At 39.6% G+C, this 72,089-nt stretch overlaps 1 protein-coding gene across 4 annotated transcripts; it reads right to left on the bottom strand.

Annotated features, from left to right (window-relative positions):
• Window positions 1-49,929: 49,929 nt before the first annotated feature.
• SLAMF6 (SLAM family member 6) lies at window positions 49,930-71,199 on the bottom strand. Of its 4 annotated transcripts, none has more exons than XM_027528517.1 (8): window positions 71,056-71,199; window positions 58,835-59,158; window positions 55,678-55,941; window positions 55,134-55,199; window positions 54,352-54,390; window positions 53,118-53,197; window positions 51,021-51,095; window positions 49,930-50,583 (listed from the first exon to the last, which is right to left on the bottom strand). In XM_027528517.1, the coding sequence occupies exons 1-8, from the start codon at window positions 71,162-71,164 to the stop codon at window positions 50,536-50,538; spliced, it is 1,005 nt and encodes a 334-aa protein (XP_027384318.1). In that variant the 5' UTR covers window positions 71,165-71,199; the 3' UTR covers window positions 49,930-50,535. The 4 variants fall into 4 exon arrangements, with proteins under 4 accessions (XP_027384318.1, XP_027384299.1, XP_027384308.1 ...); XM_027528498.1 differs by having other exon boundaries at window positions 50,069-50,583; window positions 55,080-55,199; XM_027528507.1 differs by having other exon boundaries at window positions 50,069-50,583; window positions 53,118-53,155; window positions 55,080-55,199.
• Window positions 71,200-72,089: the final 890 nt, after the last annotated feature.

Below are 72,089 nucleotides of genomic sequence, written 5' to 3'. Positions count from 1 at the left end.
ATTTTGACTATCTTATTTCATGCATCACTATGCTATGAGATTGAGCTAGAATGATGCCTGCAACTATAGTTTTTTTTTTTTTTAATGTAGTTATTTATTTAATTTTTTTGGTAAATTATTTATTTGGCTGCTTTGGTCTTGTGTCATGCAGAATCTTTTCTTGCAGTGCATGGACTCTCTAGTTGTGGGACAAAGGCTTAGTCATTGTGGCACACGGGCTTTGTTGCTCCATGGCATATGGGATCTTAATTCCTCGACCAAGGATCAAACTCAAGTCCTCTCCATTGCGAGGGGGATTCTTAACCACTGGACCACCAGGGAAGTCCCTATAGATGTTTTTTTTTTTTTTTTTTACTGTTGTATAATATTGTATTATGTGAATAAACCACAGTTTATTTATGCATTTTATTGTTGAAGAGCATTGGGGTTGTTTCTGGGTTTGAGTCAGTAAGCGCAATGCTTCTGTGAATATTCTCGAATGTGTCTTCTGGTGCACCTGTCAGGGATTCCTTCAAGTCTAGGGTGTACAATTATGGGTAAACTTTCTAAGTGGAAGAAAAGGTGAAACTATTTATACCAAATTTCTCTGCATCCAGCATGTATAACTTTTACCAAGTTTCCACTGCTCTGTATTCTCTTTTACACTTGATATTATCAGACTTATATATTTTTGTTATTTGAAGGTGTGTAATGGTACTTCACTGTGCTTTTAATTTGCATTTCTGTGATTATTAAAGAGGTCAGGCAATTTCTCATGTCTTCACCGAGCATTTGATTTTCTCCTTTGCCCTTTGGGAATTGCCTGCTTTTATCTTTTACCTCTTTGTCTTATTGTTTTTCTTTCTCTTTCTTCATAGGAGGTTATTATATATTTCCAGATATTAGTCCTTTGTCAGTTATATATGTTAAAAATATCTGGTCCCAGTTTGAGACTTGGTTTTTTACTTTCTTGGTGATTTCTTTAGGTGAACAGATTGAAAAAAATTTTAATGTGTGAGTATGATTAGTGCATTTTATGTTTTGCTTAAGGAATCCTTTCTTTTGCCAAGATCATTGATATGTTCTCCTGTATTATCTTTGGAAATCATTATATTTTTGCCTCTGATATTAAGGTCTTTAATATTCCTGGAGTTATGCTTGTGTATGGCATCAAATAGGTGGGAAGGGTCTAGTTGTTTTATTATGATTTATTTAAAAAGCTCATCATCATCCTAGTGATATGCACCACCACTTTTCACCATAGGTAATGAAAGCCATCCTGTTCCAGATTTGGGAACAATATAATTATTAACTTTGTAAACCTGCTGTTTCCTCCTCTCACTTGTTTCTGTGTGGTTATTTCACAGGTGTACTATTATGAAAATACTACAGTAATCAATTTTGACTACCTCTTAACTTCGTCTGCGTTGAGGACTAACACAATCATAATGACTTGTAAATTCCCCTGGATCCTGCCCCATCTGTCATCTTGCCCCACGCCACACAGATTGAGATGCTGTGTGGTGACTGTTGTCTATAGCTGACTCTCAGGTTTACAGAGTAACCAAGCAAAGAGTTTAGGAAGGGAACCAGGGCAGCCAAGTTGCATTCTGGGCCTGGAAGCAAGAAAGCCTGGGTCCCCTCTGTAACTGTTTTCTGTGTGACATTGGGCTGACCTCAGTTTTCTTATTTGTTGGGCTACATGAATAACAATGACTGTTTCACTTCTAAAATTCAAATAAGACTAAGTCATTACCTTTCTGTGTGACTATATGTATATATGAGGCTTCCCAGGTGGTGCTAGTGGTAAAGAACCCTCCTGCCAATGCAAGAGACATAAAAGATTTGGGTTTGATCCCTGTGTTGGGAAGATCCCTTGGAGAAGGAAATGGCAACCTGCCAGGAGCCAGCACGGGAATTCCCACCCATGACAAGCTCATGCGGGAGAGCCCTGACGGGCAAGGCGAGTCAGGGCTCGAGAGGCCCCCTGGACCTGCCCGAGCATCTACCCTAAAACCAAAATTTGTCTGTTTTACTATTTCATGACTTTCACCAACTCTTCTGACATTAACAGGGGGCTATCCCTGACCACCTTTCTCTGAAGAAAATCAACTTAGAGCTCTAGTTAATAATTCTCCTGGGTATAGTAGGAGTGTTTCAATTCAAACTCCTCTGATGACTTTCTAGCTTGCCTGACAGGTTTGTTCGGACTCCTGCAGCTACGCATGTGATTGCTCACAGCCTCCCAACCACGAGAGGCATGGGAAGCTTAAGATATTCTAACAATGCAGAGCTTCTCAGAGAGTTAAAATTTTTAGAATAGAACTAGTAGAGGATTTCTTTGTTGAGCTAATGCTTGCTGCCAAGTTTCCATATCCCTTACCTACTATGTCCCTGGGAGTGTATTGATTAATATAGTTGGTGTATAGAAATGTAAGTAGTAGCTTTAATGTTTGTAACCATGGACCCTTGAGTTAATTCTTTTCTTGTCATAGCCCATCACACTTTTGCCCTATAGGAATGCAACTTTATCTAATGCTTTTGGATGGTGGTGCCTGACTTTAGAATAATCACCTTTAGAGAAAAATAAGTTTTCTGAAGAAAGGGTCATAAAATGTTAACAGGCCTCCTGGCCAGAAGATGATGTAAATCACCTAAAGCTTTGCATATGATAAGATTGCAGAAAGAAAGCCTGGCTTCGATAAGGATCAAGGACTGCTGACCTTGCATGACTCTACCCCGCTCCTCCCACCCCATTATCCTCTTTGCACAACTTAAGGTATAAAAACTACTTTGGAAAATAAAGTGCGGGTCTTGCTCACAGAAGCTTGGTCTCCCCATGTCCTTCTTTCTCTTCTTTTCCTTTTCAGGCTGATTCCCTGGAGCGCAGGGGCCCTCTGCGTTCACTTTCCTGCCTGGGCTTCTAAGACCCACTCGAGAAGGTGCCTAAGGTGGGGCACCTTCAGCTATTCGAGAGGGCGCCTGCGGCCTATGTGAACAGAGCAAGTCCCCTGCTGGGGCTTTATTGGCTTTCTGCATAAACCAAGGAATATCAGCCTCTTTTCTCTCCTCTATTTCCTTAACTGCAAAATTCTTTCCCTGTCTCTTTCTCCTTTTATCTATCTTTTTAATAGCCAATGCCGTCCTCCTGAGGGAATCCCTGGATCCAACTGGGGCTAGACCCCAGCAGCAACCCACTGCAGTATTCTTGCCTGGAGAATCCCACGGACAGAGGAGCCTGGCGGGTTGTAGTCCATAGGATTGCAGAGTTGAACACTACTAAAAAGACTTAGCACACATGCATATCTGTATACACATACATAGATTTTAGCTTCTTTTTCTATAGCTGTAGTTTTTCTTGAGTGCTTATTCAGTGTGAGTGTTTAATCAACATCTGATTTCTTACCCATTTGGGGAGAATAGCACTGGTGTATCCATGGCAGAAATGGAAAGAAGGTATCCCACATGGTGAGAGATGATCAGAAGTTTACAAGAAAGGGAAAGGCCCACCATTCTGCCCCCTCAATCCATAAAGTTCTTTAACAAAACATTTACCTCTTTGAAACTGCTTTCTTCACTTGCAAATGAGGATAACAGTACCAGCTTCATTACTTTATATACTTATTGAGAAGATCAAAGGAGATACTCCAAATGTAAATAATGATGTATTTTAAAAATGGAAGTAGTTACATACACACTCTCTGGATACTCTCTCCAATCCTGCAAAGGCAACACATAATCCGTTTCAGGCCTCTGGAGCTCACAATCCACAGAGACAACACGGTATAGTGGAAAAAATACTGCTGTAGGGAAAAAAAGCCCTGCTCCTAGTATTATATATGTTATGTAACCTTGACAAGTCTTTTAACATCCCCAAACCTGATATCTTTTATTTACAAAATGGGCAGGGAAAGATTAAACCATACAGTTGATAACATCTCTTTTAAATCCTCTGATTCTGGGCCCTTGGAGAAACTAAAACTATTCCTCCTCTTTTTTTTTTTTTTTGTTTTTTCCTTCTTAAAAGAAACATTGTGGGTCAAGAAAGATGTGCAGAGGGACTTTGAAATCTTAGGGGGCTGTGTGAATGTGATGTGTGGTTATTTCTATCTTCCCCACTTTCTACCCCTGGTGTGTGTAAGTCTGGTGATTCTGTGTTAGCAAAGTCATTATCAGGTTGAAAAATCCCTTAACTAACACCCAAAAAAGTTTTCCTTTTCATTATAGGGGACAGGAATGCAAAAGTAGGAAGTCAAGAAACACCTGGAGTAACAGGCAAATTTGGCCTTGGAATACAAAAGGAAGCAGGGCAAAGGCTAATAGAGTTTTGGCAAGAGAACACACTGGTCATAGCAAACACCCTCTTCCAACAACACAAGAGAAGACTCTACACATGGATATCACCAGATGGTCAACACCGAAATCAGATTGATTATATTCTTTGCAGCCAAAGATGGAGAAGCTCTATACAGTCAGCAAAAACAAGACCAGGAGCTGACTGTGGCTCAGATCATCAACTCCTTATTGCCAAATTCAGACTTAAATTGAAGAAAGTAGGGAAAACCACTAGACCATTCAGGTATGACCTAAATCAAATCCCTTATGATTATACAGTGGAAGTGAGAAATAGATTTAAGGGACTAGGTCTGATAGATAGAGTGCCTGATGAACTATGGATGGAGGTTCATGACACTGTACAGGAGACAGGGATCAAGACCATTCCCATGGAAAACAAATGCAAAAAAGCAAAACGGCTATCTGGGGAGGCCTTACAAATAGCTGTGAAAAGAAGAGAAGTGAAAAACAAAGGAGAAAAGGAAAGCTATAAGTATCTGAATGCAGAGTTCCAAAGAATAGCAAGGAGAGATAAGAAAGCCTTCCTCAGCAACCAATGCAAAGAAACAGAGGAAAACAACAGAATAGGAAAGACTAGAGATCTCTTCAAGAAAATTAGATACCAAGGGAACATTTCATGCAAAGATGGGCTCGATAAAGGACAGAAATGGTATGGACCTAACAGAAGCAGAAGATACTAAGAGGTGGCACGAATACACAGAAAGGATATTCACGACCAAGATAAGCACGGTGGTATGATCACTCACCTAGAGCCAGACATCTTGGAATGTGAAGTCAAGTGGGCCTTAGAAAGCATCACTACGAACAAAGCTAGTGGAGGTGATGGAATTCCAGTTGAACTATTTCAAATCCTGAAAGATGATGCTGTGAAAGTGCTGCACTCACTATGTCAGCAAATTTGGAAAACTCAGCAGTGGCCACAGGACTGGAAAAGGTCAGTTTTCATTTCAATCCCAAAGAAAGGCAATGCCAAAGAATGCTCAAACTACCACACAATTGCACTCATCTTGCACACTAGTAAAGTAATGCTCAAAATTCTCCAAGCCAGGCTTCAGCAATACGTGAACTGTGAAATTCCAGATATTCAAGCTGGTTTTAGAAAAGGCAGAGGAACCAGAGATCAAATTGCCAACATCTGCTGGATCATGGAAAAAGCAAGAGAACCAGAAAAACATCTATTTCTGCTTTATCAACTACGCCAAAGACTTTGACTGTGTGGATCACAATAAACTGTGGACAATCTGAAAGAGAATTGGAAATACCAGACCACATGACTTGCCTCTTGAGAAACCTATATGCAGGTCAGGAAGCAACAGTTAGAACTGGACATGGAACAACAGACTGGTTCCAAACAGGAAAAGGAGTACATCAAGGCTGTATATTGTCACCCTGCTTATTTAACTTATATGCAGAGTACATCATGAGAAACGCTGGGCTGGATGAAGCACAAGCTGGAATCAAGATTGCCAGGAGAAATATCAATAATCTCAGATATACAGATGACACCACCCTTATGGCAGAAAGTGAAGAGGAACTACAAAGCCTCTTGATGAAAGTGAAAGAGGAGAGTAAAAAAGTTGGCTTAAAGCTCAACTTTCAGAAAATGAAGATCATGGCATCTGGTCCCATCACTTCATGGGAAATAGATGGGGAAACAGTGGAAATAGTGTCAGACTTTATTTTTTGGGGCTCCAAAATCACTGCAGATGGTGATTGCAACCATGAAATTAAAAGACGCTTACTCCTTGGAAGGAAAGTTATGACCAACCTAGATGGCATATTCAAAAGCAGAGACATTACTTTGCCAACAAAGATCTGTCTAGTCAAGGCTATGGTTTTTCCAGTGGTCATGTATGGATGTGAGAGTTGGACTGTGAAGAAAGCTGAGTGCCGAAGATTTCGTGCTTTTGAACTGTGGTGTTGGAGAAGACTTTTGAGAGTCCCTTGGACTGCAAGGAGATCCAACCAGTCCTTTCTAAAGGAGATCAGTCCTGGGTGTTCTTTGGAAGGACTGATGCTGAAGCTGAAACTCCAGTACTTTGGCCACCTCATGTGAAGAGTTGACTCATTGGAAAAGACTTTGATGCTGGGAGGGATTGGAGGCAGGAGGAGAAGGGGACGACAGAGGAGGAGATGGCTGGATGGCATCACAGACTCGATGGACATGAGTTTGAATGAACTCCGGGAGTTGGTGATGGACAGGAAGGCCTGGCATACTGCAATTTATGGGGTTGCACAGAGTCAGACACGACTAAGCGACTGAACTGAACGGAACTAAACTGCAAATGGGTATAAGGGATCTTTTTGGGATGGTGGAATGTGTTCAAATTAGATTATAGTGATGATTGCACAAGTTTGTAAATTAACTAATAATTATTGAAGTGTACACACTTGAAACAGATGGATCTATGATGTGTAACTTACTTCAATAAATCTGTTTTTTTTTAAGTTCTTGAGAAATACACTGTATTGAGAAATACATTTTAAAAACAATGTATTTATTTTATTTTTTATTTTTTTAAAGTTCTTGAGAAATACAATGTATTGAGAAATACATTTTAAAAACAATGTATTTTATTTTTTATTTTTTTTATCAAGCTTGTAACAATTTTATTCATAATAGGAAAAAGTTACTTACATATATACACAAAAGACATTTATTTTCTTACTCTGACATAAAAAACACAGAAATATTTACATATGTACAAAATATTAAAACATACAAACTTAACAAATAAGGAAAACAAGCAAAACTTCACAAAGGATACTTTTTTTGGGAAATACACTCTAAAAAAGAGGTAAAACAAAGGAGACAAAACATTTACATGGAGACACCAGAAGCTGATATTTCAACAGATATTATTAATTTGGTAAAGCAAATAAAATAATCTGTTAATAGATGGCAAAGAAGATTTACTTTTAAGACTGTCTAGGTAAAATGACATGGTCTTCCTTTACCACAAAATGGAATGAATTTTATTTTACCTCTGAATCACAATCATCATAGTTCCCCTTTTTTCCTTAAAATATTTATATTTTCTGATTTACGTTGAGAATTTTAAATTTTTAAAATATTTTACAATTTAATAGTGAAAAAATTTAAAATTATCATGTAAATCAGAAAATATAAATATTTTAATTATTTATTTTAAATTACACATTATATATGTTTGAAGTATATGCTAAGATATTTTTAAGAGACTAGATTTTCAAATGAGAAGTTAAATCTAATACCTGGAAAGTTACCTGGAATATGTTAAAATGATGTAAACTTTAAAGGAAAGAATGTGAATCACCACTGAAATTATTCACTCATTCTTTAAAGACTTATTTAATTAGTTTTAAATTTACGTATGGTAAAATTCAATCTTTGTGATATATACTTCTGTGGGTCTTCTCAAATGCATATAGTCATATAACCACTACCACACTTAAGATATGAAACAGTTCCATCACACTGAAAAATCCCCTTATGCTGCCCATATATAGTCAGCCTGTCTCCCACTCACAAACCCTGGCAACCACTGAGCTGTTCTCTGTCCCTATAGTTTTGCCTTTTCAAGGATGTTAAATGATATATAAATTTTGAAAAGATTTTCAAACCTAACAATTACTAATTTTAATTTTTAACTGAGACATAATTGACATATAACATTATATTAGTTCCAGGTGTACCAAATAATGATTCAATATTTTTTGAATCATTTGTTTATATTTCAATATTTGTTTGTATTGTGAAATGATCACTACAATATGTCTAGTTAACATTTGTCACCATACAAAAAAAGTAGTTACAATTTTTTTTTCTCGTGATGAGAACTTTTAAGAACTACAGTTTTAGCAACTTTCAAACATACAGTAAAGTATTATGAATTATAGTCACCATGTTGTACATTGCCTCCTGATGACCTATTTATTTTATAACTGGAAGTGTTTATTTTTTGACCCCCTTCACCTATTTTGCAGCACTCCCATCAAATGACACCACCAAATCTCTCTTCTGTATCTGTAAGCTTGTTTTTTGTTTTTGTTCTTTGGCGGTGGGTGAGGGGAAGGTTTAGATCCCACATGTAAGTGAGATCATATGATATTTGTCTGATTTATTTCACTCAGCATAGAGCCCTTAAGGTCCATCTCGGTTGTTGAATTTTAACTTTTGAATTAAAAAAATAATGGCTATTTTGGGGTTGTGGGAATTTCCCTACTGATAACGAGTCAGACTGAGAAGGCCGAGATAGTCACAGACAGGATGAGGTTAGCCTGAATTCAGCTGTATGTACAGATTCACATGAAGTTAGAACTGGAAGGAGTTTTAAAGACATTTAACCAAAATCCTAATTTTAAATATGAAGAAACTGAGATCCAGAGAAGAAAGATTTCAAGTTTATCTAACTAGCTGTAACATCAACCTGGCAGTCAGGTTCTTTCTTTTCTTTTTTTAAATTTAATTAAAAAAATTGAAGTATAGTTGACTTACAGTGTTTCAAGTGTACAGCAAAGTTATACATATATGATTCAGATTCTCTTCCATCATAGATTATTACAAGAAATTGATTACAGTTCCCTGTGATGAAAGTGAAAGTGGAGAGTGAAAAAGTTGGCTTAAAGCTCAACTTTCAGAAAATGAAGATCATGGCATCTGGTCCCATCACTTCATGGGAAATAGATGGAGAAACAGTGGAAACAGTGTCAAACTTTATTTATTTTTGGGCTCCAAAATCACTGCAGATGGTGACTGCAGCCATGAAATTAAAAGATGCTTACTCCTTGGAAGGAAAGTTATGACCAACCTAGATGGCATATTCAAAAGCAGAGACATTACTTTGCCAACAAAGGTCCGTCTAGTCAAGGCTATGGTTTTTCCTGTGGTCATGTATGGATGTGAGAGTTGGACTGTGGAGAAAGCTGAGCACCGAAGAATTGATGCTTTTGAACTGTGGTGTTGGAGAAGACTCTTGAGAGTCCCTTGGACTGCAAGGAGATCCAACCAGTCCATTCTGAAGGAGATCAGCCCTGGGAGTTCTTTGGAAGGACTGATGCTAAAGCTGAAACTCCAGTACTTTGGCCACCTCATGTGAAGAGTTGACTCATTGGAAAAGACTCTGATGCTGGGAGGGATTGGGGGCAGGAGGAGAAGGGGACGACAGAGGATGAGATGGCTGGATGGCATCACTGACTCGATGGACGTGGGTCTGAATGAACTCTGGGAGTTGGTGATGGACAGGGAGGCCTGGGTGCTGCGATTCATGGGGTCACAAAGAGTCAGACATGACTGAGTGACTGAACTGAACTGAACTGAACTGTGCTATCCAGTAGTCTTTTCTGGTTATTTATTTTATATGTAGTAGAATGTATCTGTTGATACCAAATTCCTAATTTATCCCTCCCCATTTGGTAGTCATAAGTTTGTTTTTATGTCTGTGAGTATATTTCTGCTTTGTAAATAGGTTCATTTATAGAATTTTTTTTAGATTCTGCATATAAATCATAGCATATGATATCTGTCTTTCTCTGACTTAGTATGATAATCTCTAGGTTCATTCATGTTGCTGCAAATGACATTATTTCATTCCTTTTAATGGTTGAGTAGTATTCCACTGTATACCACATCTTCTTTATCCATTCATTTGTTAATGGATATTTATGTTGCTTCCGTGTCTTGGCTATTGTAAATAGTTCTGTTATGAATGTATATATCTTTTTGAATTACTGTTTTCATCTTTTCTAGATATATGCCCAGGAATGGGATTGCTGGGTCATATGATTACTCTATTTTTAGTTTTTTAAGGAAGCTCCACGCTGTTTTCCCTAGTGTTTGCACCAGTTTGCATTCCCACCAACAGTGTAGGATAGTTCCTTCTTCTTCATACTCTCTTCAGCATTTACTGTGTGTTGACTTTTTGATGATGTCCATTCTGACTGTTGTTAGGTGATATCTCATTGTAGTTTTGATTTGCATTTCTGTACCAATTAGCAATGCTGAACATCATTTCATGTGTCTGTTAGCTATCTGTATGTTCTTCTTTGGAGAAATGTGTAAGTCTTGTGCTTTTTTTTTTCTCTTGATACTGAACAGTATGAGTTGCATTATTTGCAAATATTTTCTCCCATTCTGTAGGTTGTCTTTGTTTTGTTTATGGTTTCCTTTGCTGTGAAAAAGCTTTTAAGTTTAATTAGGTCTGATTTGTTTATTTTTGCTTTTGTTTCCATTTCTTTAGGGCAAGTGTGTGTGCTAAGTTGTTTCAGTTGGGTCTGACTCTTTGAGACCCTATGGACTGTAGCCTGCCAGGCTCCTCTCTCAAGGGGGGATACTGCAGGAAAGAATACTGAAGTGGGTTGTCATGCCTTCCTCCAGGGAATCTTCCCAAGAAGGGGATTGAACCAGTGTTTCTTATGTCTCCTGCATTGGCAGATGGGTCCTTTACATTAGCACCACCTGGGAAGCTCATTACTATAAGAAAGTGAAGGTGTTAGCCACTCAGTCCTATTGACTCTTTGCAACCCCATGGTCTGTAGCACACAGGCTCCTCTGTTCTTGGGATTCTAAAGGCAAGATACTGGGGTGGGTTGTCATTCCCTTCTCCAGGGGATCTTTCCTACCCAGGGATTGAACGTGGATCTCCTGCATTGCAGACAGATTCTTTACCACCTGAGCCACCAGGGAACCCATGACTATAGGAGATGGATTCAAAAAAATGTCAGAGAGGGTTCTGCCTATGTTTTCTTCTAGGAGTTTTATAGTATCCTATCTTATATTTAGGTCTTTTATCCACTTTGAGTTTATTTTTTCATATGGTGTTAAAGAATGCCCTGATTTTATTTTTAATTATTTTTTCCATTTTTAAAAACTATTTTGTTATTGGAGTATAGCCAATTAACAATGTTGTGATAGTTTCAGGTGCACAGCAAAGTGACTCAGCCATTCATATACATGTATCCATTCTCCCCCAAAGCTCCCTCCCATCCAGGCTGCCACATAACATTGAGCAGAGCTCCCTGTGCTGTACAGCAGGTCCTTGTTGATTATACATTTAAATATAGCATTGTGTACATGTCCATCCCAAACTCCCTAACTGTTGGTTCCCCCATCCCTTCCCCAGTTCAGTTAGTTCAGTCACTCAGTCATGTCTCACTCTTTGCGACCCCATGAATTGCAGCACGCCAGGCCTCCCTGTCCATCACCAACTCCCAGAGTTCACCCAAACTCATATCCATCGAGATGGTGATGCCATCCAGCCATCTCATCCCCCTTCTCCTCCTGCCCCCAATCCCTCCCAGCATCAGAGTCTTTTCCAATGAGTCAACTCTTCACATGAGATGGCCAAAGTACTGGAGTTTCAGCTTCAGCATCAGTCCTTCCAAAGAACACCCAGGACTGATCTCCTTTAGAATGGAGTGGTTGGATCTCCTTGCAGTCCAAGGGACTCTCAAGAGGCTTCTCCAACACCACAGTTCAAAAGCATCAGTTCTTTGGCACTCAGCTTTCTTCACAGTCCAACTCTCACATCCATACATGACCACTGGAAAAACCATAGCCTTGACTAGACGGACCTTTGTTGGCAAAGTAACGTCTCTGCTTTTGAATATGCTGTCCAGTTTGGTCATAACTTTCCTTCCAAAGAGTAAGCGTCTTTTAATTTCATGGCTGCAATCACCATCTGCAGTGATTTTGGAGCCCCCAAAAATAAAGTCTGACACTATTTCCACTGTTTCCCCATCTATTTCCCATGAAGAGATGGGACCAGATGCCATGATCTTCGTTTTCTGAATGTTGAGCTTTAAGCCAACTTTTTCACTCTCCTCTTTCACTTTCATCAAGAGGCTTTGTAGTTCCTCTTCACTTTCTGCCATAAGGGTGGTGTCATCTGCATATCTGAGGTTCAAGAATGTTCTAATTTTATTCTTTTAAATGTAGCTGTCCAGTTTTATCATCGCCACTTATTGAAGAGACTTGCCTCCTTTGTTGCAAGTTAATTGACTATAAGTGTGTAAGTTTATTTCTAAGCTTTCTATCTTACTCCATTGATCTATGTGTCTATTTTTATGCCAGTACCATACTGTTTTGATTATTGTATGCTGAAGTCAAACAGCATGAATCCTCCAGCATCATTCTTCTTTCTCAAGATTGTTTTGACTATTTTGGATCTTTTGTATTTCCACACAAATTTTAAAAATTTTGATCTAGCTCTGTGAAAAATGCCATTGGTAATTTGATAGAAATTGCGTTGACTCTGCATATTAGCACTTAGCTTCTTAAGAGTCAGATTTCAGTATGCTTTTATCTATTACATAACATGGTTTTTAGTATTGGTGTTGTCTGACTTTCAGTTTCAGCACAAATTCTGCCTCATTGTAGTTCCTCTGCCATATTCCCCATTGCTGATGATCAAAACAATACTTGGAATATATCACTAATGCTGGAAAAGGATGATTTTAGACTACCATCTCATTGTTAATTCCTGACTCTTTGCATTATAAAACTGCATTTCAGTAACTCACTCACTAATAAACATAAATATTTATTTATATTATCTGATGGTTGTTCATTCTGCTTGTAGGATAAGTGCCCAAGAGAAAACACAATCCAGAATCAAGTCACTTTAAATGGTAAGGACTAGAAAGACATTTCTAGATCACTTGAGATGGTACTGAGGCAATGTTAGGCATCTGTTGAGTCCCCACCTGGAGCACCTTAATAAAGGGGTAAAGAAAGGGACTGAGTGGTAGCTGTGCTACCTCCTCTGATTAAACCATTTGGTATCATTATCATTATTCCTGAAAGGCTTTCTTTAACATTTCTTGTGGTGCCAGTCTGCTGGTAGTGATTCGGCTTTTGTATGTCTGAAGAAGTCTTTATTTCAGCTTTGTTTCCGAAGGCTATTTTCACTGGGTATAGAGTTTTAGGTTGATAGTTTTTTTCCTTTAAATTACTTATTTATTTTTGGCTGTGCTGGTCTTTATTGCTGCCCTTGGGCTTTCTTTAGTTGTGGTGAGCAGGGGCTATGTCTCACTGTGGTGCCTTCTCTTGTTGTGGGCTCTAGAGCACATGGGTTTCAATAATTGTAGTGCGTGGGTTCAGTAATTGTGGCACATAGGTTCAGTTGCCCTGAGGCATGCGGAGTCCTCCCAGTCCAAGGATCAAAGCGGTGTCCCCTACCTTGGCAGGTGAATTCTTTACCACCTAGCCACCAGGGAAGTCCACTAGGTTGACAGTTTTTGTCTCATTCTCAAGGTGTTGCTCCACTGCCTTCTGTCTTGCATTGTTTTCAGTGAGAAGTCTGCTTTTGTTCTTATCTTTATTCCTCTGTACATGATATGCCCCCTTTACTTGGGCTGCTTCTAAGCGTCTTTCTTTATATCAGTGGTTTTAAACAAATTTGATTGATACATCTTGGTAGAGTTTTCTTAAGTCTTTTTGTATTTGGATTTTATTGACTATCTTGAATCTATGAGTTTATAATTTCATCAAATTTGAAAAATTTTACTGCTATTTCTTCAAACTTTTTGCCCCTTCTGTTTTCCTGGACTCAAGTTACATGTATACTAGTCGATTTGAAATTGCCCTAAATGTCAATAATTCTTGATTATTTTGTTTTCATCTTTTTTCTATGTTTCATTTTGGTAGTTTCTGTTGCTACGTCTTTAAGTACTCTAATCTTTTTTTAATGCAGAGTTTAATAAGTTCTTAATTTCAATAAGTAAATGTTTTCATATCAGATGTTGCACTTTTTCATATTTAGAAGTTCAGTTTGGGCCTGTTTTATATCTTCCATGTCTCTCCTTTTTTTTTTTTTTGGCTATGCCACATGACTTGCAGGATCTTAGTTCTCTGACCAGGGATTGAACACAGATCATGGCAGTGAAGGGCTTCTCTGGTGGTGCTAGTGGTAAAGAAACTGCCTGCCAATGAAAGAGATGTGAGAGACTTGGGTTCAATCCCTGGGTAGGGAAGATCCCTTGGAGGAGGGCATGGCAACCCACTTCAGTATTTTTGCCTGGGAAATCCTATGGATGGAGGAGCATGGGGCTACAGTCCATAGGGTCCCAGGTTTGGACATGACTGAAGTGACTTAGCACACACGCACATGGAAGCTGAAGTGCTGTGTCCTAACAGGGAATTCCTCTCCATGTGTCTCCTTAACATACTCATGCTTCTTTCTACCTTCTTGGACATACAGAATACGTTTATAACAGCTGTTTGAATTTCTTTTTCTATTCTTTTAATGATCTGTGTCATTTTTTGGTTCTGTTATTTTTTGTCCTCATAATGGGTCATATTATTGCATGCCTGATAATTTTTTTTTTTTTTGATGTCACATACTGTGAATTTTAGGGTATTGGAAGTTTTTGTATTTTTTAAAAAATAATTCTAAGTTGTGTGTGCTATTAATTTACTTGGAAACAGTTTAATATTTTGACTTTTCCTTTTGAGCTTTGTTAGGTGAGATTAGGGCCAGTTCACTTTATTCCTTAGTATATACCTGAATTTCCATCTAAAATCTTTAAGTTTTAGCCTTAAGAACTTCTTTTGAAATTTCTTGTAGTGTAGGTCTTCAGGCTGTGAATTTCATCCTTTTATTTTTCTTAAAAGTCTATTTTCTAGGCCTTCTTTTCTGAAAGACATTTTCTCTGGATAGAATTCTAGATTTAGTGTTTTTTCTTTCAATACTTTTAAAGATGTTGTTTGCTTGCAATTTCTTTTTAATAGACATCTGCAATAATTCTTATCTTTCTTCCTCTGTATGTAAAACTCCTTTCCCCATGGCTGCTTTTAAGATCTTTTTTTTCTTATCACTGGTTTTCAACAATTTGGTTATGATATCACTTTTTTGTGGTTTTTATGTGTATCTTGCTTGGAGATGACAGAAATTCTTGGATCTGTAAGTTTATAGTGATAGTTTTATCAGATTTGGAATATTTTGGTCCATTATTCCTTGAAATAGCTCTTTGCTCCTCCCTTCTTGGGTCTCTGACTACATTTATGTTATTCTGCTTAATGGTGCCATACTTCACTGAAGTACTGTCTTTGTCTCTTTCTTAAAGTATTTCTTCTCTCTATTATTAAATTTGGATGGTTTTTATTACTATGTCATCAAGTTCACTGATCATTTATTTTGTAATTGTTAAGCCCAACAAGGGAATTGTCATATCAGATCTTGTATTTTTCAACACTACAACTTCTATTTGATTGTTTCCTGTGTCTTTCATTTTTTCTCACATGAACACAATAAGAATATAAGTGGAAGATAGAGAAAAGAACCAAATGCAGCATCAGTTTAAAACAACAACAAAAAAAATGAGGTAGTCATGAAAGTGTGCCACTGAGATCTTTTGTTGCATGAAGGTTAATTGATTGATAGTTCTAGCAGCATGCTCTGAATCCAACATTGTGCTTATAGTGGAGTCATGGTTTTCATGGGCTGCTCTTTTTCAATGATTGAATGTGATATGAATACTAATGCAGGCCTTTCCTTGCAAGATTCAGACTCCTCTGATGGGTGACTTTAACTTGAGGATTGAACAGCCTAGCTGAGACTGTCTTAGAAGCTGAGACTGTCTTAGAACTGCATGGCAGTCAGAAACTCTACCCATACAATTATTTTTCCTTTCCTCTCTCTTTTCCTAAGGGTCAGGTCTACAACATGGTCTCAAGAGTTTCCCTCTTTCTCCAGTTCTTTCTCTTTTTCTCATAAAAATCTCCCCCAATAAATCTTTGGCATCTTGTTCCTTGGAGGATCTGAACTAGTATATTTATTATTATTTTATTTTTGTTTTCAACAGTATAGAATTTCATTTAAATAAAAGATTCCAGAAATAAATTTTTTTGAGATCTAGTGATCTGTTTTATGTCACTTATAGTTTAGATACTGGAGCTTAGAGGTTCCTTCTGAAAACTGAGTTTGCAAACCTAAACCAACCTATGTTATGGCAATAGGTCATAAAGAGTTTTGCTCTTATCTGGTGGTCTGAGGTCCTGGACAAAGACTCAAGAGCCCTGACACACTACTAAATCTTTTTTGAACCTAACAAGCTACTCAACTTCTCTAAGCTTATTAAAGGGTTTGGGCTAGCTCACCTATATAGATCTTTTAACTCTAAAATGTAATTTTATAGCTGAGAAACCTTAAATAATTTACCTGTCCAATTATCCAAAATGTTGTTAAGGAATATCTGGAAAGAAAAGATATACCCATCTGAGTGCAGAGTTCCAAAGAATAGCAAGGAGAGATAAGAAGGCCTTCCTCATGATCAGTGCAAAGAAATAGAGGAAAACAGTAGAATGGGAAAGACTAGAGATCTTTTCAAGAAAATTAGAGACATGAAATGGGAACATTTCATGCAAAGATGGGCACAGTAAAGGACAGAAATGGTATGGACCTAACAGAAGCAGAAGATATTAAGAAGAGTTGGCAAGAATACACAGAAGAACTATACAAAAAAGATCTTCATGCCTCAGATAACCATGATGGTGTGATCACTCACCTAGAGTCAGACATCCTGAAATGCAAAGTCAAGTGGGCCTTAGGAAGCATCCCTACGAACAAAGCTAGAGGAGGTGCTGGAATTCCAGTTGAGCTATTTTAAATCCTGAAAGATGATGCTGTCAAAGTGCTGCACTCAGTATACAGCAAATTTGGAAAACTCAGCAGTGGCCACAGGACTGGAAAAGGTCACTTTTCATTCCAATCCCAAAGAAAGGCAATGCAAAAGAATGTTCAAACTACCGCACAATTGCACTCATCTCACACCCTAGCAAAGTAATGCTCAAAATTCTCCAAGCTAGACTTCAACAATACGTGAACCATGAGCTTCCAGATGTTCAAGCTGAATTTAGAAAAGGCAGAGGAACCGGAGATCAAATTGCCGACATCTGCTGGATCATTGAAAAAGCAAGAGAATACCAGGAAAACATCTCCTTCTGCTTTATTGACTATGCCAAAGACTTTGTGTGGATCACAACAAATTGTGGAAAATTCTTCAAGAGATGGGAATACCGGACCACCTTATCTGCCTCCTGAAAAATCTGTATGCAGGTCAAGAAGCAACAGTTAGAACTGGACATGGAAATAGACTGGTTCCAAATCAGGAAAGTAGTCTGTCAAGGCTGTATATTGTCACCCTGCTTATTTAACTTATATTGAGAGTACATCATGTGAAATGCCGGGCTAGAATCAAGATTGATGGGAGAAATATTAATAACCTCAGATACGCAGATGACACCACCCTTATGGCAGAAAGTAAAGAAGAACTAAAAAGTCTCTTGATGAAAGTGAAAGAGGAGAGTGAAAAAGTTGTCTTAAAACTCAGCATTCAAAAAACTAAGATCATGGCCTCTGGTCCCATCACTTCATGGCAAATAGATGGGGAAACAGTGAGAGACTTTATTTTCTTGGACTCCAAAATCACTGCAGATGGTGACTGAAGCCATGAAATTAAAAGACGCTTGCTCCTTGGAAGAAAAGCTATGATCAACCTAGACAGCATATTAAAAAGCAGAGACATTACTTTGCCAACAAGGTCCATCTATCAAAGCTATGGTTTTTCCAGTAGTCGTGTATGGATGTGATAGTTGGACTATAAAGAATGCTGAGCACTGAAGAATTGATGCTTTGCATTGTGGTGTTGGAGAAGACACTTGAGAGTCCCTTGAACTGCAAGGAGATCAAACTAGTCAATCCTGAAGGAAGTCAGTCCTGAACATTCATTGGAAGGACTGATGCTGTAACTGAAACTCTAACACTTTGGCCACCTGATTTGAAGAAGTGACTCATTGGAAAAGACCCTGATGCTGGGAAAGATTGAACACAGAAAGGGAAGGGGATGACAGAGGATGAGATGGTTGGATGGCATCACCAACTCAATGGACATGATTTTGAGCAAACTCCGGGAGTTGGTGATGGACAAGGAGGCCTGGCGTGCTACAGTCCATGGGGTTGCAAAGAGTCAGTCATGACTGAGTGACTAAACTGAACTGATCTGGATTGAACTTTTTCCCAACAGTCAACAAATGGCACAAGACTTTTCTTGTATTGAACTGTCTTTAGAAAAATACCTTGATAAAGCACTCATGGTGAAGGATGTAACCTGAGGAAATGGATTTGGGACTAATATAATGAAACAAAGTGGCTGAACTATTCTGAATAAAAAAGGGAAGGCATTTAATTTTGATTCTAGGAGGGAACAGAAAAGAGAAGGAAGAAGCAAGAAAAAAGCGTGAAGCTAGCAAAAGAGTAAGAAGCTATAGATGTACTTGAGGTGAACTTTCCTGGGGGTAGAATGGGGAAAGGGTTTTTTTTATTCTTTTCTTTCTTTTTTATATATTGTTTAAACTATGAAAGTATGATACCACATTTACAGGAGACTTGGAAAATACAGAACAAAGTTATACATAGTTCCACTATATATTACAATCATTTTTAAGTAGATAAGATTTTTAGTTGGAGTTTCTATCACAAACTCTCAAAAATTAATAAAATTAGTATGCAGAAAAGTAGAAGTATATAGTAGACCTGAAAAGCACTATAAACCAATTCAACATAATTAAGAATCACATAATTTTCACACAACAGTAGGATACAAATTCTATTCAAGTTCCCATGGACTATAAATGAGGAGACACTGGATCATATACAGGGACATAAAACAAGGTGCAAAAATTTCAAGGTCTAAAGGCACTGAAATCTTAGAGTCTGTTCTCTTATCAATGTGGAATTATGTTAGAAATCAACATCAAAAGATATTTGAAAATAACCCACATATTTTCAAATGGAATGTGATATTTATTAAGAGAGATCTTTGACTTAGCCATTGAAAGCCTCAGTAAGTTAGAAGACTGAAAAAACAGAGGGTGATTGCAGAGAAGAAAGCATTTAAATGAGAAGTTAATATCAAAATGAGAAATTAATATCAAAGATACTTTAAAAACTCCATGTATTTAGAAATTAAATGTCCATTTTTAAATGATGGGTCTCTAAGAAGCCATAACAAGGAAAATTAGAAAATATTTATGACAGAATAAAAATGAAAAGAGGATTTACCAAAATTTGTTTCATGCAGCTGAAACTGCCGGGAAAGGGCTTTTAAGGCTAGAGAGGTGGGTTTTTTTTTTTTTTTAGAGGTTTTTAAAAAATTTTGTATGAATTAGGCTTCCTGTTTGAAAGTAACACAAACCCAAATCAAAGAAGTTTCAATAAAAGAATCTTAGTGGCTCATAAAGTTTGGAAAGATTCTAGGAGAGTCTGTAGCATCTAAGGAAGAGTTATGGAAACCAGAGCTGTGGGAACTGGAGCCAGAAACTTAAATTAACATTGCCAGATCTCTCTCTCTCTCTTTGCCTTCTTCTCTCCTTCCTTCTCCTATCTTACTAATCTCTGCTTAACTCTTTCTTTCTCTATGTGGGTCTTACTCTTCTCTACTGCAGACAGGACTTTGCCATGTGGTAAGAGATATGACTACTATCAGACCCATCTCAGTGACCACAGAGAGTTTTCTTTGGGTACTAGTATGCATATCGGAGAAGGCAATGGCAACCCACTCTAGTACTCTTGCTTGGAAAATGCCATGGATGGAGGAGCCTGGTCAGGGGCAGTCCATGGGGTCGCTAAGGGTCGGACACGACTGAGTGCCTTCACTTTCACTTTTCACTTTCATGCATTGGAGAAGGAAATGGCAACCCACTCAAGTGTTCTTGCCCGGAGAATCCCAGGGACGAGGGAGCCTGGTGGGCTGCCGTCTATGGGGTCGCACAGAGTCGGACATGACTGAAGCGACTTAGCAGCAGCAGCAGTATGCATATAATGGGGCTTCCCATGTGGCGCTAGTGGTAAGGAAATAGCCTGCCAATGTAGGAGACTGTAAGAGACCAGGGTTTGATGGAAGAGGGCATGGCAGCCCACTCTAGTATTCTTGCTTAGAGAATCTCATGGACAGAGGAGCCTCGCTGGCTACAGTCCATAGGGTTATAAAGAGTTGGACATAAATGAAAAGACTTAGCACACACACATATATATAACAATCCTAGGGATCTTCTCTAATTAGCTTTACTTGGATTACATGTCCATCCCTGTATCAATCATCAGTGCCAGTGACATAGGGCACGATGATTGTCCTACACAAATCATGTGACTATATTTTGGCCTAGAGAGGAAGGGTCTATTATCAGAAGAATGGAGATGGAAATGTTTACTGGGAAGATAAAAATGATAGTGAAATCTTTGTGTTGCTTAAACCACCCCGCCCCCATTTCAAAAACCTTCAGTACAATCTTCTTTCCAGTAACAGGTTTGTGTAAATGGAATTTTTTAGCTAGAAATATTGGAAGGGATCTTAAGCCTTCCAAAGGTCTGGTTTAAGGTAGTAAAGAATAGGGAAATACACATAGATATCAAATGATCCATAAACTGAACTAATTTAGCAGAAGCAGGATTTTTAAACTGAACTAATTTAGCAGAAGCAGGAATTTGGAACCATAAGTGACTATGAGAATAATGCTATGAAAGAGGGCATTGGATTGCAAAAGATGTAGTGCAGAGATTTGAGCCCTTCTTATGTACCTCTATTACCTGGAAAGGGGCAGATTAATATTGTTGGCTTATTACAATGGGGTGTTGTAGGTTCTTCCAAGATCCCCCTGATGGGACTCTTTAACTGTAATTCCTGTCATGTGGGTGATGCTTCTTATCCGACTGGCTGGTTTTTAACTTCACCTCCCAGGAATGAGCCTCCTATAGTCAACATAGGGAACGTCTACGGCGTCATGAACTTTCAAACTGGCTCTGTGTGAACTCCATTTTAGAAAGCCTGTGTCTGGTATGAGGAAATATTCTTATTTCTGTTCTGCCATCTGTGGATGGTCAGCCTTCTTTTTTCTCTGCTCTGTGGCCCCAGGCCTGTCTATCTCCAAACTCCAGAGGACACAGATCATGCTGAATAATCTGCTGCTTATGATTCTATTGAAGCCCTTCCAGTCAGCTTAAGGTGATGGAAAATTCCCCTTCCCTGCACTGTGAACACAGCATTTACACAACTCTTCTAAAGAGATTCTGTGCTTCCTCTTCTCTTCAACTTTAACTCTTGATTACAGGGAATATGCTGAGGGTCACAAAGCCTGCTTTTGATTATCTTCTTTGTAAACTCCTCAAAAAAGGGCAAGCTTTGTAATGCGAGGAGAGCATGGCATCTACTGTTTTATTTTTGGTTTTGTAGACTTAGCCCAAACTCACAAAGAAAGAATACTGTTTTAAGTTCCTTTTAACAAGCATTGGGCTTTCCTGGTGGCTCAGACAGTAAAGAATCTGCCTACCTTGTGGGAGACCTGGGTTTGATCCCTAGGTGGGTAAGATCCCCTGGAGAAGGGAATGGCAACCTGCTCCAGTATTCTTGCCTGGAGAATTCCATGGACAGAGGAGCCTGGTGGGCTACAGTCCAAGGGATTGCAAACAGTCAGACAGAACTGAAGGACTAACAGACACACACGTACAAGCATTACCTCACTTAAACATTTCAGCATATTGGTCCCATTTTACACATGAGAAAATTGGCTTAGAAAGGTTAAGTGAATATTTGAGATCATACAGAGACTAAGTGGCAGGGATGGACTCTGAACCCAGATCTTCCTGACTCCCAGATCTTGATGTGTCTTTAACTTTAAAAGTGTTAATTGATTACCAGGGAGGCCTAGAGTTTTGTGGTTAATGCTCTGAATCAGATGTGAGGAGCCTTGATCAAATGCTGGTGCCTCTGATTCATTATGGTGTTGGTCCATTCACCTTGGTGTCTCACTTTTCCTTTCTGTGAGCTGTGGAACATAAAAGTAAAACTTCTATTTTATTTTTTTCTATTCCTTCCTGGTTGGTGTTGGTGAGGAGATTTAGGGGTTGGTGAGTAGGAAAAAGAATTGGTAGGATTAAAGTTTATTGAACATCCACTACTATGTCCCAGGCTGGCTCTGTGAGAGGCTCTTATTATTTAATGTAACTGGTATTGACTACAATCATTTAGCAACAAGTATAGCACAGTCAATGACCAATTAGGATGATATTGGCCATTAACAGTCAGTAGGCTGCACCCTTGAGACCTGCCTGAGTGTGGGCCTCAAAGAAACAGGCTTACAGAGCAGCTCACACAGGTCAAACAACCAGTGAAGAGGGGCTTGGACAACTTTCTGGGCTGATTCATGACAAAGTCCATAATCTTTCCAGCTATTTGATGAATACTCAGGAGACAGTATCCACACAGAGTTGAGCTATTATTATCCTCAGATGTAGGTACTTTGATGTTACTTAGGAAAGGTAAACAAGGCTAAGAGCTTTTATTTTTATGGTTCTCCTTTCAAAAGAACACTGTTTTTCTTCTTTCTCTTATCTATGTTTTTCTCATGTCTCTGGTGAAATACGGAGAAAGCAATGGCACCCCACTCCAGTACTCTTGCCTGGAAAATCCCATGGACGGAGGAGCCTGGAAGGCTGCCGTCCATGGGGTTGCTGAGGGTCAGACACGACTGAGCAACTTCACTTTCACTTTTCACTTTCATGCACTGGAGAAGGAAATGGCAACCCACTCCAGTGTTCTTGCCTGGAGAATCCCAGGGACGGGGGAGCCTGGTGAGCTGCCGTCTATGGGGTCGCACAGAGTCGGATATGACTGAAGTGACTTAGCAGCAGCAGCCAGTGAAATAACTAGTTCAGTTACAAGCCTCAAAACCTTATATTCAGAATCTTACTTCCTCCTGTTGTGGCAGGTCTCCCTAATCAAGATACATGTACACGACTAAGAACAACACAAGAGAAAAAAGAAAGAGGGACAGAGGGGGAACAGATCAAAAAGAAAGAAAAGGTGACAAAGACAGAGAGGGAACAAAGGAAAGAGGGAAGAAAAAGCAAACAAACAAAGATGCGGTTCAGACCAGGGCTAGTTCCGGAGCTTGTTTCTACAGATTAATGAATGGAAAGTTTGCAAATTTGTAAGTCATTTCTGACTCCCTAACAGCTTTCAACATCAAAGTGCTTCAGTGTCCCCAGTGTATTCACTTAACCCCAGGGCTCTGGTAATGCCCACCTGGGAGGGGAGGTAAGAAAGGTACAGACTCAACTGTTACTTGTGGAAAAACCAAGGCCAAACAGGAAGAATTAAAACAGAAAATGACTCATAAACCATAGAAAGGGGCACTTCCTTTACTTTGATCATTCATCTCACAGAAAGCAGCATTTCCATTGCTTTGTTTTTAGGAGCTTTCCCTCAACAACTCAGCCTCTCCTAACTCCCTCCTATGAGGCAAGTTCAGTTTTTCCAAAGAAGTCATGACAAACTTCCCTGGCCTCTTCTTTCACTCTGACTTCTCTTGAGCTGAATACTTGTGTTGAATATTTGCTATTGAAGATATAGGAATAGTCGACGATTTATAAATGCATTGCTTATAAAAAACCACAGCAGCAGCTGCAAATTTTATGGGCCTGGTAAAATCCTTTAGAGAAGTGATAGGTTTAGAAAAGCTCCTTAACAGGCCTCTTCTTGGTTTAGATGCTGTTCAGATCCCATTCTGAAACGGGAACTACTGTGATAGTTGAAATTGGTCTGCATAATAGAGTAACAGATGTCTTTCAGTTTTCCCCTTGGGGTGTGCTATCATATGTTTAAAAACCACTTCTCTAATAAAAACAACAGCAAGCAAACAAAAACCCACAAAACACTGATTGGTAGCGCCTGTCTATTCTGTGGTATCATTTGCATAAAAAATGTGTACTATTATGTAGTATTTCTACTTTACCTGTACAATACATGTAAATAGCCTCAAGAGCATAGAATAGTAAAGTGTAGCAAAATAATTAGGAAGTGAGTGCTAATTATCTTTTAAAAATGTATTTTATTTAAATGTAACCTTATATAACTTCGCTTTTAATAATGGCTGTGTTTAACAACAGGCTTGTGAAATTTCTGAAAATTTAACAATGGACTTAAGTGAACCTGTATGCAATAATGAGCATACCACTAGCTTTGGGGGCCCTGAAAGTTTGAGAGGAGGGGAAAGAGAGTGAGAATGGGCTCTCAGGAAGTGTACATGCCAAAATGACAGCAAAGTGATGCCCAATGAAAAACTCTCTGTGCATAGACACCAATGGACTTTGAGGACAGTGATTTAAATAAAGTAATTTAAATTTGTTCTCTATTCCAGCCTTTTCCCTCAAATCTTAGGCCTGTTAAATAATGATTAAAGAAGACAACTTAGGTGATAAAAGCAATCTTTACTTAACATTTTATGAAGTAGACTATCTCCATTGGACAACTGCAAAATGAGGCGGAGGGCAGGAGCTTTTCTATTTTTTTTCTGTTTCTCTTTTTCTTGAAGTGTAGTTGACTTACAATGTGTTAGTTTCAGGTGTACAGCAATGTCATTCGTATACATACACATACATATACATATGTGTTAGGGGAAGCACACTGATTGAAACCGCCCACCCTGGCCAGGCACCGTAGTAACCTTATGCACCAGTTGTTTTATGACAGGAAATCCTGATAAGGAATACGGAGCTAATAAGCCACCACCAACCAGAAGAGTTCGGGAAAGGTCGAAAGGAGACACTGCGTGTCCGTCCATTTCCCAGAATCCCTCTTGCTAGCATCCATCTTGGCTGAGCGATGCGTGCGCCACCAGGAAAGACTCTGAATTAGAATGATTGGCCAAAGACCACCCGGAAACTAATCCCATCACCATAAAACCCGAGACTGCGAGCGACGCGGCACAGCAGTTCTCCTGGGTTCCCTTACCCTACTGCTCTCCACCCGGGTGCCCTTTCCCAGAACCAGTACAATATTGTAAAGTAATTAGCCTCCAATTAAAATAAATAAATTTAAATAAAAAAAAAAAGAAAAAAAAATCTCTTGCTTTGTCAGCACATGTGTCTTCTCGGACAATTCATTTCTGAGTGTTAGATCAGAGCCCAGTTTTGGGCCCTGGAAGGGGTCTGCCTTCCTGCAACATATACATTGCTGTAGGTAAATGTGTGTGTGTGTGTGTGTGTGTGTGTGTGTGTGGATACACACACACACACACACTTTTTCAGATTCTTTTTGGCAGGAGCTCTTATATGATAAAGAATAAGGCAAAAGCAAGGAAGTATAGAGCCCAGAGTTGGCTTGCATATTTTACACTCAAGCAAGCAGAGTGTAGGTGAGCAAAATGTGCCACCCCAAAATATCTCTTTGGCATGAGAATTATTTTGAACTGAAAACAAGCAGGTCCCAAAAGACTCAGGAAGAAACTTTGACCTTCTCCCTAATTGCCTAAAAGAATTCAGATAGAGGGCTTTTCCTGGAATAGAGCTATCACCAGAGATATCTGCAAAGACTATGGGCTAGGAGTGGTGGGGAAACTCAACAGGGCCCAGCGATCAGGATCCACTCTGTGTCTCATAGTTTCTGCCTGGCCCGGCAAACATTTGTTTACCAAACATTTGCTTTCCCATCTCCGTGTGAATTGCCCTCTTCCCTCTTGAAATCCCAAACCACTACCCCAACACCCTCTTTGTTTTTAGCTAAATATGGTATATAAGGTTAGAGTTTGGACTATTTTGCAAGTTACTCAGTTTTCCTGTGTCTTTCCCAGGTATGCATGCTATTAAACTTTTCTTTTCTTCTGATCATCTCTCTCATGCTGACTTAATTCTTGGGTTAGCCAGAAGAACCTAGAAGGAAAATTTCTATTGGCTGTCTTGGGTCTTCCTCCCTGCATGGGCTTTTTTCTAGTGAGTGGGGGCTACTCTCTAGTCATGGTATGTGGGCTTCTCATTGAGGTGGCTTCTCGTGTTTCACAGCATGGGCTCTAGGTTGTGTGGGCTTCAGCAGTTGTGGTTCCTGGGATTTAGAGCACGGGGTCAATAGTTGTGATGCATGGGCTTAAGTTACTCCAAGGCATGTGGGATCTTCCAAGACCAGCAATTGAACCAATGTCTCCTGCATTGGCAGGAAGATTCTTTACCACTGAGAAACCAGGGAAGCCATTCCAGAAACTTCAGACATTCAGATTACCTGACCAGGAGTAATAGTATATAAAGAAAAGCTAGGCTCCTAAAATGGCTGCCACCATGCCTTTGTTTATGGCTTTGTAGGAGAGGCCCTTGGATCATCTTTCAGAGTCTACCAAATCTTAATTCACATGAAATCAATGGCAATTTTATTTCTCAGACCACAGCAAAAGTGAAATATCAGGCTAGAAGGTACTAGGTTATAAGAGAGAGTTTCTACGATAAAGGAAATAACTATTGTTCTCCTGATATAGTAGGAGACTTTAGGAAAACATGACTGCTGTTGTTCAGTTGCTCAGTTGTGTCCGACTCTTTGTGATCCCATGGACTGTAGCACACCAGACTTCCCTGTCCATCACCATCTCCTGGAGCTTGCTCAAACTCATGTCCATTGAATCGATGATGCCATCCAACCATCTCATCCTCTGTCATCCCCTTCTCCTTCTCCTCCTGCCTTCAATCTTTCCCAGCTTTAGAGCCTTTTCTAATGAGTCAACTCTTTGCATCAGGTGGCCAAAGTACTGGAGCTTCAGCTTCAATATCAGTCCTTCCAGTGAATATTCAGGATTGATTTCCTTTATGATTGACTGGTTTGATCTCCTTGAAATCCAAGGGACTCTCAAGAGTCTTCTCCAGCACCACAGTTCAAAAGCATCAGTTCTTCAGTGCTCACCTTTGTTACGGTCCAACTCTCACATTCTACTGGAAAACCATAGCTTTGACCATATGGACCTTTGTTGGCAATGTGATGTCTTGCAAAATTCAAGAAAACCTGGTAGAGTACAGAAGTTAATAGTTATATTGACATACATGATTAATCAAGAAATGGAAAAATAATAGTTGTTATCTTCTGTTTAAGAAAGAGGGTGCTAATTAACTATTCTAGACAGATTTCCATAAATGTTTATAATACAAGAAAATTGCTTAAACATGTAAACTTCAGTTCCTGAACAAGTTGCATTAATACAAATCACATTGTTCCTTAAAGATCCTGGTGCATGCAGATTTATTATCTAACTTTTACATTTGAGTTTTTTTTTTTTTTTAAGATTTTATTATTTATTTATTTATTCTTTTGCCATACTGCCTGGCATGTGGGATCTTAGCTTCCCAACCAGGGATCAAATCTGTGCGCTCTGCAGTAGAAACAAGTCTTAAGCACTGGACTGCCAGAGAAGTCCCTCTGTCTGAGGTTTTTTTTTTTTTTTTTTTTTACTTTGCAATATTGTATTGGTTTTGCCATATGTATAACCAGTTTCCTAATTTTTCAGTCATTTGTTTGAATATTAACAAGAAGTCTAAATTATGCCTCTGGCCACACTTTTCCATCTGATGTTCGGCTTTCAATCTCATTCTCAATTTATTTACAACCAGACTCATAAATTTTCCTATGAAATAATAGAAAAAATATATATTTCTCTTTCCCCGGTTCATGGCACACAGCTCTCAAAACCCTGGTAGTTCCTTAATTCTTAAGGGCACTAGGAATATCTTCTGTTCTAATATTTGGTTTTTGATTTTAGCTTCTGACACAGAGCAACTAAATATCTTGGAATTCAGGAAATTCGCGTGGCAGAAATGGTTTTTTTTGTGCTAATGACTCTTGGTGGGATCCTGGATAGTTCAGGTTGGGGACTGGTCACCAGAAAGACCAAAGTATGATTAGAAGTGTGGAACTTTCATCTCCATCTCCCATCCTCCAGAAAGAAGAGAGGGCTGGAGACTGAATTAATGATCTATCATCTCTGTGTGATGACAACACCATAAAAATCCCCCAAATGTTGGGGTTTAGAGAGCTTCTGGGTTGCTGAACACATGGAAGTGCTGGAAAGAGAGCGTGCCTAGTGAGGGTGTGAACACTTTGAGCCCTTTCCCCCATTCTTTGCCTTACACAACTCCTTCTGGATGTTTTTCTGTATCCCTTAACATGTCCTTTTATAATGAATGAATAAATATAAGTAAGTGTTTCCTGAGTTCTTTGAAATATTTTAGTAAATTATGGAACCCAAGGAAGGAGTTGTGGGAACGCTGATTTACAGCCCATTTGGACAGAAGTTCAGGTAACAATTGAGGACTTGTGATTGGCATCTGAAGTGAGAGCTGGGGTACAGTTTCATCCAACTGAGCCCTTAATCTGTTGACTGCTGTTTTTCAGTTGCTCAATTGTGTCTGACTATTTGCCACCCCATGGACTGCAGCATGCCAGGCTTCCTGTCCTTCACCATCTCCTGGAGCTTGCTCAAACTTATGTCCATTGAGTTGGTGATGCCATCCAACCATCTCATCCTCTGTCGTCCCCTTCTCCTCCTGCTTTCAATCTTTCCCAGCATCAGGTTTTTTCTAATGAGTCAGCTCTTCACATCAGGTGGCCAAAGTATTGGAAGTTCAGCTTCAGCATCAGTCCTTCCAATGAGTATTCAGGACTGATTTCCTTTAATATTGACTGGTTTGATCTCCTTGCAGTCCAAGGGACTCTCAAGAGTCTTCTCCAACACTACAGATCAAAAACATCAATTCTTTGGTGCTCAGCTTTCTTTATAGTTCAACTATCACATCGATACATGAGTACTGGAAAAACCATAGCTTTGACTATATGGACCTTTGTTGACAAAGTAATGTCTCTGCTTTTTAATATGCTGTCTAGGTTTGTCATAGCTTTTCTTCCAAGGATCAAGTATCCTTTAATTTCATGGCTGCAGTCACCATCTGCAGTGATTTTAGAGACCAAGAAAATAAAGTCAGTCTCTGTTTCTATTGATTTCCCATCTATTTTCCATGAATTGATGGGACCTGTCAGATCTAACAGTAGCTCCAGGTATTAATAGATAGTGTCAGAACTGAGTTGAATTGTAGGACACCCAGTTGATAATGGAGAATTGCTTGCTGTGTAGAATACCACATATCTGATGTCAAGCACATTGTGAATATGATAGTATACTTTCTGTTTCTATGATTTTGATGACTCTAGATACTTCTTGTAACTGGGATCATAAAGTATTTGTTCTTTTGTGTCTGGCTTATTTCACTTAGCATAATGTCTTTAAGATGCATCCATGTCGAAGTATATAAGAGGGTTTCCTTCTTTTTTAAGGCTGAATATCTATTGAGCTTTCAATTTCAGTGATTATATGCTTCATTTCTAGAAATTAATTTTCTAAATCTTACTTTTTGTTTTACTTTATGTCTTTAATAATTTTAAGCATTAATCATTAGTTTTTGTCAACCTACTATTTTCTGTGCTTGAGGGCTCTAATTTTAACTTTCCTTTTTTTATATGCAGACTTTAAATTATAATGAATTGTTTCCTTGTGTGCTTTACATGTTTTAATGCGTGCTCACAGATTTTTGTTAGATAACTAATTCAGGTACCACAAGTGGTTTTCCTAAGTTTACTGTCTTACTAGTTTAAGGCCTTAAATCTATCACTAATAATCTTAACCTAGTATTTTAATCTTCTTGACTCAGATCTTCATTTTTAAAACTTTATTTATTTATTTAGACTGCATCAGGTCTTGGTTGCAGCATGCAGGTTTGGTTGCTCAACAGCATGTGGGATTTTAGTTCCCCAGCCAGGGATCAAACCCACGTCCCCTGCATTGGAAGGCCAATTCTTAGCCACTGGACCACTGGGAAGTCCCAGATCTTCATTTTTATCACCCTCTTCTATATCCACAAACTAGATCTTGCCAAATGCCATCTAGAATGGTTCTACCTGTCTGGAATATTAAACCTCTATATCCTACCTTTTGACAGCTTTTAATTTTGCTAACTTTTGTGTCATTTCTCTGCACAAATTACAAGCCTCATCAGTATCTCTAGTCCAATGACCCACTCTTTTTTCCCCCTCAATTTGTCTTCTCTCTAGCATCACTATGATTTTCTGTATGTTGAATACCCATATCTTTTGGAAACTCCTTTTCTTTCCTTCTACATGGTATTGGTAGGGCTGCTGATCACATGTTTCATGTGCTCTAGCCATCCTTATCATAGATGCGTGCCCCTGACCCAGGCTGTCTGGGCAATCCTTGTTAGGGATTGATATGTACACAATGAGAGCAATGATCAGGGTCAGCCTGTGAGGTCATGAGATGTAAAGAATAAATAAAAGTCGAGCTTCTGGAGGTTGTCCTGCCATGCGTACTTGGAGAGATTTGGGAGAGAATGAAGTCAAACAGGAGCAAACAGAGCTGAGTGATGAGAACAAAATCCTTCCTTCTCATTTACCAGCATTCACTCCCATTTAACATCTAAATCTTCTTTCTCTACTGAACTAAGCTTCTCAAAATAGTAATTTCCAATTTAAGTCTCTACTTCCATATCTTCCAGCCATTTTCTCAATTCATTGTTTACCAGCTTCAACAAACCATGCCAGTGAGGCTGTCTTTGCTAAGGTTCCTTATAACTTCCTACTTATCAAACTCATATATTATATAAGTTTACTGCAGAATTTACATATATCCTATTTCTTAAAATAATTCCCTTTCCTTGAATTTTTGCAACACTAGGATTTTCTGGTTTTTCTAAACTCTCTTTTGATTCCTTTTTCTTCTTCAGGTGGGAGTCTCTTCCTTAACCACATTACCTAGGGCTCTGTGTAGGTAATCATCTTTTTTTTTTCATGTCTTTCCTTTTCATACATATATACACACTCCTTGGGTGACCTTACCAATATTATAACTTCAGCTGTCACCCAGATTCAAATTGTTCCGAAATCTATATTTCCAGCTTCAACCATTCTCTTTTGTTCAGACCAAAGAAAATGACAATTGAGCAAAGACCAGAAGGAGATGAGGGAGTGAACCTTACATCTGGAAGACTATCATTCTAGAGTGTGGAAATAGCAGGTATAAAGGCCCTGAGATGGGAGTGTACTTGGCATGTTCAAAGAATGACTGAGAGTGAGGGGGAAATTAATGGAAAATGAGGTCAGAGAAGTAATGGATGGGAGAAGGTCATGTCATGTAAGGTCTTATTATAGATCATTTTAATGACCCAAACTTCTGCTCAGAGTGAGATGAAAAGTCAGTGGAGAGATTTTAGCAGAGGAGTGATGTGTTCTGTCTGATGTTTTCAAAAGGATCATTCTGTGATGAGAATAGACTGAAAGAGCAAGATATGAAGCTGGGTTATTATAGGCTACTGCAGTAACTTAGATGACACATGTTGGTGATCTGGACCAGGGTAATAGCAGTGAAGGAGCTGATTATGGATCTATTTTAAAGGGAGAACCAATAGCATATGATGACAGACTGGATGTGGAGTCTGAGATCATAGGAGTATTCAAAGATTATTGTCTCAAGTAACTGGAAGGATGGGGTCACAACTTACTGAAGTGGGGAACTTTGTAGGAAAAGAAGGTTGTGGGAACCAGTTATATATGAGATACCTATGAGACATTCAAGTGTAGAAGTCTTGAGGCATCTGGATAAAGGATGGAGTTTAGTGCTTAAATGGATTAGAGATATTAATTTGGCAATTATCTTCCATAAATAACATTTAAACTTATGACAGTAGATGAGATCATCACTGGAATGAGAATAAATAGAAAAGGTAAATATTCTAAGAACTGAGCTTTGGAGTAATCTACTGTTAAAAGGCAAGGAAGACAAGAAAACTAGCAAAAGAAACAAAGGAGTAGCCAGAAAATGGAGACAAAATCAAGAGAGTTTGATACCCTGGAAGATGATTGAAGAAATGTTTCAAGAAGAAAGGAGGGACTGATCATCAAATGTGGCTAATAGGTCAATTACATTGAGAACAGAGTATTTCAATGGGTTAATAAAAAGAGAGATTTCACTGAAAAAAAGAAGCAGTAGCTGGAGAGGGAAGTAGGATCAAGAGAGTTTTCTTTTGTTTGTGTTTGTAATCTGTTAGGGAAGATCTGGTAGGAAGGGAATTTGTCAGAGCAGAAAGAGAATTGGGAGAATTGCTGGAGCAATGTCCTTGAGTAGGTGAGAGGAGATGGGTTCTGGTGCATAAGGAAAAGAACAATCCTTTTCCCGACACAGTGAAATTTGTCTATAGTAACAGGAGAGAAGACAGAGTAGGGTACAGACATAGGTAAGTAGATACTTACAATGGTAGCAAATGGAAATACTCTTCTGCTTTCTATTTTTCTCAGTAAGGGAAATGAGAGTGAGAGGATGAGTGAAGAAGAATTGAAAAAGTGGCGCCCCTTATTTCTTCCCTGCCTTTATCTTCTAGTTGTTTAGGAGAATGAGAGAACACACTGGGGAAATAAAATACAATTGCCTGGCAGCATGGGCCTCCCTGGTAGCTCAGCTGGTAAAGAATCTGCTTGCAATGCAGGAAACCCTGGTTCAATTCCTGGGTCGGGAGGATCCCCTGGAGAAGGGATAGGCTACCCACTCTAGTATCCTTTGCCTGTAGAATCCCCAGGGACAGAGGAGCCTGGTGGGCTACATTCCATGGAGTCGCAAAGAGTCAGACATGACTGAGTTGAATGCACATGTTGAAGTCAGGGATCATACATGTAAGAGAGACTAGTCATGGCATAGTTGTATGCCTTTCTCCATCTACCTTTAGATGTGCAAATTCAAGCACCAAAGAGCCCAATAACTGGATTTAATCAGTATTGATTTTTTGATTTTTTTTTGTTAGACAAGTACAACCCCAAATGGAACAAGGCAGTTGAGGGTGTAAGGGAGGGAGTGGGATGATAACCAAACAGAATTTAAACTAGGTAAGGGGAAAAGTGATAACATAAGAGAGATGATGGATCATGAATAGTGGTTAGGTTAATGGACCATAGATCAGAGGATGGAGCTTAAAGGATTATTGGTATTGGGGAAAAATAGTGAGTGAAATGGAAAAGAGAAAGGTGGTGGTTAGAGAGAGTGGAGTGCTTGGAATTAAATTATAGAAGAACTGTAACTTTTGGTACTAGTGCATAGCTATAGGAAGTAACCAGTCAGTGAAACCTAGGGGGACAAGTCTATGATGGTACAAGAATCAGAAGAGAAACCAAGTCAAGGAGTGGTAAGGAGGAGCTAGAAAGAGGAATATACTAGGATGTTCAAGAGGAGAGGAGGAGAGGAGGTCAAGAATCTGAAAAACTAGGTTAATGCATGGATAGAATTATGACAGTAGTAGTGTTGAAGGATATGAGCTAGCTAGAAGCTAAACTTTTCAGGAAATGGGGGGCAGTGACTTGAGGATAGCAGATGACTGTAACAAAGCAGTGGTGTTATAGTCTTAAAACACAAGGTTAGAAGCTAAAATTGCTCATCTTGTGGTCATGCATGACATCCTACTTACAAAAAAATTTTGTCTTAAGTTTTCTGCAGAATTTTTCATACTTCCACTTTCTTCAACTTCTCTTTTCTTTAAACTGTATGACCTTGAGATCACTTAGTTCTCCTACCTGTCAATTCTACTTTTTGTCATCTCTTAGATTCTCCTTCTCAGTGGTGTTATTCCTGGCTCCCTATATGTTCTTTTCTCTCCTCACTATATGCACACTCCGAGTGATCTCACCAATCTCATGGCTTTAGCTGTAACACAAATGCATGTGGCTCTTAAATCTGTAGCTCCAGCCACAGCTATGCTCCTTTGCTTTAGACCTGTATTTCTGATTGCCCACTGAATAGCATTAGGATGGGTTTTCCAGGTGATGCAGTGGTAAAGAATCTACCTGCTAATGCCGGAAACAAAGAGACACAAGTTCGATCACTGGGTCAGGAAGATAACTGGGAGTAATAAATGGCAACCCACTCTAGTATTCTTACCTGAAAAATTCCATGGACAGAAGAGCCTGGTGGAATACAGTTCATGGGATCACAAAGAATTGGACATGACTGAGAGACTGAGCATACACACATGCTTCAGATACCTTAAATTCATTCAAGACTGAATTAATTATCTTCTTCTTTAAACTTTTCTTCATCTTTGAATCTCAGTCACTAAGATGACTCACCATAATTCAATTCCTCTTTCTCATGTCCCAAATATAGTCAAGTTATGAATTTCTGTGAATTTCATTTCTCTACTGAATTCTATTTCTGAATTGTCAACACTGATTAAATCCAACTTTTTGACTTCTTCAAGGTCATATCTGTATATCAAAAATTTGGTGAAGAAAAAGGCATTACCCTAATCTCATGGAAATATAGAAAATATAGTTATCAAATGTTCTATTTTCTATAGCACAGGAATGCACTTGTAAGGAAGATGGAAAGGATGTTGAATGTCTACTCATCACCCTGACATATCAGGTATGGGGTATGGGGCTTCTCAAAGAGGAAGAGAATTTTTCTATTTTTTTTGTGTGTGTTTATATACATCAGATAAGAAGTTTTCATTGCATTTTGATACTTGTAAATTAAAAAACAAAAATGAAAAAGTTACTACTTCAAGAAGCCTTGCTTGATCACCCTATCTAGGTAGGCTTTTCCCTATTATTCTCTAATTGTTCCTTCATTGATTTATCAAATACATAGAGTACCTATTTTGCATCAGTTACTATTCAGTGGTAGGAATACAGTGAAGAAAAGGGACAAAATCCATATTTTCATTGATCGTGAGAATGGTGGGGGGAGTCAAACAAGAAACCTGTATGGAAAAGAAAAGTAAATCTGTATGGAAATACACAGTGTATTTTTGAATAGTGATAGTGTCATGAGAAAATAAAGGATAATAGAACAGAATAAATGGTGGGGAGGCTGGGAGCAATTTTAGGTAGGAAAATCAAGGAAAGCCTGATTTTTGAGAAGATGAGGTTTTAGTGTAGATATGAATGATGAGAAGAAGGTAGCTAGACAAGGACCTCGGGAGAGAGATCTCCACAAAGAGAGAGCAGCAATTGTAAAGACCCTGAGGTGTAGGAGGTTGGCATGTTCAAAGATGCTGTCAATATCTCTGAAGGCCTCCTTCAATCACTTATCACAGTGATAAGTGATTATCACATTTATCACTTATCACAATACACTTATCACATGTAATAACATGTTTATTTTTGTTTACCTATTTGGATCTATATATATTTATTATCTTTTATTTGTTTATTGTCTTTTATTCCCATGATTCCTGAGGACCAAGGCTGTGTTTATCTTGTTAAAGATCCATACTTAGCACCTGGCACAGAGTGAGTAGTTCAATGTTTATTGAATAAATAAATAGTAACAGCTATTCAGTAAAAAATTTTATTTGTAGTATTAGTTATTGAAATGGTACTTTTTGTTTTCTAATTATAGAATTATAATTTTTACTATGCTTTTTCAAACTACATATCCTGTCCACTATAGTAAATAGGCTCTTTTCCTGTGCCTTTCCTCCCTTGAAAATATCTGTTCTAAGAAGTTTAATGTTAAAGTTTCTTTTCCCTTTGTTTTCAATTGTTGTGAATTCACCCTGTGATTTGGATTGTTATCAGACCCCAAGAAGGGCTTTAATAGAGACGCTCTCCTTTCCTTGGGTCACTATAAGCATTAATTATAGTTAGCCTATAGAAATGAATAAAGGGAGAAAGAAAAGTAGAATTTAAGGTGATTATGGGACATTCAAGAGATATCCAATCAACAGAGTCTAGGGAGACAAGTCTGTTTATGGAACAGGAATTGTAAGAGAAGCCAAGTTAAGGAGAGGTAAGCAAGAGCCAGAAGGATGGAAAAGAAAACTAGGATGGTGCAACGTAATGAGAGCTGAAAGGGGAAAACTTAAGGGTGAAGAGGATTCTGTAAGGTCAAATGCTGCAGCGAGCACCAGAATACAGAGTAAAGACCTCTGTGTCTAGACATTGGCACCTTTTATGATCGCAGCTTCAGAAGAGTGGTAAGGCTAGATGTGAGGAAATGAAAGCTTTGGACATATGCCATTCATTCTGGAGCTCTGATAGTAAAAGAGCAGTGATTTTGTTCCTCTCCTTCTTTCACACAGGAAATATCTATAGCCCATCTCCGGGAAGAGGAAAGTCAGGGGTCATACTCACTTCCTCTCTAGTTGAAAAGTCACATCTCAATCCATTGTCGTCACCTTGAAATTCAGGATGAAATGTCTGTCTAGTGACTCTGGAACAGGGTTCCCTTCTCTCTGTCCCACATCCATCTGCAGCAGTCTTCTCATACACTGGACCCTGAGGGAGAGGTTGGGCTGTTCTTTACTAAAAACTTCAGGTAAATATTCTAAAGCCACACAGGGTCCAAGCATTGTTTTGAGGGTGAATTGGGGAGTGGGTAAGGAAGATCAAGCATTGTTATTTTGGGTGTGGCTAATTTGCCCCTTTTTACCAACATGATATGGGGCAAAGCTTCATGGTTTAGTCCAGGAGTTGAAAAACATTTACCAGGCAGATATAATAAATGAAAGAAATAGGCAGGTCAGGCCAGGGATGAAGTGTAGAGTGCAAGTCCCATTTAGAATAGGATTAATGTTACTCCCCAGTGCTACTCAGCACCAGATAATTGTTTCTCTGTAGAAATGTGGTTCCACTGTGGTCAGATATCTGGAAAACAAAAACAAAAACAAACCAGGATCTTTAAGTGAATTGTTCCAATTTCTCATGTTACTATTCTGTTTTTGCATTTCCTTATAAATTTTATTTTCATGTTATTAATTTTTTAAAAAGCACTGTGGGGGCCAAATACCTGTAGATAGAATCCTGGTCTCCAGCTTCCAGTTTGTGATTGTTTTTTTTATTTGTTGCTGCACAGTTTGCAGGATCTTAGCTCCCCAACCAGGGATTGAACCTGGGCCCTTGGCAATGATAGCAAAACTCCTAACCACTGAAGTGCCAGGGAATTCTTAGTTTGTGATTTCTGGTTTAGAATGTAAGAAAGTATGCCAAGGAATAGTTTAGTCCTTTCTTAATTCATACTGGTCACTCCCCACCTCTACAATACTTCATGGCGTCCTGGGCCACTTTTTCTAAAGCACTCATTGATTGATTCCGGGTTATTTTCTCCTCCATCTTTATCTGTTGGCCCTGAGGGAAGTAGAAGGATGGGCAATACCCAAAAGATAGGAATGAGGAAAAGACTGTGTAGCTTTTCCAACTCTTTTAGTTTCTCAAATTCACAAGAAGGCTATTAGGTTTCTCTTACAGTACCTGAGATACCATGTGAGGTTCTGGAGAATTTTCTACCTTCTTGGAATTTCAATTCCAGTGGAGATATATGTCTAGATATATGGATATATCAATCATAAAATTACATAAAATCTTATAAAATTATAAGCTTTATAAATAATTGGGGAAATACAGGAAGCTATGAGATTATATAACAGACAGCTGACTTAACTGGGTATGAGGATGAATATGTCAAAGAAGACTTCTCCGGAGAAATTATGTAGAAGCTAGATCTGGAAGACTAAATAAGAATTAGCTAACCTGCTGTGTGTGTTTGTGTGTATGTGTGTAGAAGGTATTTCAGAGGGAACTCTTTATGTTAAGCCACAGAAGCAAGAGAGTTTGGAGAATTCTAGGAGCTGAATGAAGACCAGTGTGATTGGGATGCTGTGAAAGAAGGGGTGACAAGGTAGTAGGGGTCTTGGAGGCCATGCCAAAGGTTTGGAATTGCCAGTTGGTGTGACTGGGGTCTGCTTAAAAGGGAAAAGGACTTTTCTTCCTTTTTATTACCTTTCCAGAACAGTCAGTCACAATTGTCTTACCTCAGTCAAAGCAGTTTAATGGTGATGCATTTCCCTCCATTTTATTAAGGAAGAAGCTTACTTTCTGGACAAAGAAAAAAAATTTTGGTAGAAATTTTGTAGGCATTGCATGTTTTCTTCCCTGATTACAAAATTTATCTTTTGGGAATTGAGCATGCAGATCTTCATGGGTTTGCCTACAGAATAGTAGATTAGTTACAGTTGGTTAATTCCTTTTGTCTCCCGCAAGAAAGAAAACGGTAATTAATTACATGGTGAGTGTTGGGTGGTCTTCAGGCCTAGAGAGAGCTCTGACTGAGAATGTCCCATAGCAGTGGTGCCATTTACTCTTATGAGAAACAGTAGCATAAGGAAAGGCTTGGAGAGGGAAATCCAGAGATTTTAAATCTAGAGATTTTTTTACCCCTCCTTTTTGACATCCTAAGTTTGATATGTGAATTAGGGGTAGAGTTGAGATTCCAAAGAGACAGTCTGTGAGGTAAGGTCAGAGGTTAGGGTTAAGATATAAATTTGGGAACCATTAGCTTATAAATGGTATTAAGGCAATGAGAATGACTGACATCATATAAGAAGAACATGTAGGTGGAGAAGTAAAAGGGTCCCATGTCTGAGCCTTAGCTCCAGTCCTTACTGGTCCTGCATAGGTGAAGGGGGTTCAGAAAGAGACTGAGAAGCAGCTAATAAGAAAGGAGGAAGGCTAGGGGAATCTGGTGTTATAGATTCCAAAGGAAAAGAGTGTGTCATTGGTAATACATGTGGAGGAAGTTTAAAAGGTTCAAGGAAATATAAGAATCAAGAAGTCTATCTTTTATTTCCTGGTCTATACTGAAACGTAAGCTGTTTTTCTTATAAGCTCTTTTCTTATTTGCCTCTTAGGTATTCATAGACACATTCCTAGTTCTTGTTTTAGTAGTGATTCCCCAGTGCTATCCAGACTTAAGGTGCATTCTGGTAGATTTCCTACTCTTGATGATTTAGCAGTCCCTTCCATGCCATGATTTCTAATTGTTTTTGCTGTTTTTGGGGCATCCTAGATGTTGGAGATGTTTCTCTACCTGCCCTGACTTCCACATTATTCTGATTTTTTCTCCTTTGAAAGACCTTGGAAATCTTATTTTTTTTCTTGATCTCCTTGAGAAAAAGGCACTCTCTACCCAAAGAAATTTTCCCCAAACTTTAGGCCATCTTGCATGGGCATAGACATAACTCTTCTTTATTCTTTGATTCCTCCATGACTCTATTACTGAATGAAGCCCTTCCTTCTTCCTGAACAAATTTCTCAATCCTGTTCTGCTGACTGATAATATAATTAGTAGCCAATGTGTGTTTTAGTCATTCAGTCATGTTGGACTCTTTGTGACCCCATGGACTAGAGCCTGCCAGCTTCCTCTTTCCATGGAATTCTCCAGGCACGAATACTGGAGTTGGTTGCCATTTCCTTCTCCAGGGGATTATTCTGACCCAGGGATTGAACCTGGGTCTTCCGGATTGCAGACAGATTCTTAACCATCTGAGTCACCAGGAAAGCCCTAATTAATAGTCAGTATTTGAGATTAATTTAACTTTGGTGAATTTTGTTTTGCTCATTTACTGTTCCCATTATTATTTCAGTTCTTCCTTATTCAACTCTCCCACTCCTTCCCATTAAATCTTGAGGTCTTGAGAGCTGATCTCCCTTACATAGTCTCCAGCACATGGGCTCTCTCCAACAGTCCTGGGCTGTTTAAATAAATTTTTAAATTTCAGAAGAATCTGATTGGCTTCAAATCCACCAAACAGGGTTTCCCTGGTGGCTCAGTGGTAAAGAATATACCTGCCAATACAGGGGACAGGGGTTTGATCCCTGGTCCAGGAAGATCTCACATTCATTGGACAACTCAGCCTGTGAGCTGCAACTACTGAGCCCATGCACCACAACTACTGAATGTGCACCTTGAGCCCATGATCTGCAACCAGAGAAACCACTGCAATAAGAAGCCCCCACTAACAACAACTGGAGGTGTAATTAATTGCTACATGCATTTTAAAGCTCTATTTGAATTTTAACTATCTGTAGGTAAAAACTTAATCAAAAGCAAAAAAAAATGTCATAGAGCTACATGTTTTGACATTTAAATTTTGTTTAAGAAATACTCTTAAGCAAAAAAAAAAAGAAAAGAAAAGGAAAAAAAAGCAAGTTCTAAAAAAATTCCATTCTGGGAAAAAAGCTCTTTTAATATGGAATCACAGAACTTCCTTGGTGGTCCAGTGGCTAAGATGCCATGCTCCCAATACAAGGGGTCTGGGTTTGATTCCTGGTTGGGGAACTGTATCCCTCATGTCACAATGAAGAGTTTGCATCTCACAACTAAGAATTCACATGCTGCAACTATAAAAAAGATCTGGCATGCCACAGCTAAGAGATCCTATATGCCACAACTAAAGATTCTGTGTGCTTTAACTAAAAGAATCCACATGTTCTGATGAAGGTTGAAGATCCTCTGTGCCACCACTAAGACTCAGCGCAGCCAAATAAACAAAAAAATTAAAAATATGGAATCATTAATAGTGGTTATCTTAGAGATTGTAGGCAATTTTTGCTTGTGAAATGTTTGAGTTATTTACAATGTGCATATATTTGTTATTTTATGATCAGAGAAAGATACACTTTAAAAAGATATATTAGAATGACTTCAATTAGATGGTAGAATAAGAGATTCTAGTCCATGTCCTACGACAGAAACACCAATTTAACAACCTTTCATGGACAAAGATACCTTTATGAGTACTCCAGAGTCCAGCTGAGTGGTTCTAGCACCCCAGTGGAACATAAACCCCGAGAATGAGAAAGGTGGCAGAAGCTTATTTAAAGAAATAATAGCTGAAAACTTCCCAAATCTGGGGAAAAATGGATATCCAGATTCATGAAGGTTAAAGCAATAGAAATAGGTTGAGTCCCAAAATGTCTACACTAAGACACATTGTAATTAAATGGCCAAAAGTCAAAAATAGAATTTTGAAAGCCTCAAAAGAAAAATGACTTGTCAAATACAAGTAAATTCCCACATAAAACTGTCAAAGGTTTCTCAGCAGAAGCCTTGCAGTCCAGGAGGGAGTGGAATAATATATTCAAAGTGCTGAAAGAAGACAACTGCCAACAAAAATATTTTATACCTGGCAAAACTATCTTTTAGAAATGAAATAGAAAGACTTTCTCAGACAAATAAAAACTGAGGGAGACCTGCCTTACAAGAAATGCTAAGGGAAATTCTTCATATTGAAATGAAAGGGTGCTAAACAGCAACACCAAAGCAAATGAAAGTACAGATCTTGTTGATAAAGGTAAGCACAGGCAATCCCTAATGGTTCAACTTACAATTTTTTGATTTTACAATCGTGTGAAAGTGTTATGCATTCAGTAGAATCCATACTTTGAATTTTGATCTTTTCCCAACTATGAATGTGTGATATGATACTCTCTTGTGATGCTGGGAAGGGCAGTGAGTCACAGCTCCCAGTCAGCCACATGATCATGAAGGCAAATAACTGATACATTTATAACCATTCCATACCCATATATCCATTTAGTTATTTCAGTACAGTATTTAATAACTTACATGAGAATTCATCAATACTTTATTATAAAATAGGCTTTGTGTTAGATGATTTTGCCCATCTGTAGGTTAACGTGAATATCCTGAGCAGTTTAAGGTAAGGCTGAGTGACTTCACTTTCACTTTTCACTTTCATGCATTGGAGAAGGAAATGGCAACCCACTCCAGTGTTCTTGCCTGGAGAATCCCAGGGATGAGGGAGCCTGGTGGGCTGCCATCTATGGGGTTGCACAGAGTCGGACATGACTGAAGCGACTTAGCAGCAGTAGCAGCAGCAGATTTATTAAATGCCTTTTGGTTTATGACATTTTCAACTTCAACTGGGCTTTTGGGGAAACAATCCCATTGTAACTCAAGGAAGAATAATGTAGTATTGTAATAGTGCCACATAAGTCATTTTAAACTCTAGTATATTTGAGATTTTTTGTATTTCCATACAAATTGTGAAATTATTTGTTCTAGCTCCATGAAAAATACCATTGGCAGCTTGATAGGGATTGCATTGAATCTATAAATTGCTTTGGGTAGTATACTCATTTTCACTATATTGATTCTTCCAATCCATGAACATGGTATATTTCTTCATCTATTAGTGTCCTCTTTGATTTCTTTCACCAGTGTTTTATAGTTTTCTATATATAGGTCTTTTGTTTCTTTAGGTAGATATATTCCTAAGTATTTTATTCTTTTCGTTGCAATGGTGAATGGAATTGTTTCCTTAATTTCTTTTTCTGTTTTCTCATTATTAGTGTATAGGAATGCAAGGGATTTCTGTGTGTTGATTTTATATCCTGCAACTTTACTATATTCATTGATTAGTTCTAGCAATTTTCTGGTGGAGTCTTTAGGGTTTTCTATGTAAAGGATCATGTCATCTGCAAACAGTGAGAGTTTTACTTCTTCTTTTCCAATTTGGATTCCTTTTATCTCTTTTTCTGCTCTGATTGCTGTGGCCAAAACTTCTAAAACTATGTTGAATAGTAATGGTGAAAGTGGGCAGCCTTGTCTTGTTCCTGACTTTAGAGGAAATGCTTTCAATTTTTCACCATTGAGGATAATGTTTGCTGTGGGTTTGTCATATATAGCTTTTATTATGTTGAGGTATGTTCCTTCTATTCCTGCTTTCTGGAGAGTTTTTATCATAAATGGATGTTGAATTTTGTCAAAGGCTTTCTCTGCATCTATTGAGATAATCATATGGTTTTTATTTTTCAATTTGTTGATGTGGCGTATTACATTGATTGATTTGTGGATATTGAAGAATCCTTGCATCCCTGGGATAAAGCCCACTTGGTCATGGTGTATGATCTTTTTAATGTGTTGTTGGATTCTGATTGCTAGAATTTTGTTAAGGATTTTTGCATCTATGTTCATCAGTGATATTGGCCTGTAGTTTTCTTTTTTTGCGGGGTCTTTGTCAGGTTTTGGTATTAGGGTGATGGTGGCCTCATAGAATGAGTTTGGAAGTTTACCTTCCTCTGCAATTTTCTGGAAGAGTTTGAGTAGGATAGGTATTAGCTTTTCTTAAACAGGTGGTGCTGGGAAAACTGGTCAACCACTTGTAAAAGAATGAAACTAGAACACTTTCTAACACCATACACAAAAATAAACTCAAAATGGATTAAAGATCTAAACATAAGACCAGAAACTATAAAACTCCTAGAAGAGAACATAGGCAAAACACTCTCTGACATACATCACAGCAGGATCCTCTATGACCCACCTCCCAGAATATTGGAAATAAAAGCAAAAATAAACAAATGGGACCTAATTAAACTTAAAAGCTTCTGCACAACAAAGGAAATTATAAGCAAGGTGAAAAGACAGCCTTCAGGATGGGAGAAAATAATAGCAAATGAAGCAACTGACAAACAACTAATCTCAAAAATATACAAGCAACTCCTACAGCTCAATTCCAGAAAAATAAATGACCCAATCAAAAAATGGGCCAAAGAACTAAATAGACATTCCTCCAAAGAAGACATACAGATGGCTAACAAACACATGAAAAGATGCTCAACATCACTCATTATCAGAGAAATGCAAATCAAAACCACTATGAGGTACCATTTCATGCCAGTCAGAATGGCTGTGATCCAAAAGTCTACAAGCAATAAATGCTGGAGAGGGTGTGGAGAAAAGGGAACTCTCTTACACTGTTGGTGGGAATGCAAACTAGTACAGCCACTATGGAGAACAGTGTGAAGATTCCTTAAAAAACTGGAAATAGAACTGCCTTATGATCCAGCAATCCCACTGCTGGGCATACACACTGAGGAAACCAGAATTGAAAGAGAGACGTGTACCCCAATGTTCATCACAGCACTGTTTATAATAGCCAGGACATGGAAGCAACCTAGATGCCCATCAGCAGATGAATGGATAAGAAAGCAGTGGTACATATACACAATGGAGTATTACTCAGCCATTAAAAAGAATACATTTGAATCAGTTCTAATGAGGTGGATGAAACTGAAGCCTATTATACAGAGTGAAGTAAGCCAGAAAGAAAAACACCAATACTGTATACTAACGCATATATATGGAATTTAGAAAGATGGTAACAATAACCCTGTATACGAGACAGCAAAAGAGACATTGTTGTATAGAACAGTCTTTTGGACTCTGTGGGAGAGGGAGAGGGTGGGATGATTTGGGAGAATGACCTTGAAACATGTATAATATCATATATGAAACGAGTTGCCAGTCCAGGTTAGATGCACGATACTGGATGCTTGGGGCTGGTGCACTGGGACCACCTAGAGGGATGGTATGGGGAGGGAGGAGGGAAGAGGGTTCAGGATGGGGAACACATGTATACCTGTGGCGGATTCATTTTGATATATAGCAAAACCAATACAATACTGTAAAGTTAAAAAAATAAAATAAAATAAAAACTCTAGTAAAAGTTAAAAGATAAAGGTATTAACCGTAAATATAAAAATCTATTAATGGATACACAATTTTTAAAATATGCATTATGACATCAATAGCAAACTATGTAATTAGAAATTTTTGAATGCAACTCTTCTATGGAGAGTTTTGCATGCAACTAAATTTAAACTATTATTAGCTTAAAATACACTATTATGAGATGCTATATATAGGCCTCAGGGTAACCACAAAAAAACACCTAAAGCAGATACACAAAAGAAAAAGAGAAAGAAGTCAAATCATATAAACACAAAGAATTATCAAATCATAAAGAGGACTTCCCTGGTGGCTCAGACGGTAAAGCATCTATCTACAATGCATGAGACCTGGGTTAGATCTCTGGGTCGGGAAGATCCTCTGGAGAAGGAAATGGCAATCCCATCCAGTACTATTGCCTGGAAAATCCCATGGACAGAGGAGCCAGGTTACAGTCCATGGGGTCAAAAAGAGCCGGACACGACTAAGCGACTTCACTTTCACTTTCAAAGAGAGAAAAGAAGAATAAAAACAGCAAAATAAAAAATATTAACAAATGACAGTAGTAAGTCCTTACGTATCAATAATTACTTATTAATTTAAATGTAAGTGGACTAAACTTTTCAATCAAAAGTCTTAAAGGTGCTTGAATGGATACAATAAAAAGATCAAACTATATTCATTCTACAAGAGACTCACTGGATAGCCATAAGCTGAAAAGTAAAGGGTTAGTAAAAGATATTCCATGCAAATGGTAACAGGTATATGAAAAGATGCTCAACATCACTAATCATCAGGAAAATGCAAATCAAAACCACAATGAGACATCACTTTATACCTATTAGGGTGACAATTATTTTAAAAAATCAAACAACAAGGACTATTGTACAGCACAGGAACTGGTATAGTTCAACATTCAATATCTTGTAATAACCTAAATGAAAAAGAATCTGAAAAAGAATATCTATGTATCTGTATCTGAATCAGTTTGCTGTATACCTGAAACTAACACAACATTGTAAATCAACCATACTTTGATGAAAAAAATCAAAAGATAAGTGTTGGTGAGGAGGATGTGGAGAAAAGGGAACTCTTGTACACTGCTGGTGGGAGTATAAATTGGTACAGCCACTGTGGAAAATCGTATAGAGTTTCCTCAAAATTGAAAAATAGAACTACAACATGATCCAGCCATTTCACTTCTGAGTATATATATACAAAGGACATGAAATTCATGGATGAACCTAATGGACACTATGCTAAGTGAAATAATCTAGATGTGGGAAAACAAAGTATACAACCCTATTGATATGAGTAATATAAAACAGTTAAACTTATAGAAGAAGACAGTAGAATGGTGGTTACCAAGGTATAGGAAGAGGGGAGTAGAGAAGGTGGAATAGGGAAGGTGTTGGTTAAAAGATACAAAGGCTCAGTTATGCAAGAGGAATGAGTCCCAGAGATCTACTGCATAGCATAGAGCCTAGAGTTAAGAACATTGCATTTATACTTAAAAATGTAAGAGGGCAGATCTTATGTGCTCTTATCACACACAAAAAATTAAAAATTAAAAGAGAGTGGAGGAAACTTTTGGATGTGATGATATATTACTATTTACAGTATTGATTGTGATTTTGGTTTCATCAATGTATACTTATCTTCAAATCATCAACCTATTTGCATTAAGTATGCACAGCTTTTTGTATGTCAGTTGTTCCTCAATAAAACATTTTTTTGAAAATTGGAGAATTCAACCCTGGGAAAAAGGAGGATTATTTCTCAAATGAGGTAAATGAATGGAATTAGAAAACTTGAGCAGAGACAGAATAGGAAATAATGTGGAAACGGTATACACAGACAGTGTATCATTTTTCCTTTCTTATTGTGCTGAAGACCTGTAAGATTATATTAGTTCAGGTGAATGTAATTTAATAATAATAATAACAAACGTAAGAATACAACAATAATGATGGCTGACTCTTAATTGATTGAGCTCTTTTATTTGCTAACCACAATGCTAAGAGTTTCAGGTGATTGTTTTACTTAATTCTCACGAAACTCCATTACTTCATAAACAACCCCATTTTATTTATTTATTAAGAATATTTATTGAACACTTGCTATATTTTAGGGATATGGTGATAAAATTATCATGGTCCCTCTTCTTGAAGACCTTATGGTATAGTAGGAAAAACAGACATTAAACAAATGAAAATAAATATTTAATGACATAATAAATGACATAGAAGGTGTGATAGAATAATAGGGGGATATATTTCAGATAGAAGGGCCTGGGAAGGTCTCTCTTGGAATGTGACATAGGTAAGCTGACACCTAAAAATAAGGAGGAGCCAGGCAGGCAGAGGAAGGGCCTTGAGGCAGAAGTAAATAGGTCTATTAACATAGATCATGAGAAATGCTGGATTGGAAGAAACACAAGCTAGAATCAAGATTGCCAGGAGAAATATCAATAACCTCAGATAGGCAGATGACACCACCCTTATGGCAGAAAGTGAAGAGGAACTCAGAAGCCTCTTGATGAAAGTGAAAGTGGAGAGTGAAAAAGTTGGCTTAAAGCTCAACACTCAGAAAACGAAGATCATGGCATCCGGTCCCATCACTTCATGGGAAATAGATGGGGAAACAGCGGAAACAGTGTCAGACTTTATTTTGGGGGGCTCCAAAATCACTGCAGATGGTGACTGCAGCCATGAAATTAAAAGATGCTTACTCCTTGGAAGGAAAGTTATGACCAACCTAGATAGCATATTCAAAAGCACAGACAACAACAACCTCTGCCAGCAAAGGTCCGTCTAGTCAAGGCTATGGTTTTTCCAGTGGTCATGTATGGATGTGAGAGTTGGACTGTGAAGAAAGCTGAGCACTGAAGAATTGATGCTTTTGAACTGTGGTGTTAGAGAAGGCTCTTGAAAGTCCCTCGGACTGCAAGGAGATCCAACCAGTCCATTCTGAAGGAGATCAACCCTGGGATTTCTTTGGAGGGAATAATGCTGAAGCTGAAATTCCAGTACTTTGGCCACCGCATGCAAAGAGTTAACTCATTGGAAAAGACTCTGATGCTGGGAGGGATTGGGGGCAGGGGGAGGAGGAGATGACAGAGGATGAGATGGCTGGATGGCATCACTGACTTGATGGATGCGAGTCTGAGTGAACTCCGGGAGTTTGTGATGTACAGGGAGGCCTGGCATGCTGCAATTCATGGGGTTGCAAAGAGTTGGACATGACTGAGCGACTGAACTGAACTGAACTGAACATAGATCATTCTTTCCTCTAATAAGAGAGATAAAAGAAGGTCTAAAAGGCTAAATAGAGATAGTGGAGGAAGAATGATGCTAGTTGAGGGTGGGATGGGCCAGACTGTCTAAAGCCATGTATATTCAACTTTTATCCTGAGTGCATTAGGAAGTCTTGAAATATTTTAAGCAGCCAAGTGAAGGATCTGATTTATGTTAAAAACAATGCTTTGGCTAAGTCATGGAGAATGGATTGGAGGGAGCCAAGAGCAAATATTGGGGAGAATTGCTCTGAGTTTATTGTAGCATTCAGGTTGAGAGGATAATGGTTGTACATCGGATGGTGGTTGCAGATTTCGAGAAAAGTGGAGAGGTCCACTAATTGGAGGTAGAGTCCAAAGGGCCTGGTTATAGAGAAGCTGAGTTCAGTTCAGTTCAGTCGCTCAGTTGTCTTTGACTCTTTGTGACACACACCGTGGACTGAAGCCAGTGATAACTTAAGTCCTTCATTTGTATAATAGGGCTGATCCACTGCTAGCTTCCTTTTTCAGTGTAGGAGACCAAAGCTGGAAGAGGTTAGGTAGCATGTTCCAGGAGATACATCTAGTAAATGATGTATTATGATAAGACCATGGGGTCCGCTCCAGAGAAAATACACATAACCAGCACACTGTATTCCCTCCCAGTGAGTTACAGTCCTGCTGCTTTCTAAAAGGAGAGAACTGGTTGTCTTCTGAATTATAGCCTCTCTGCCAACCATGAGTCCATTTGCTTAGTTACCTTAGAGAAAGTCAATAACCAGACTCTTTTTTTTTTTTTTAACTCTTTCCCCCGGTAACCGTAAGTTCATTCTTTAAGTCTGTGAATCTGTTTCTGCTTTGTAAATAAGTTCATTTGTATCATTTGTTAAAAAGAGCTGCATATCACTTAGTATAATAATCTCCGGGTCCACCCATGTTGCTGCAAATGGCATTATTTCATTCTTTTTGATGGCTGAGTAATATTCCATTGTATAAGTGTACCACATCTTCATTATCTATTCTTCTATTGGTGTACACTTAGGTTGCTTCCATGTCTTGGCTATTGTAAATCATGCTTCAATGAATGTTGGAGTGCATATATTCTTTTGAGCCACTTTTTTCTTCAGATGTATGCCCAATATTGGAATTGCTGAATCTCATGGTAGCTCTACTTTTAGTTTTTAAAGGAAACTCCTTACTGTTCTCCATTGTGGCTGTATGAATTTACATTCCCACCAACAGTGTAGGAGGGTTCCCTTTTCTCCACATCCTCTCCAGTATTTATTGTTTGCAGATTTCTTTGGCTACTCAGGGTCTTTTGTATCTTAATACAAATTTTAAGATATTTTGTTCTAGTTCTGTGAAAAATGCTATTGGTAATTTGACAGAGATTTCATTGAATCTATAGATCGCCTTGGGTAATATAGTCATTTTGACAATGTTGACTCATCCAATCCAAGAAAACGATATATGTTTCCATCTGCTTGTGTGGTCTTTGATTTCTTTCATCAGTGTGTTATAGTTTTTGAAGTACAGGTTTTTGTTTCCTTAGGTAGGTTTATTCCTAAGTATTTTATTCTTTTTGATGCTGTGGTAGATGGCATTATTTCTTGAATTTATCTTTCTGATCTTTTGTTGTTGGTGTATAGAAATGTAACAGATCTCTCTGCATTAATTTTGTATCTTGCAACTTTACCAAATTCCTTGATGAGCTCTAGTAGTTTTCTGGTCTCATCTTTAGAATATTCTATGTGTAGTATCGTGTCATCTGCAAACAGTGATGATTTTACTTCTTTTCCAGTTTGGGTTTCTTTTCTTTTCTTCTCTGATTGCCATGGCTAGTACTTCTAAAACTATTTTGAATAAAAGTGGTGAGAGTGGACATCCTTGTCTTGTTCCTGATCTTAGAAGAAAAGCTTTCAGCTTAACTGTTGATTATGATGTTAGTTGCAGGTTTGTTTCATGCTAAGTCACTTCAGTCATGTCCAGCTCTGTGCGACCCCATGAACAGCAGCCCACCAGGCTCCTCTGTCCACAGGATTCTTTAGGCAAGAATACTGGAGTGGGTTACCATTTCCTTCCCCAAGGTTTGTCATATATAGCCTTTATTATGTTAAGGTAGTTTCCCTCTATGACCACTTTGTGGAGAGGTTTTTTTTTCAGTTTTATTTATTTATTTTTAAAGAAATTTATTTATTATAATTGGAGGCTAGTTATCTTACAATATTGTAGTGGTTTTTGCCATACATTAGCATGAATCATCCATGGGTGTACATGTGTTTCCCATACCAACCCCCTCCCCCACCCTCCCTAAGAGTTTTTTAAAAAATCTTAAATGGGTGTTGAATTTTACCAAAATCTTATTCTGCATCTATTGAGATGATCATATAATTTTTATCCTTCAACTTGTTGATGTAGTGTATCACATTGACTGATGTGCAGATATTGAAAATCCTTGCATCCCTGGGATAAATCCCACTTGATCATGGTATATGATCCTTTCAATGTATTGTTCAATTCAGATTGCTAGTATCTTGTTGAAAATTTTTGCAGGTGTATTATATGATGTATATTTTGGCCTGGAGTAGATTAGAAAATGTTATTTGGGTCACATTCTGGAAATGATGTTATTCCTTAAATGTTTGATGAGGGTAAGCAGATTCAAGTCTGATAATCCTAGATATTCAAATTGTGTTGTCAGGCAGAAACCAAGCTCTGTTCTTTCTCATGGGATCAGGATCAGATATGTAATTCTGAAATTCCTTTGAAGTCTTTCAGAAACCTACACGACGTTGTGATGGGCAGCTGTCCTGGTATAAATGGGCTTTCTCTAATAGGAAAAAGAAAAATAAAGAAGGTCAATAGAAACCAGAGTGTCAGGCCATTTCTTGTTATAGGGGTGTCTGGAAATCACTATGGGCAGATAGGGATATTCACAGCCTAAGCTAAGATTAAATTAAAAGAAAAATAAGTAGCTTACATCACTTGCTGTATAGCAGATATTGGCATAACATTGTAAATCAACTATACTTCAAATATAAATAAACAAACAGATCTATATTTTTAAAAAGTAAGTTAAAAACTCAGTTAAGTGTGGTGATCCTAATATTAATACAAGATAACGTGTTTTAGGTGTGTCCTGAGACTTTCTGTAGCCTGTACTTCTGGCATCTGTAAAATGGTCCCTTTGCTATTACTATATTTGTGAAATCTTAGGTGTGAGAAGAGAGGTAAGAGTGTAAGAACAGCTGGCAATTATGGGCTTACCTCTTGGGGATGATTAACTTCAGAGTAAATTGTGGTGGAGTCATAGTTTTTCACAAGTTTTGGGATTTTTGTTTCCTGTAGAACACAATTATATTGACTTGGCTTACATAAAGAAATATGTACTCATGCACACATATATTCACATAAAGAGATATAAACTCATGCAAACAGATATATTCTTGGGAAAGGCAGTGTGACGAAAGAGGGATGATGTCAAAATTCTTCAGGAGGAGGGCTATGGAGTGTTTAGCAAGAGGAACTGGAAATCAAGCACTACTAGCTCTCAGATTTGTGAAGGATCAGTCACCTTTCCTGAGCCCCAAACTGAAGCACAACACTCCAGCAAACCAGTGGGATTATGAGCCAGAGAGACAGAAGGGTGACCCTGTTGGCAGGTGGTGTGAGGGAAAGAAACCATTCTTGTCCTGCATCCAACTCTACTCTCTTTCCTCCATTTTTAAGAACTGACCTACAGGGACTTCCTTTGTGGTCCACCAGTTAAGAATCTGCCTGCCAAGGCAGGGGACATGACTTTGATCTCTGGTCTGGGAGGATCCCACATGCCATGGGGAAACTAAGCTCGTGCGCCACAACTACTGAAATCTGTGCACCCTAGAGCTCATGCTCTGTCACAAGAGGAGCTACTCGTGCACCACAACTACTGAAATCTGTGCACCCTAGAGCTCATGCTCTGTCACAAGAGGAGCTACTGCAAAATGAGAAGCCCACGCGCTGCAACTAGAGAGAGTGACCCCTGCTCACTGCAACTGGAGAAACCGTGAGCAGCAACAAATACCTAGGGCAGTCGAAAAAAACAAAACAAAACAACACAACAAAACACCTAACCTACACTACCAGAGAGTCATTGTATTACATCTTTGGTCTCAGATCTTTACTACCTATAACTGGAGGTATTGCCTGCTCTGTTTTGCCCCTGTGATTCTAATAGCCTGGTCATCATGTCATTGGGGTCTCCTTGAGCATGGAGAACTGTTAGAATAGGAATACCTCATCTTAAGAATGGCTCTGCTTGGAATAAAAAGCCTGATGATAACAGAAGTCCCCTGTGCTCATAGTTTTTGGCATTTTAAATGAATTAGGGTGTATCTAGGGTGTTACCAAAACCTCTGAAACTCTCCAAAGTACCATGTTTTGCTAAAGAAAAAGTTAGCAAATTTGTTGGAGATTAGATTCTTGGTTTGTTGTGAGTGATTCATCTTGTCATCAAGAGAAAACTGGAAAGGCAATTGAAATAACTAAGGTGAAAGCATCTCTTCTTGTTTGCTATCTTTAAAGAGCCTACTTTGCAAACATCTATAAAGGGCTTTGTGAGGGGAGATTTGCTGTGGAATCCAAGATTTCTAGCTAGACCACTGCTTCCATTATTGAAGAATGCTGGCTCTCTTGACTTATTTTTCGTTAGATGTGGAACTGGTCTCCCAGGATGTGTAGTGTTATTTAGAAATGAACCATTTGCAGGTGCTTTATTTTGGGGCTGATGAGGAATTACTGATGCATGGCGGGGAGTTCCTGATGCCTGACCAAGGCCATCCTGTTATGTCGCTAGAGGGGAGGGGACGATTGAGGGCTGCTCATGCCTTTAGTGTCTTTCACAGTTGAGGGATTGCCAATTCTCGTCACTCTTTCTCTCTTAAGAGGCTCTTCTGAGCCCTGCTATTTTCCCTAAAAAAGGATGAGAAGTCCCCTGATACAGAATTGTGTCCTTTGGGAACTCTCAAATTTAACTGAACTTTATCCATCCAGCAGATATTTACTGGGCTTCATGCTAAGACATAGGGGAAGAGAGAGGAAGACATAATTTTCACTTCCAGGCAGCTTGTAAGTAAGCTGAAGGGACATGACTTACTGATGCATTACATAGTTAGATTAAGCAATGTAAAGCAGGGTATGAGTAAACATTCCACCGGCGTGAGAGCAAAAGGGTGTAGAAAGGTCCCAGACATAACTCTTGTCACTGCCTTCACTTCACCTCAGTGGTGGACATCGTTTGGATTTAGTCAGATGATTGTGACAAGTTAATGAATAATGACTGTAAAAATAATGACCATGATGGAGTATAAAGCTGAAAGTACTCACCTTGTTTGAATGGGTGACCTGAGCATACACAGTGTTCCCTGAAGAGAAGGAAGCGTACTCTAAGTTACTCACAGTTTCTGCTGTTAACACAGGAAGACACAGTCAATGGCTGAAGAACTCTGGTCTGCTCTCCCAGGACCTTGTCAACCCCATGTCACTCTCTGGCCCCAAAATGGTAGTTGTTTGAAACATTGCCCTTCCTTAGGGTACATTCATGTTCCCAGTCTTGGGAGTTCAGGGTTGAACCAGAACCTTTTCATCCATTTGATCTATTTCTGACCTCATCTCCTAGGAGAATATGGTCTTGAGCTACCCTAAAGCCTCTGAGTCTCTCTGGATTCACATGAAGGGAAGCTTCTGGGACAAAACAGAACTGGCTCCATGGGAGCTAGAGAATCTCACTGGTGAGCATAACGGAGCCAGATTGTCTCACGTATATAATACTATTCAACTTTTCAGAGCTCCTTAGAGTGGGTTTGATTATATTAGAGATGAGAAATTTGAGGCTTAGAAAGTTTTATTGCCTTGGTGCAAATTTACACAGGAAATGATCAAACAAGAATTTGAATGCATGCTGCCTGCAATGCAGGAGACCCCGGCTTGATTCCTGGGTTGGGAAGATTCTTGGGCTTCCCTTGTGGCTCAGCTGGTAAAGAATCCGCCTCCAATGCGGGAGACCTGGGTTTGATCCCTGGGTTGGGAAGATCCTCTGGAGAAGGGAATGGCTACCCACTCCAGTATTCTGGCCTGGAGAATTTCATGTACTGTACAGTCCATGGGGTCACAAAGAGTCAGACATGACTGAACAATTTTCACTTCAAACTCAATACCCAAACCCTGGCTGAATAGAGTGATGGGGTCAGGCAGTCATCTTTGGGCATTTGATGCTCTAGTCCTATCTTTACACTGCGCCTGCTGTTGATAATGGACAGGCCATGAGCCCTTTCACTGGCACTTAGCTCTCCATTGACAGGATGGGGGAATGGCCCTAATCCCATCCCAAGAAATTGCCTGAGTGACCAGTTTGCATTCTTGTAAGGGACCCTGTAGGTCCCACAGGGGATAGACTTTCACAATTCCAGGTCTTCTTCCCTTGCACCATCTGGTCCATCTGAATAATGACATTCTGACCTCCTCCTCTCTCATTATCTAGCCCTCTGACCACCCCCCTTCATTTTCCATCTGGCTCTTGCCATCTGTTTAGTGACTGGGAGCTAAGAGTCTGGAAGCTCACCATGACACTGGGTTTGCTGAGTAGACAATTGAAAGAAACCTGAAAAATAAAATCAGGGAAACTGAAATATGTGACTGTAGTGAGAGAAGCCTTCCATCCTCTACCCCTGTAGGTGTGTCTCTGGAGTAACAGCCCCCAACCCTTTGGCACCAGGGACGGTTGGTGGAGGGGGTGGTTTTGGGATGGTTCAAACACATTACATTTATCGTGCACTTTATTTATATATTGTGGCAATCTCAAGATATTCTGCCTTGACTTTAGGGTTAGAGTTCTCATTCCTATGAGAATCTAATGCCACTGCTGATCTACAGGAGGTGGGGCTTAGGTGATGTGAGTGATGGCGAGTGGCTGTAAATACAGATGAAGCTTCATTCGCTTGCTCACTGCTCACCTTCTGCTATGTGAACTGGTTCCTAAGAAGCCCCATACTGGTACCAGTCTGGGGCCTGGGTGTCAGGGACCCCTTCTCTAGAGGATGTGGTGGGAAAGGGACCCAGAAAGGAGGGCAGGCAGGCCCCGAGGCTGGGTCCTGCATTTTCTAGTAGGACAGTCTCCTTAGGAGATTAGCACATGTGTATTCACAGCCCAAGTGTTGTCCCCGTGGACTGACTGAGCCGGGTTTGCATCCTCCCCACCTTTATCTGTCTTCTGCAAGACAGAGTCTTGTATCAGCCCCAGACTCTAAGTCTCTGAAGCCTGAGAGAAGTAACAATAAGAAGAAAGGAAACCTGCTACTTTTTTCCTCTGAACAAATATTAATATGAATGCAATGAAGAATATACATGTCAAAACAACCACAATGATAATCCATCTGATATCCAGGTATTCATTTTTCCCATTAATAACACCTGCAAAGAAAAAAACAAAAACAAAAAACGTTGCACTTGAGACACATCGAGTGAGGCCCAGAGTGGTATTTTAGAGCCTCTATTGCATCTCTTCTAGACTATCTTTGGGGGTTGGGTGGGTTCATCTATACCCAGAGGTTCTGGGGGTCTGGGCAGGATTTCTGCAAGTGGGAGTCTCATTTAGGCAGACAGGGCAGTGTGGAGCCTGGTAGAGACAGAGAGAAGAAGCAATCTTGCCTTCCTAAGGACTTTGCTCCTGGGCTCTGGGAGGCTTAGAGAAATGGTTGGTGGAGGGGGAGGGAAAAGGAGAGCATTCTAGAGGAGTAAGAGACACAGAGCTCCAGGGGGTGTCTGTCCCCTCCCAGCATCACTCAGCTGTCTCCCATTGGGCCTCTGTTTTAGGAATCATAAAGGGCATGAGCGACACCCCACACCCCACAACACTCAAGGCCCTCAGAGAGACCTGAGACAGACTTACCTTCACAGACACTCTTGTCAGAGACAGAAAAGGATAAATAACTGACAGGATTCTCAGCTATGCAGGTGTAGGTCTCTTCACTGAGGCTCTTGGGGTCCCAGGATATAGAGAGATTTGCTTCACTATGATATGGATTTCCTGCGACCTGCCACCTGAATGAGACGTTATCATTTGGATTCTCCACAGAGCACATCAGCTGGATCTCACAGGTATTATTTTCAGACCACGTGGTGTGATGTGCAACTTGTAAGTTGCTCAGTCGTCCTGTGTGCAGAGAAGAGTCCTGGATGAAGGACAAATGGCTTGGCTCAGCCCTCTGTGAAAAATCTCTATCACCTCTATGTTTCCATGTATCCCACCTGACACTGCTGTATACTCTGTAAATAACTTTGTGTGTGCTGCCTAATCGATGGGATTGAGGCCTCTGGTGACCAAATGATGAGGGACGTCAGTATGAGACAGAGTAGGCAGTGGAAGAGAGGGAAGGGAAAGACTGGAGTTTTTGCCAGCTAGTCAGGGGATTTTGAGCTGATCACTTTAATTTTTGGAGCTCCAGTTTATTCCTGGGGTCCTTCTAGCCCTTGTTCACTGCCCTTTGTGTAAACATAATTTGGAGACTATGCAGCCCAGCCTTAGACAGTTCAGAAACCAGAAGAGCAGGTGCGTGAGCTCTGTTTCCTCCATTATCAGAATTTTCCTAGCTGGGATGGAAGATAAAAGCTTAACTTACTTGGAGAACCAAATTTCCCACAACTTTGTTGGGATACTGGTTCTCATTGGATCTGGTGCTGCCTCAAATGATAACAAAGAGATCTTGATGCAGAGTGTCAGCAAGTCAGAAAGGGGTGTGTTGAGAACTAAAGAATTAGGGAAGGAAGGAGTGAAGAAACAGAGCAAGCAAGCAGTTCATGGGAAGGAAGAAGTGCAATAGATTTGGGCATTTGAGAATACACATGATGCAGGTACTTCTGAGAGTGGAGACCAGAAAATATTACCTAAAACTGTGTCAGCAGCTGTGAACCAGTGTGAACATGGGAGCAGTGCAGGAAAACCTTCCGACCTAGACTTGGCCCAAGGGTTGAAATAAAGATGACCCAGTAAAAAATGGAATGACTCCAACTATCTCATTAGAAGAGATTAGGCAAAGCATTAAGTTTAGCTAACTGAGTAGGGGTTGTGGAACATACCTTGTTTGAAAGGAATTTTCATGTCATGGCAAGAGTGGATTTGGAGTTAGGAAGACCGAGGTTAGAATCACGGCTTTGTCATTTATTGGCTACATGACCATGGACAAATTTTAGTCTCTGCTTGCCCCAATTTCTTCATCTGTAAAACTGGGCAATAATACCTACTTCTTGGATAATTATGAGGATTAAATTAGATAGCACATAGCACAGCAATGGCAAATGTTTGGCTTGAATATTTACCTCCTTCAACCAATGTCCATTGCTGGATTGGTGCTGCCTCAAATGATAACAAAGAGATCTTGATGCAAAGTGTCAGCAAGTCAGAAAGGGGTGTGTTGAGAACTAAAGAATTAGGGAAGGAAGGAGTGAAGAAACAGAGCAAGCAAGCAGTTCATGGGAAGGAAGAAGTGCAATAGATTTGGGCATTTGAGAATACACATGATGTATTCTCAAAACATCTATATTAAAAACCTATATTAATATCTTACTCCACTTGATGAATATATAATTACTCACTTGACATTTCCACCTGAATATAATGTATATCCCCAAGTCAACATGTCCAAAAATATCCTCCAGTTGTTCTCCACCCGCCAAAAGTAGAAGCCAAAGTCCTTGTGAAGGCTCCCAGAGCCTTAGATGATGTGACTCCCTATTTCCTTACTGACTTTATTTCCTGTTACTCTCTCTTACTCTGCTCATTGACGTTTGAGCCTGCCAGACACAGGGAGGGCCTGTGCTGGATAGCTCTTCCCTCAGATATCTGCATGGCTCACTCTTTCACCTCCAACTGGCCTTGGCTCTAATGTCATCTTCTCAATGAGGCCTATTATGACTCCTCCATTTAAAACAGACTGCTGCTTTCTGGCATTTCTGGTGGTCCTTATATTGTTCTAATCTCTTTTTCCATGAGTTTCTCTCATTGCTTACTTACTATGTTCTTTGTTCATATATAATGTGTATTTTTATCATTGCCTCCATATCCTCTACCCAGAATGTCAGCATCATGATGAGGTCAGGGATCTTTGTTTTGTTCACTGATGTATCTCAAGGGACTAAAACAGAGTCTCAATATCATTCATGGTTAACAAATACTGTTGACTCAGTAAATAAACTTAACATGACTCACATTTTTCTTAACACTGAATCTTAGGCTGCTGCTGCTGCTAAGTCACCCCAGTCGTGTCTGACTCCGTGCGACCCCACAGACAGCAGCCCACCGTGCTCTGCCATCCCTGGGGTTCTCCAGGCAAGAACACTGGAGTGGGCTGTCATTTCCTTCTCCGAATCTTAGGCTGCTGCTGCTAAGTCACTTCAGTCATGTCCGACTCTGTGTGACCCCATAGATGGCAGCCTACCAGGCTCCCCCATCCCTGGGATTCTCCAGGCAAGAACACTGGAGTGGGCTGTCATTTCCTTCTCCAGTGAATCTTAGGCAGTTACTCCCAATTAATTGATATTGACCCATAAGATCAAATCTTTGCTATCCCTAGCCTAGTACACACAGATTAATTGGTCAATGTTTTAAAAAGCCAATAGTTTTTATCTTAAAATTCCTTTGCACAATTGCAAAAACAAACATGTTGGTGTACCTTACGTCTGTTTTTGTGTATGTGCTTTAGAAGGAGAGGCACTCCAAAATGCCCTGGGAATGTATTGGCATTCAGTCTCAGGAGTGTGGTTGTTGCAGAAGTTGTACTTGGTCTTCTAAATAGTCACAGAAGAAACTTGTCTCAACAAGTATAATGGAGCCTGGTACAGGGTCAAGGAGTCATAAGCTTTAGGTTCTAATCTCAGCTCTGTCACTAACTGCTGTGCAATGTCATTGAACTGTTTTGTTTCTGGACCTCAGTCTAGCTCCAAATGCCATACTTTTTACCACGAGTCTATAGTGCATATTTGCAGTCACATAGAATTGAAATTGTACTATTTTTTAGTCCATACAAAATTAAGCCCAAGTTTTGACTCACTGAAGATCTGCAGGTTATAATCGGTGTTCAGAGAAGACGTTGATGTGGTTATCTGGGCACGGTAATGTCCCACGTCTGCCATTGACAGATTGTTGAGGTGCAAGGAGTAGGACTCAGTGACATTCAGTTGATCTTTCCGTTTTGGATCAGTCACCTGTATTTTTGCTTCTTTTGGCCATATGAAGATGACAGAGCTTCCCTCGTGAAGCCAGGTGATGAACGTGATATTCTCTTTCACAGGAAACTTTGAGGGAAGAGTTACAGACTCCCTCAGGACCCCATTCACAACCAGTGGGGTTGAGCTGGCTTCTGAAAATGAGTTCCCTGTGAACACAGAAAGCAAACTGTTGTGACTCTCCCTTCCCTACCTCCCACACCCTTTCTCCTTACGCTGCCAGTCTGTTAGAGCTCACTGATACTGAAGTCCAAAGATAAGATGAAGAGGAAAAGGGTTGGGAGGAGTGCTGAAGCAGACAATCACAGAGGCTCCACCAACAAAATGCCTGGCACCCTTGGTTGATGAGTAGTTGGTCCCAGCCAGTCTACCTGTGACCAGCTGGATGCCACACTAGCTGGTCACACCTGGGTCATAGCCATACTATCTGACCCCAGCCTCTGAGTTATCTGGGCATGAGATGGAGAGGGACAACTGCATCCAATCCCTGGCACAGATTTCAAAAACTGCAACTCTTTACTGATGAAATATAGTTAAAGCTTGACATTTAGTAAATACCTGCTGTGTTCAACGTAGTAGGCTTGTGAGATTTAAAGGACTAATAATAGGAATTTACAGTTCTTATACATTATTTCATCTGATGCTGACAACAACTTTGACAAGTAGGATGAATATTATCATATCCATTTACAGACAAGGATCTGAGGCACAGAGTAGTTAACTAATTTTCCTAGAGTTGCCCAACTAAAGAATAACAGAGTTGGATTCAGATCCAACTCCTTTGACTCTAACTATTTTGTGCTCCTTGCATGATACCAGAAGATATCTTTTCTGCTCCCAAAAGATAACTGTCTAGGAGTTGAGAAGATAAAAACTGGTAAGTATAAAATTAATACATATAACTTCAAAGTAACATGTAATGGCTACACTCTCATGAACCTATCTCAGAGCCATTAATGTTTGAGCAAAAAAGGTGAAATGGTTATAATCATTTTTAAAGAAGATTCTTCCTTAACATCCTCTGCCAAATTCCTAGCATTTATCATACCATTTTGTAGCCTTCTGTTCTCTTGTTATCTTAACTTAATCATCTTATTTAATAGTTATCTTAATTATCTTTATATCTGAGCACAGAGCGTTACACAAAGTAGGATCTGGAAATGTTTGAGTGAATCAGTGAATAAGTAACCATTACCACTAGGATTCAGCAATATGTGAACTGAGACCTTCCAGATGTTCAAGCTGGATTTAGAAAGGCAGAGGAACCAGAGATCAAATTGCCAACATCCGCTGGATCACAGAGAAAGCAAGAGAATGCCAGAAAAAAACATCTACTTCTGCTTCATTGACTACACTAAAGCCTTTGACTGTGTGGATCACAACAAACTGTGGAAAATTCTTAAAGAGATGGGAATATCAGACCACCTTATCTGTCTCCTGAGAAAGCTATATGCAAGACAAGAAGCAACAGTTAAAACTGGGCATATAACAACAGAGTGGTTCAAAATTGGGGAAGAAATATGTCAAGCCTATATATTGTCACCCTGATTACTTAACTTATATGCAGAGTACATCATGTGAAATGCCAGGGTGGAGGAATTACAACCTGGGATCAAGATTGCCTAGAAAAATATCAGCAGCCTCAGATATGGAGATGATACCACTCTAATGGCAGAAAGTGAAGAGGAACTAAAGAGCCTCTTGATGAGATTGAAAGAGGAGAGTGAAAAAGCTGGCTTGAAGCTCAAGATTAAAAAAAAGAGCTAAGATCATGGCATCTGCTTCCATCAATTCACAGCAAATAGATGGGGAAAAAGTGGAAGCAGTGACATATTTTATTTTCTTGGACTCCAAAATTACTGCAGAGAGTGACTGCAGCCATGTTGTTGAAAGATGCTTGTTCCTTGGAAGAAAAGCTATGACAAACCTAGACAGCATATTAAAAAGCAGAAACATCACTTTGCCGACAAAGGTCCTTATAGTCAGAGCTTTGGTTTTTCCAGTAGTCATGTACGGATATGAGAATTGGACCATAAAGCAGGTTGAGTGCTGAAAAATTAATATTTTTGAATTATAGTGCTGGAGAAGACTCTTGAGAGCCCCTTGGACAGGCAAGGAGATCAAACCAGTCAATCCTAAAGGGAGTCAACCCTGAATATTCACTGGAAGAACTGATGCTGAAGCTGAAGCTCCAATATTTTGGCCACCTGATGCAAAGAGCCAACTCATTGGGAAAGTCTCTGATGCTGGAAAGATTGATAGCAGGCAGAGATGGGGGTAACAGAGGATGAGATGGTTGGATGGCATCATCAACACAATGAATATGAGTTTAAGAAAGCTCTGGGAAATGGTGAAGAACAAGGAAGCCTGGCATGCTGCAGTCCATGAGGTCGCAGAGTTGGATGTGATTTAGAGACTGAACAATAACAACTATTACCACAACCTCAACTTTCTTAAGACCCCTTAGTTCTCAGGAGAGAATCTGAGTAGGGGAGGAAATATCTCTTAGGATTTTTGTGCTCAACTCCTGGGTGAGCTCGCACTTCCTCTCTCTCAAATTGTCATATGCATGCCTGTCACATGAAAACGACTTCACCCCTTACTACATTTTTCCATCAGCATTGTAACCTGCTGTTGTTTGTCATTTGGCCCTTCTTCCCTCTTGGAATAACACGCGTGAATATCACAAGCAAAATCTTGAGTGAAAAAAGAAAATTCAGATACAAATAGAATACAGTGGCATGCTTCCATTTATTTAAAGTTTAAAAACAAGCAAAATAAATCTATTCTTTTAAAAGTTGGGATAGGGTTACCTTTGCAGTGGAGGGAGAGCAAGTAGGAGGGAGCATAGTGGGGGCTTTCTGGGCTGCTGGTTATGTGCCGTTTCTTAACCTGTGTCCGGATACACAGATTTGTTCATTTTATGATGACTCATTGAGCTGACACTTAGGATTTGCAGTTTTCTCTATTTCAGTAAAAGAGGTTAAACAACAAAAAGCAAAACAAAAAAATTGCAATGGCCTATGTGGGACAAGAGCTTCCCTGGTGGCTCAGATGGTAAAGAGTCTGCCTGCAGTGTGGGAGACCTGGGCTCGATCCCTGGGTCAAGAAGATCCCTTGGAGAAGGAAATGTCAACCCACTCCAGGACTCTTGCCTGGAAAGTCCCATGGACAGAGGAGCCTGGCAGGCTACAATCCATGGGGTCACAAATAGTCAGACATGACTGAGCGACATCACTTTCTATGAGGGACAAAATGATCTGATTCTTTTTCTCTCTGGCCTAATTTCCTATAACTTTCCACCTTCTTCCCTTCCTAGCTCACATTATGCTGGCCTGGTTCTTCCTTGAAAGGCCAGGGTTGTACACTTGTAATTGCCCCTGTCTGGAATGCCCTTCGCCCAGGTATCCACATGGCTCACTCTTTTTGTCTCCATAAGGTCTTTAACTTAAACTTGCCCTCTCAAGGAGGTCTTCTATGACTACACTTTCCTCACCACCAGTCCTCACTGCTGTACACTCACTGCCTTTGAATTTGTTTTTCTCTGTAATATTGTCTACCACACTTTGTAATTCGCATATTTGTTTTACTGTTCTTTCCCCCTTCCACTAGAATATAAGCTCCATGAAAGCAAGAATTTTTGTCTGTCTTGTTCAGTGTGGTGGACACTCTTGAACAGTGCTTGGCACATAGTAGGCCCTGGTGGTTCAGTGGAAAAGGATCTGCCTGCAGTGCAAGAGATGCAGGAGATGTGGGTTCAGTCCCTGGGTTGGGAAGATTCCCTAGAGGAAGGCATGGCAATCCATTCCAGTATTCTTGCCTGAAAAATCCCACAGACAGATGAACCTGGCAGTCTGCAGTCCATGGGATTGCAGAGTTCAACAAGACTGAGTATGAGCATGAATATTGTTAAGTGAATGAGTACATCTCCACTCTTTATCTTGGAGTTTCTGTGCCAAGGATGTTTAGGTCCAGTTCCTCTTTGTAAGGAATCTTGGCATATCCTGTGGCCAAGGACTCTTCAGGAACTGTTATTCTTTGTCTAGTACAGACTTTTAAGCTTTGTTTTTACAGGTTGAAATCCTTCATTTATTTAGCAATCATTTTACTATTTGCTCAGCTCTATGCCAATTCAGTGAATAAAAGCCTTAGAAATCACGGCATTCAGAGCATATTTATTAGATTCCTTTTATATACCAGTTTCTGGGCTGATGACTGTGAATACAAATATGAATAAGACACTGCTTGTCCTTCTTAGAGAAGCCTGACAGGTAAACGTGTAGTTGCGGTGTGGCGAGTTAGGCATAGACCTAGGATAGAGTTTGCTTCCAGACAGCTCTCACATCACTAATTTCACCCTGCACACTCACTATCAAGTGTTTCTTTCTCTTAGCCATAATTACGAGGTTGCTTTCCTCTATTTTGCATACTCTTGAGTGTAGGGATTATGCTTATTATCTCTGTAACCCTAGCCTTTAGCACAATTTTGAGCCCAATAAATGTCAAGTTGATAAGAGGTATATGCTCTCAGTTCAGTTCAGTGACTCAGTAGTGTCCAACTCTTTGCAACCCCATGAATCGCAGCACACCAGGCCTTCCTGTCCATCACCAGCTCCCAGAGTTCACCCAAACTCATGTGCATCGAGTCGGTGATGCCATCCAGCCATCTCATCCTCTGTCGTCCCCTTCTCCTCCTGCCCCCAATCCTTCCCAGCATCAGGGTCTTTTCCAATGAGTCAACTCTTCGCATGAGGTGGCCAAAGTATTGGAGTTTCAGCCTCAGCATCAGTCCTTTCAAAGAACACCCAGGACTGGTCTCCTTTAAGATGGACTGGTTGGATCTCCTTGCAGTCCAAGGGACTCTCAAGAGTCTTCTCCAACACCACAGTTCAAAAGTGTCAATTCTTTGGTGCTCAGCTTTCTTCACAGTCCAACTTTCACATCCATACATGACCACTGGAAAAACCATAGCCTTGACTAGACGGACCTTTGTTGGTAAAGTAATGTCTCTGCTTTTTAATATGCTGTCTAGGTTGGTCATAACTTTCCTTCCAAGGAGTAAATATCTTTTAATTTCATGGCTGAAATCACCATCTGCAGTGATTTTGGAGCCCAAAAAAATAAAGTCTGACACTGTTTCCACTGTTTCCCCATCTATTTCCCAAGAAGTGATGGGACCAGATGCCATGATCTTTGTTTTCTCAATGTTGAGCTTTAAGCCAACTTTTTCACTCTCCTCTTTCACTTTCATCAAGAGGCTCTTTAGTTCCTCTTCACTTTCTGCCATAAGGGTGGCATCATCTGCATATCTGAGGTTACTGATATTTCTCCTGGCAATCTTGATTCCAGCTTGTGTTTCATCCAGCCCAGCATTTCTCATGATGTACTTACTCTGCATGGCAGTGCAAATAGTGAAAATGATGGGGCAGGAAGGGTTGGAGGTTGTCAGGAAACACATCACAGAGAAGATACCATTGTAGTATGGCTTTGAATAAAAACAAGAGATCCTTCATTGCTTGATTATTTCAAGAATGTCCTACTCTTTCTTTGCTCTGTTGTTCCCTTTGACTGAAACACCTTGCCCACATTTTCCCCTCGGGTGAGCTCCTATTTATCCTTTAAGGGTAAGTTCAAATTGCTTATATTTGTGGGGTTTTGCATTGATCCAGGAAAGTTGAAAGGAGTTTGTAGTGGGAGAAGAGGAAAAGGTATAGAAAGAGGAGAAGGGGTTGGTAGGAGTCGTTCCCTGCAGGTCTAAGAATAAGATTTAAACCTCTGTGCTTAAGGAAGGTGAAGGTCAGAAACTGCTTTTGGAAAAGCTCAAAATTACTTTTGAAAAAGTTCAAAAGCTACTCTGAAAGACTTTGGACTGAAGGAGAGCTGTTTTGGGGTCCAGATGATACAATATGGCCCAGAGAGCACAAGGTCTTTTTCTCTACTCTACCTGGAATCAGCACTGATGCTTTGGGAATGTCCTAGATCTGTATCCTTGGCATGAATATTGATGTTCTCTGCAGAACATTGAGGTCTCCCCTAAGTGGTTCAGCTGGTAGCAGATTTGGTTAGGACTGGAACCAGAAGAGATTAAGAATTGGGAAGATGTTTCATGACTGCAACAGAAGGCTGCTTTAGTGATCCATGGAAAGTTCTCTTTTTAGTCACTGGGGGCCACTTGGAGCATGGGGTTGGTGCTGAGGTCTTGCTCATCCTCTGGTGTGGATGTTGAGTCAGCAGAAATTTGCAGTATGTTTGTTTACAAGTTTCACTCACTCTGGGAACATGAGTAGTGTCTTCATCAGCTTATTATGCCCTTAGAATCTGGCCCAGGGAACCTGGAATACTGCATAGGTTGAGATTAGAATGTGAAGTGACTTGAACGATTATCTGAATGATTTTTTTTTAATGTGGTAAGAAAAATGGAGTATTTTTTAGAAATGAGAAGGAATAAAGAAAGCAGGTAAGACTGAGTTGATTCTGGAAAAATGGCAGAGAAACTTTGGGTTATCTAACCTAGGGGACTGGCTTAGGCCTATCTAAGGGAAAAAGAAATATAGTGGGCTGTTTCAGCTCAGCATGAAACAAGTTCAGAAGGAGGTTAGAAAATATATGAATAGCCAATAAGCACACGAAAAGATGCTCAGTATCATTAATTGTGAGGGAAATGCAAATCAAGAACCTCTATGAAATGTCTTTATATCTACTAAGATGGTGACTAATAATAATAACAACAATAAAAATAATTGAAAAAAAAAAAAGAAAAAAAAAAAAAAAAAAGAAAAATAAGTGTTGGTAAGGATGTGGAGAAATTAGAACACATTGCTGGTGGGAATGGAAACTGGTACATCCACTGTGAAAAAACTGTTTAGTGATCCCTCAAAAAATTAAGGACAGCATTATCATATGATCCAGCAGTTTCATTCCCAGAAGAACCGAAAACAAAAACTTGTACAAAAGTCTTCATAATAGCACTATTTGAAAAAGCCAAAAGCTGGAAACAACACCAATGTCCATCAGGAGGTGTGTGGATGAATAAGTTATGGTACACACATACAGTGGAATATTATTGAGCAATTAAAAGGAATGAACTCTCGATACATGATACAATAGGAATAAACCTTGAATACATTTTACTAAGAGAAAGAAGTTAGACATAAAAATTCACAGATCACATGATTTCATTTATATGTAATATCCAGAATAGGTGAACTCATTGAGACAGAAAGCAGATTAATGTTTGAAGGGGGGTAGTCGGGGAGAGAAATGAGAAGGGATTGCTTAATGAGTACAAGGTCTTCTTTCAGGGTGATGAAATGCTCTGGAGCAGTAGAAGTGGTGGTTTCCCAATGCTGTGAGTTTACTAAATGTCACTGAATTTGTACACTTTAATATTATTATTTTATGTTTTGTAAATTACACCTTAATGGAAAAACAAAACAAAACAAAAAAAACGGAAAAAAGACAACAGTCTGCTTGTGCATGGAGACACAACTGAGACTAGATCTGGAGTGAGACTGAAAACTGGGAGGCTTGGAAGCCTGGCAGTCCAGTGGGCGGTGACTGCAGATTCTGAGAGGTGGAAAGACCCAGTTGTTCTTGATGATAAGACAAAATGTAAAACAACTCTCTGCCTGTGGTGAGCAACAATAAACATTGATAGGTATGGATGGTTGGTAAGAAGTAGATAATGCTGCTCAAGGGAAGGGGAGTCATTGGATTATAGTCTCTAAGCAGAAAAACCTGCAGAGTTTTTGGCTCAAAACCTCAGAATCATTTGGTTGGCCCATGTGTATTGGTTGTAACATATATTTCCTACTGCTGTTCTCTCTTGCACATCAGAATACCTGTATCTGCTTCTTGCAAACACACTCAAAGAACTAGTTCTTATTTCTCCATCCTTCCAACCCCATTGTGACTAAAGTCTCATATGTGGTCCATGGAACAGCACTGGTGTTCCTTGGGAATTTGTCATAAATGCAGAGACTTAGTCTCCCCTCCAGAATCAGCATTATAATAAGATCCCCTAGTACTTTGTATGCATGTTAACATTTGATAATGTTTCATGTTCACTTTTCACTTTCATGCACTGGAGAAGGAGATGGCAACCGACTCCAGTGTTCTTGCCTGGAGACTCCCAGGGACAGAGTTGGACATGACTGAAGTGACTTAGCAGCTAACATTTGATAAGTTCCCACCTAGAAAGAATTAAATGTAGAAGCAAGTGAGATTCATTTTCTCCAGGGCATGATGACGTTTGATCTCAATTATACCTTGAGCTTCCCTGGTGGTTCAGATGGTAAAGCATCTGCCTGCAATGCAGAAGACCCGGGTTCGATCCCTGGGTTGGGAAGGTCTCCTGGAGAAGGAAATGGCAACCCACTCCAGTATTCTTGACTGGAGAATCCCACGGATGGAGGAGCATGGTAGGCTACAGTCCATGGGGTTGTAAAGAGTTGGACACGACTGAGCGACTTCACTTCACTTCATACCTATTGGAATTATTTCTTAACATGGTTTATCTTTACAGTTAAATTTCCTAAAAGGAGCAAGTTATGGTGTCTGGCTCCTTGAAAGAATGTAGGCTGGCATGAGTCATCTTCCTTCATGCTTGCTTCAAGATTGATTTGTACCATACTCTTGTCACAGTGGTTTTCTTTTCCTTCCTTAATCATTCTAAACTCTTCCCTGCACCAGGGCCTTTGCACATGTAATGTCCACTGCTTTGAATGCTTCTTCATTAGACTCCTCCCTTGTTTGACTTCTCTTTAAATATCAGTTGAGATGCTACCTTTCCAGAAAATCCTTTCCACACCACTCCATCTAAAGAAGGTCCTCTTGTTTTTCTATCCCATGGTCCTGAAACCAAGCAGGACCCTGTGGGGCTCATGGACACAGAAACCTTTCTGTCCTGCATATCTTGTTTGTAGGGAATAGACTCCAGCATTCATGACCTTCAAATCTTCCCTGGTGTCTCAGACAGTAAAGCGTCTGCCTACAATGTGGGAGACCTGGGTTCAATCCCTGGGTTGGAAAGACCTCCTGGAGAAGGAAATGGCAACCCACTCCAGTATTCTTGCCTGGAAAATCCCATGGATGGAGGAATGTGGTTATGCTACAGTCCATGGGATTGAAAAGACAGACTGAGCACTTCACTTTCACTTTCATGACCTTCCCTTAGTTCCTAAGGGCAGATTATAACAATTGCTAATCTGGAAAGGGAAGGGATGCAGACAAAAGGAGGAGCAGTAAAAACAATGGTGCAGCCTTGGGGCAGGGTCCTGGTTCTGCCTTAGGGATGCACAACAATATCTTTGAGCTCTTTATACTAATAGAACTAACACTCCCATAAAATGGAAGATGCCAGCATTCTTCATTCCAGATTAAAGGAACTAGAGAAGCTCTTCTAGAAGACCACCTCAGGCCATATTAAAGGAACTACAGAAACTCATCAGATTATCTGAGACCAGATTAAAATAGTACTGGCCCTGCACACACCCTAATCTTATTAGCAATCCTACCCTTGAATGGTTGCTATAAAACTCTTCGCCAAACCCTCCAGGTTGGAACACATGGTTTTCAAGAGCAGAAGCCTTCTGTGTCTCCCTTTTCCTGGCAAACCAATAAAACTATCCTTTTCTACTTCACCCATAACTCTGTCTCTGAGACTTGATTCGGCACCAATGCACAGAGGCCGAGTTTTCAGCATCAGTACCCTGCTTATTATCTTCTTAGTATCACAGTTTATAATTCCAAATACATTTATGTGAATATATAGCTGTTTGTAAACTATGCAGCATAGTAAAATGGTTATGAATAGACTCTGGAGCCAGTTTCCCTAAATTATAACCTTGTAAATTACTGCTTTCTTCCTGGACCTCAGAACACCTGCACACACATTCAAGTATGTTTCATTTCCTAAACCATTCACTTCCCCCGCAGCAGTGTGACAGTAAGCAAGTTACTCAAGTGTTGTATGCCTTCATTCCTCTTCCTTAAAGTGGGGATAGGAATAGTGTATATTTCATAGGGCCCTTATGAGAAATATTAATGGGAATGGGGAGAAAAATGGGAATTTTAACCTGAGGACATTCAGAATATTGAATTCTAGAGATGAGTTCAATTTTGCAAGGAGGTAAAGACAGGGATCTCTTGTCTTTGCCTCCGTGGCTCCTGGGCCAGGGAGTAGCTCTTGAATGTATAATTTTTTTCTCTTTCTGCTCTTGTACATATTCCCCAAGTTTCTGTCCTTACAATTTTATCCTTAGCTTTATTTATTATTTCTATGCTGTGAGTTCCAAGCCTCCAGCCTCAGCTCTACCTCTAGTCCTAAATTTCCAGCTGCTTTCAGGAAATTTCATGAATATCACACTAACATCTTAAAATTAGTAGGTCCAAAATTGAAATCATCTTCGCGTCATGGCTGCTCCCTCTTCCCCTCTCCCAACTTTGTAAACTTTTTGGCTATTCTGTCTGAAATTTCTCTGCCCCCAACATTTAATCTCTTCTCTCCTTGCTTGATTTATTTCCTCCTTATCATCTATCACTATCCAATATACTTATTTATTTTGCTTCACTTATTTGTTTTGTTTATAGCTTGTTTCCTCGGCTAAAATGTTAACTCCGTGAGGGCAGAATTTTTTTCTGCTTCATTCATGGTGTACACTCAGAAACTAGAATAGTGCCAGGCATCCAGTAGGTGCTCAATGATTGTTTATTGGATGACAATGAATTCTCTCCCCACTTCATTCCCATTGCCAGGTAATCTAGCTAATTCAACATCTGTGGTGATTCTTGCTTCTGCCCTTTCTTGTGCTGCTACCATTTTGATTCAGCTGTCACTGTTCCTCAAAACTATCACAAGAGCTTGCCACCTACTGGCTAATGAAATCTGTGTGAGTTATTTCAAAAGGGAATAATAATAGTACAGACTCCTAGAACTGTCAAGAAGCTTATGTGTATGATGTAAGTATAGCATTTGACTCAGTGCCTGGAACAGTACAAGCCCACAATGAATGTTAACTATTTTTACCTGCTACCCTGGGCTAGTTCTGGGATAGCTTTCTTGTCTTGTCTTCTGCCCCTTCCTGTACTTTGGCCCCAGTGGACCGCTTGTGCTTCCCCCAAACCTGACATGAACCTTCAAGTTTTCCACATAATGGACAGCAGGGAATGAGAAGCATGTAGGATCTGAGAATTCCTGTCTGGCAGATTAAGTATTGCTGGACTAGCTAGTCCCTGATTTGCATCAAAGGAAAGGAAAGCTGGAGAGTAGTTTTTTTCACAGTACGCAAAAACCGTAAACACTGAGTGTTTTAGTTGGGTTCAGAAATTTCAGCTAAACAGAACCATAGATTTTCGATATTTTCGATGAGGCAAGAAAGAACATGTAGCCTACTTGTGATCACACAGTAAGATAGCAGCTACTCTGGTGAGAAGGCTTCTTTTCTTAACCTTGTTGCTGCTGCTGCTGCTAAATCACTTCAGTCGTGTCCGACTCTGTGCGACCCCATAGACAGCAGCCCACCAAGCTTCCCCATCCCTGGGATTCTCCAGGCAAGAACACTGGAGTGGGTTGCCATTTCCTTCTCCAATGCATGAAAGTGAAAAAATAAAGTGAAGTCGCTCAGTCGTGTCTGACTCCTAGCGACCCCATGGACTGCAGCCCACCAGGCCCCTCCGTCCATGGGATTTTCCAGGCAAGAGTACTGGAGTGGGGTGCCATTGCCTTCTCCGTTCTTAACCTTAGCTCTCTTTATATCACAACATGCTGGCTGTAAACCCCAGTCGTATCTTAGAAAAGCTCATTTCCCGTGCTCCAGAATATAATTCATTTAAATGCAGACACAGTTGAAGCTGTTAACTCCAGATAATCTCAGGCTGTAAGCTGTTAAGTTGAGAGGCAATGGCAGTTTATCAGGCACCTCTGTGAGCCCCACCAGATCCCTTAGTAGAGATACAGACAGACACCTAAATGTAGGTGATTTAGATCAAGCAAACTGCACAAAACCAGGAGTCAAACATGACTACATGGGTATACTTCAGCATTTACCTGGGCCACGGCAGAAGAAGACAAGTAGGAGAGCCTGGAACAGCCAGATCATGCTCTTAGCAGTGGAGAATGGTGTTGGAGACTTCAAGATAGTCAGTGCTCTTGCCATTCTTTCATAAACTGAAAGTGCTTCTTATCGACACTGCCTGTTTCCTCTTAGAGGCGTGGCAAGACCTTCTTCCCCTGCACTAAAAGTCCCAATTTTATTTTGCATATTTGTTTACTTTTTTTCTGAGCTAAGTGCAAAAATCGTGTGTGATGTGAACTGGAATCTTCACTACTGTTAACTTAAAAAATAGTTACAACCTAAAAGTTGAGAGTTATGTTTTATTTGCCAGAAATTGTTAGGACTTCAGACCTGGGAGACAGCATCTCAAGTAACCCTGAGAGAACTGTTCCAAGGAGGTGGGGGGGAAGGGTCAGGCTCTACAGAAGTTTGCAACAAGGGGCAGGTAGTCCAAACATCAAAAGATTATTGTTAATTAAATATCTCAAGTTAAGGAATTTAGCGCTTTTCTATGAATGGAAGATGCAAGAGTCTGGGCTTACTGAAATCATTCCGTTTATGTGCATCTCAGCTCCCTGGGGCCAGCATCCTGCATTTTTTTACATCCTTGGTTCCTCGAAGTGAGTGGAGGCAGCATGATAGCTGCTGGACCGCAGGTATTCTTCTCTTTCATGGTTAGCCTGGAGGACTGGAATCACTGATGACTGTGACATTCTTGTTGATTGATATGATAGGAAATACTGTTTCCTACTATCTACATCCTTTCTTCTTTTATTTTGATTTTTTTTTTTAATCGTGGTAAAACAACTGTCAACTACAACTTGGCACTTGCTATGGGCACTTGCTGTCTTCCTTTACAATGGTTAAATCATGTGTTGCTGCAGCTGCTGATCTTCAACAGCTCCTGAAAGGAGTTCAGGGTAGAGAATAAAAAGAGGCACTCTGTGCTCTGGGAAAAACTGGCAGGACAGGTCTTCAAGTAGTTAGGTTGCAAGAAGGGGGACCCCTTCCAGGACTTGAAAGTGGG

This window comes from Bos indicus x Bos taurus, chromosome 3 (assembly GCF_003369695.1).
Source record: "Bos indicus x Bos taurus breed Angus x Brahman F1 hybrid chromosome 3, Bos_hybrid_MaternalHap_v2.0, whole genome shotgun sequence".
Classification (NCBI taxonomy): domain Eukaryota; kingdom Metazoa; phylum Chordata; class Mammalia; order Artiodactyla; family Bovidae; genus Bos; species Bos indicus x Bos taurus.
The sequence above is the reverse complement of the archived record's forward strand: the minus strand, read 5'-3'. Positions and strand labels throughout refer to the sequence as shown.

Coding starts and splice junctions, on each gene's coding strand:
- SLAMF6 (XM_027528498.1), bottom strand. CDS start 71,164: ATGGCAAGAGCACTGACTATCTTGAAGTCTCCAACACCATTCTCCACT. Junction 51,096..53,117: donor AGGTCACCCATTCAAACAAG/GTGAGTACTTTC, acceptor TGTGTTCTACAG/GAAACAAAAATCCCAAAACT. Junction 50,584..51,020: donor AAGTTAATCATCCCCAAGAG/GTAAGCCCATAA, acceptor TTTTCCTATTAG/AGAAAGCCCATTTATACCAG.